At 54.4% G+C, this 70000-nt stretch overlaps 3 protein-coding genes and 1 pseudogene across 3 annotated transcripts; 2 read left to right on the top strand and 2 right to left on the bottom strand.

Annotated features, from left to right (window-relative positions):
* Positions 1-8946: 8946 nt before the first annotated feature.
* Positions 8947-13110, top strand: LOC119107053 (cytochrome c1). The gene is made up of 4 exons (XM_037230406.1): positions 8947-9012; positions 10295-10369; positions 10605-10670; positions 12821-13110. Exons 1-4 carry the CDS (start codon positions 8995-8997, stop codon positions 13073-13075), a joined length of 414 nt encoding a protein of 137 aa, XP_037086301.1. The 5' UTR covers positions 8947-8994; the 3' UTR covers positions 13076-13110.
* Positions 13111-23670: 10560 nt separating this feature from the next.
* LOC119108608 (palmitoyltransferase ZDHHC20-B) lies at positions 23671-31461 on the bottom strand. Its single transcript, XM_037232206.1, has 10 exons — positions 31435-31461; positions 30795-30951; positions 30434-30555; positions 29117-29243; positions 28019-28122; positions 27262-27381; positions 26581-26710; positions 25233-25359; positions 24337-24485; positions 23671-23859 (listed from the first exon to the last, which is right to left on the bottom strand). The coding sequence occupies exons 2-10, from the start codon at positions 30943-30945 to the stop codon at positions 23813-23815; spliced, it is 1077 nt and encodes a 358-aa protein (XP_037088101.1). The 5' UTR covers positions 30946-30951; positions 31435-31461; the 3' UTR covers positions 23671-23812.
* Positions 31462-32676: 1215 nt separating this feature from the next.
* Positions 32677-50109, top strand: LOC119107874 (putative serine--tRNA ligase, cytoplasmic; annotated as a pseudogene).
* Positions 50110-67700: 17591 nt separating this feature from the next.
* On the bottom strand, positions 67701-69076 carry LOC119107891 (uncharacterized). Its single transcript, XM_037231465.1, has 2 exons — positions 68994-69076; positions 67701-68620 (listed from the first exon to the last, which is right to left on the bottom strand). Exons 1-2 carry the CDS (start codon positions 69006-69008, stop codon positions 68201-68203), a joined length of 435 nt encoding a protein of 144 aa, XP_037087360.1. The 5' UTR covers positions 69009-69076; the 3' UTR covers positions 67701-68200.
* Positions 69077-70000: the final 924 nt, after the last annotated feature.

Raw genomic sequence — 70000 nt, forward strand, 5'->3', positions numbered from 1 at the left:
GGGGCGCACCGCGCTGGGTCAAGCCGGCTCTGGCTGACAGTCGATGCCGCTACGAACGATTTCGTGCCGAATCGCAACAGTCCGGACTGCCACACCTGAGCAGCGCCGTCTACCCGACCAGAAAATCTACCAAAACCAAAGAACAAAAACAAGACAAACACACAGTACAACTTTGGTTTCGGTAGAGAATTTGCAGGATTTACTTTTGGAGTAAAGTTAACAGTTGAAGGGCTCAAGCTTGTTCCACACTTCACGGCCAGATACACGCCGTTGGCGTCAACCAGCGTTAGGCAGTATATTGTGAGTACGTTAAGTATCCGATGGCATACCAACAACTGCACATTGCGATGAAATCGCACCTTCTCAGTACGGCACCTGCGCGATACGCGATCCCTCTAGAGGGGGAACGTAGTATGGCGGTGTTGGACGGTCGCTAGGAACAGATGCGGCTGCCTCATTCCCCGTGAGATTGGTGCAGTCCCGGATCAGTTCGATCGAGTCCTCTGCCAGGTATCAGCCCCGTTCACGTGGCCAAGAGGTGCTGGCAGGCGGCGTGGCCTCTGGCTGGCAGGCCGTCGTGCCAAGAACTCGGGGAAACTGATTTGCTATAGAAGTGCTCGTGAAGCTGAGATGCGCTACAGGGCGGTCTCGATCAGTCACTGCGTTTCAACAGTGCGGCTTAAAGCATGAAGTCGCGATAGAAGAAAGTGGAAATGAATGCGTCCTGGTGCGCTACATTTGTTCGTCGTGTAGCCGTGGTCGCAACTGCTCCGCACCGGCTGTCCTGCGGCCCGTCCCGGTCCGGCCCGAGCTGATGCCAGACCCTCGTATACCGGTGCCGTCAGCTGTCCTGCGGCCCAGCCTGAGCTGCTGCCCGATCCTCGGTACACCGGCGCCGCATGACGCCGGCCCGCACAGCGCGGCGAGGCTGGGTGGCACCCGGTATAAGTCTTGCAGAACAGAGAGCTACTCACAGAATCCTCCGGAAGGGACGTTGCATCCTCGACTGTTGGTAAACACCACGCTGCCAGACGTCGTCAAGCATGGCTGCTATTTGTAAGAGATCGCGATTTTTCGACATGGCTCCAAAGCTCTAGCACGGGACCGTGCAAGCCCATGTGGCCCAGCAACAGGCGGCGGACTGGCCGCGCCAGCATCGGAACGCTGCGCTGCAAACGGCGCTGGTGACACATTCCATATCGATTTTGAGGGCCGCTGACTTCCGATAGCCAGCATGTGAGGGTCAAAGGCTCAGATTCAGCTGTAGCTCAGCTGAGCGATTCCCAGAACGTGCAGCGTTGTCCGTGCTAACGTACCGGTGAAGTCCAGGAGTGTCTGGATACATTTGGAGAAATTTGGTGGTGCAGTGCGGTATGCACTTGGAACGATGGACGAGGTCGTCCGCCGCGCCACCCGGCAGCCACCCGGCTCAACTGGCAGCGGGTGGGGAGGTGGTGGGAGCCAGGCCATGGACAGGAGCGTTCGTCGCACCGGCCATCTGACTTAAGCAAGGCTCAGAGCAGCGCAGCAAAGACGCAGGGTGGGTCCAGCTGACCTGTAGTGTCCTGGTTATATGCACACTCGTCAGCCCGTTGACAATGCGCGGGGCTGGAGCCATCTACCTGGCGAGGGGACCGCGCGGGGCGAGTTCGTCCGGGGCCTGTCATCAGCAGAGTTGATGGCTGTGCAGCACTGCTGATCCGACGCCTGCCATCGAGTCTGTTGGTGACACTTGATGACACGCTCGCCCGTGGGCCCTGGTCATCACGTGCTGACTGTCGGCAGCTGGCCGCCGGGGTTAGAGGCGCCGACGGGCCAGCCGCCGGCGAGCTTGACCGAAGTGACCCGGGACTGCACCAGTCGTCACGGATGACAAGCAGCTGCAGGATGTTCTGCACACCGTGCAGCATCGCTGCATCATGTACCCGCCCCTCCAGAAGGCTACCATGACGACATTTATAGGCACGATGTTGGGGTGGTCATGTAATTTGATCGTGATATGCATGGAGTTGTCGGCATTTGTGTACGGTGTGCACTCATGTGATGACAATGCTATTGCTCGAGTTAGGGGCACATGCGGCACCCTGCGCAAGGGTGGAATAAGGGCATGATAGTTTCCAACTTGTCCGTAGTACTACAGAAGCCGTGGACGCCGCAAATATTGCACTCGTGGTGGTGTTTCTGCATATATCACCTATTGTTTCAACCGAGCCTTGATCGCCAGGGCTCGGTCAGCGTTACTCCCGTTGTTTTGCCACTCACCATTTTTATTTCCATTGCAGTCAGTATCGTATATCGTTAACAAATGGAAAACCACCGTTTCGCATATAAAAAGAAAACTGCGTCGATTAATCGGGGGGGGGGGGGGGGGGGGGGGTGGGGGGTGGAGTGAGGGCCGGCGAGGAACTCTGCCGCCATTTCGGCAATTCAAGGGCAAGCTCGAAATTATGGAGCACATGGTTCTGTTGTTCCTTTATGTTTGCGGCGTGCAAAGACTTTTGGATGTTGTCAATGGGAGACCACCTAAACCTGGCGTCTTATCACGGAAGTGTCAAACACATCATCAATGGTGCCTGTGCTTGCACGGCAGTGTCCCTTCTAAATTGAGGTCCCCGGTGGGCACCTCAATTTAAAAGGCACGGAGGGGAGGGGGTGGTGCCCCGGCGTCTGCGACGGGACGGCTGTGAGCCGGGCAGGCCGGGTGACCGGCCGGGCGTCACGCTGCGCTGTCCTTGGCTGGCGCTCCCTGATGCAAGGGCCGCCAGACAGATGCAGCCACTCTCAGAACTATCGGCATCCCCGGCTGGTGCTTATCAACTGATGTAACCCGCGATGCCTGCCGCTCTGTGCAGCCGACGCCGCCGGGCGCCATCCGTGCCGCCGCCGAGCAGCTCAGGCCCGTTTGCGTACATAGTGCATGTTCCGGCACCGGTCTTCACGGGTGGCGCAGTCAGCTGCACGTACAAACGCTCTAGCGCGCTGGTTCGGCGTGGCGCCGGGGTAAATTTAGCGGCATGACGCAATGTCAGCAGATGCCATTCCGCTCCATGCAGCTTCACTAGAAGGCCCGTATTAGGTGGCACTCTACTCCGAAATCGACGGCCCGTCGCGTATGCAGGAATGTGGTCTGGGTGGTGAGGAACGCGACACACGCGCCGGGCGGCGCCGCGGCCTTGCGTTGTTCTGGTCAGGATCGACCGTGCGGAGGCGTCCGCTCGCGGCCGCCGTAGTGTTCCGGTGCACGGGGAACAGCTGGACCTCGATGCTCCACTTTTTGATTAAGCGCCTCGCGACCAGCTGAACGGAGACCGGAAATGGGGCATGTTGGTCATGCCCCGGAAGTGGGGAATGGGTCTCTGGGCCTCTGCCTGGCCTGGAGCGCTGGAGCAGCCGGTGCGCTCGCCACTCGGGAGGGCGTAGACGTCCGATGAGGAGCGGCCTTGAACGCGCTGCTGCAGAACTTGCCGTGTAACCACTGTCGAAGTCCATATGGCCCGGGGACGGCATAGATAGATGTCATCTTGGTGCTAATATTATTTGCCTTTTTTATTTTACTTGCTGGACGTGTCATTCACCTGTTATCGGTGTTCACATGTGTTCAACTGACAATATCAGTCCATCGTAATGTAGTCGGTCGGTACGATCCGAACTGGAGGCGCAACTTTTCCCGCAAAAGCCCGCTGTGCCACAAAGCTTGCCCGGCATTAACCCGCAAGTACTAAGACAGTCGCAATACATGTTTTGTCACTTGTCCTTAATTTTACAGAAATATCAAATGCGCCTCAAATTCCATGTCAGTGTCATCTAACGTGCAAGATGTTTGACTAATACTAGTGACGTTGCTTAGACAGCAGCGATCCAAAATACCTTGACTATGGTACTTCGGTTTTAACAAAGTACATCTTAAACAATGCGATATCAGTTTTTGGCCTTGGGTGAGTGAATAGGATAGTATGTAAAATGACCGATCACCGAAATATACTTAAGATTTCACGCTTGCACCTCATTCAGTAAATCACAGGTTAGGTCCTCCAAAATTGCTTGCGTCAACTGATGGGTTCTCGAGAAGTTAAAAAAAAATCCTCGATACTTCAGCGATGGGCAGCCTCTTCAGCTTAATCCATTGCACACGGGCACAAGCGCCGTTTGTGTGCGTCACATTGCAGCAAGGTCATAACCTGTATGCAACAACTAACTGCAAGCTCTCATTCTGCCCTTAAAATGATGCGTCATGCACCAGCACGTAATAAATGCCACGTAAGAGCTTTGAAATGATTCACATTTCCATCATACCACACTACCCATGTTTCATCGCACGACGGTCGTCGTACGGACGTCTGGGATCTGCGCACAAGCGGTGATGCAATGCCGTTTTCCCCAAAAATGTTTTCCATTCAAGAAACATGGTCCACATTTGGTGCTGTCACCCAAAACCGTGAGATGTTGCTAAATGTGGAAACAAGGTTTGTTAACAAGAACATAAAAAAAGTCATGTCTAGAAACTCTGTCCACGTTTCACGTAGCCTACTAACTGCAACTTTCAGATCTATATCGAATATTTGATTGGCGTCGTATGTTCAATTGGAATATTTGACACAGACATGCAATACGTAATGCAATCCAGTTTCCCGTTGGTATTAATGACCATTAATATTCATGATGAGGTGCGGTTTTTTACGAAACGTTTGTGTTTGTATTTTGTCTTGGCCTTGTTCGCGTTCTGTTCGTGCCTGCGCTCGTTCTCTGTCAGTGTCGGTATTGGCCGTCTGTCGGCGCCGGGATGCGTTCCCCGTGGGCGCCGGTGTTGGTCTCCTGCCAGCGCGGCCGGCGTCGCAGTTCCGCGGCCACGCCCCTCCCCACTCGCCGGCCCCAAGCACCAGACGTGGCGTGGGAGCGACGCTCCCCCCCCCCCCCCCGCTCCCGCCGCGCCCGTCGGCTGGCGCGTCGCACCAGACATGAGGGGCGCACGCGCGCTGATGCATCACCGCCGGTTACCCCTTACCGGAGCGCGTTTCCGCCTCAGCCGAGGCCGACGGTGTCGAGGGCCGGTCGGGGCGGTGCGGCCCGCATAGCCGCTCTGCTCCGCGGCTGCCCCTCCCCTCCCCCCCCCCGCCGCCGGGAGGTCGTCGGCCGGCGGGAGCGTGACGGCGCGGCGAGTCGGGACTGGTGCTGATCTGGCAAGGTCCGCTCTTGTAGTCAGTAGCCCGCTTTCATCACGAACTGCCAGGAAGTGCTGCAGCCTGACTCACATCGTGAACAGTCGTTAGGTGCTCTAGCCCCGTTTACATCGCAAACAACCCGCGAGTGCTGTAGCCCGGGTTACATGCCAACAGCCAACTGCTGCCAGGCGGCGCGGTCTGTGGCGTGGAGTCGCATTGCCACGAGCTTGTCGAGGACGAGTTTTACAAGTTGGTGTTCGTGACGTTGAAATATGCTGCATGTGGTTTTCGATTCCTTATTTACTGTGTTTTACCAGCGCTTTCTACAGCACCGAGTCGCGATAAAGGAGGCAAAAATGAAGCTCGCGTGTTCCATATTCGTCTGTCATGAATACTGGCCGCGCCTGCTCTGGATCAGTGGGCATGCGTCTTCGCGGTCCACGCCTCCCACCCGGCCAGCCGCCTGCTTGTCGTGCGCCTCTGCTGAGAATGCAGCCGCTAGTCTGGGAGTGGTCAGGACCGTATCCGACATGGCGCCTGCAGAATAGGCAGACTGCCTTGGTGAACTTTTAGGAGGAAAAAATGTGCATTCGTGAATGCTGGTAATGCATCACACCCTCAAGTATTTGTTCAGACGTGGTTGTGATTACGAAAGGCGGTAATTCTTGGACGCGAATCTGAAGTAATGCCAAAGACCTCGCCGGCTCACCATGCCAGCAGCGGACGTCAGGCCCTGAACCCCAAGCCAAGGCTGCAGCCTCCGTGCCTCGTAGGCAGGTCTTGTCCGACGGGTGGCGTCCCGTTCAGGCCGACATCCGGATCGGACGCGCCGCCGTGCCTCCTGGTCTGGCCGTGGGCAGGGGCGCCGCACGGGCTCAGTATGCGGGCTCGGCGTCTCTCGTGAAGGATCACCTCCGTCCCATGGTGTCGGAGTCATTTGCATGCCGCTTATAAACTAGCTGCATGAATTATGAGCTTTGGTCGAGTCGTGCGCCTTGTGGCGACCCTGAAAATACGCGTCCTCTGTCGCCGCGAAGGCTCTCCTCACTGAACGGGGTGCGACGTAGCGGTTGCGATGAAGGTCTGCATGGTCTGCATCTGCGTCTGCACCTGAAGGCACCAGGTAGCCCACTTTTCCGAACCATCTTATCCATCTGAAAACGACGACAGGAGGCCATTGTCCTGGCGAGATATTATATGTCGTGGTCGTTTTAACGTTATCACTGCGCACCGACAATCCTGAGGGGTGTGCGTGCACGCTCTAAGCCCATCACTTTACGCTGTTGTTCGCCTGCCTTGCACCTCCGGGTTCTGGTCGCCCAGGTCAGAGCCTTGTTGGCACCCCACGGGCGCTTGGCATGGCCGCAGTAGGCTGTATTGGGAGCCTCCCTGTCTGTATGCGCTTTGCCCGCGGCGCGGGATGGGTCTTTTGGCGTAGGCACTAGCTGCCGAGGTGTTCGGTTTTTAGCACGACCATTTCCGGACAGGATGAGAGGGATAAATCTCGTCGGTTATGCCGAACGATAATTTTTAGTTCACCCAGCGTCACCCGAATATCGTGAGGCGGCAAATAATCGGCAAATAATCGGCAAATAATCGTGCCAAGACGTAGTACGGTCCAACAGACGGAGGATGCTGCGAGCGCTTGGGAGTGTTCACATTGGTATGGCTTTTGAGCGGAAATGGGCATCTTGAAAATGGTTCGCTTCATTTTACATCCCCTTTCTTAGAACCTAACCCCGTCCAGTTTCTGAGCTACACGTTCGTGAAGGTGTGCAGACTTTTTCGGGAGACTATTTCAAGGTCACCCAGGGAGCCATGACGCCATAACGCCATTCAAATCCTGCAGTTTCCTTAAGCCATGCGGCGACCAGGCCGAGCAAAACATAATTGTTGAGTTGTTCTTATGTGGCATTCGTAAGCACGATTTCCAGCTATGGCGGCCGTCAATCGGCTCTGAATCAAAGTTGCGCAAGGTGTGATGGCGTAATCAAACAATAACGATGAGCATATTTACTAAACGGATTAATTGTGTTGACTGGAGCGGCCTTTTCAGCTTAAAAGTATATCAGTAGTTATAAGTGAGCTAATTTCATCTTGCCTGTTGCTGACTTCAGTGCCTTCAAATGCGGAACATTTCCTTTAAGCAATTTTATGGTTTTTTTTTAAGGGATCTCGTACTTCACGCCAGCAACATTTGTCTCCTACCACCTGCCGAGGCATGCATAAATCCCCCTTCTTCACATCTGCTATAGCACCAGGATAATCCCATGACACGGGAAAGCGGACAAATCGTATTACACTGGCAGCTCCATTTGGTCCAGCGCCCAGATACCATACGTCAAAGTGGCTGTATTGGTATCTCCATTCTTTCATTTAATTCCTGGCAGCCACAAGCCGAAAACGAATTAAACAGAAACTCCAATGTGCGTATGGATCACATGATCGGGTATTCATCACGTGCAGTCCTTAATGACTCGTTAGCGCATCCGCACGTGGCAGATGCAGGTATGGGGCTCCGACCAGTGCTGGGCTGAACAGGCGAGTGATGACGTCACGGCATGCCACACACCTGCGCCCAGACACCAGTGACGTCACGGCAGCCATACACCTGCGCCCAGACACCAGTGACGTCACGGCATGCCATACACCTGCGCGCAGACACCAGTGACGTCACGGCACGCCATACACCTGCGCCCAGACACCAGTGACGTCACGGCATGCCATACACCTGCGCGCAGACACCAGTGACGTCACGGCATGCCATACATCTGCGCCCAGACACCAGTGACTGAAAAACCCCTGGACAGCGGACCGCTTCAGTCAACAGACGCCGATGTTTGGTTGTCGGCTCACTAGTTTTGAGCTGAATGTGACGAGACGTAGCTAAAATTATGTCTTTCTTGCGAGGTGCCGAATGCCTGAAGCTGTGGGCTACCGACTCCGGCCTGCTCGCGGTTCCGCGGCATTAGTACTACAACAAAAACCGAACAAAGTGTTACGCGACAAAACTTGTATTGCAAAAACCTATACTGGTCATTACTTTTACTGCAAATACTTACACAGCCACTACTTACACACGACGTTACTTCTACTCTGCAAAAACTTATGCGCGACATTGGTGCTTCATGATAAAATTTATGCTTCAAAAAATTAAACTCGTCATTACTTCTACTGCAAAAAAATAATCATTGCTTGTGCACGATTTTACTCCTACGGCAAGTACTTAAACGCGACATTAGTGCTACTCGACAAAACTAAGTGTTTGCGGTAGAAGTGTTTGCTATAGAAGTGTTTGTAGAAGTGTAAGTGTTTGCTGTGGTAATGACTATTTTGTAGCGTAAGTTTTATCGTGTTGCTCGCACATTTTGTATTAATTTTTTGCAGTAGAAATAATGTCGCATATAAGCGAACACTACTTATTACGTAAAGATTTGTGATGATGAATATAAACTTAAGTTTTGTCGTGTATCACTCCTGTCGTGTATAAGCCTTTGAGGTAGAGGTAATGTCGCGTATAAGCTCAGTCTGTATAAGCTTTTGCAGTATGAGTGATGCCGCGTATGACTGATGTCTTAGTACTCCTGTGGGCAGGAGCTTTTGCTACCGACACCGTAGCATCGGTGTCGTGACAGCCTCGCGGGGCGTCCGTCGGTGTTGCCCGTCTTTCCTGGTGGCCGGCCGGCCGGAGGTTCGGCCGGCGCGGGCTGCAGGGGCCGCCGGGGGCCGCGGCCGCCGGCGGCCTTATAAGGGAGGCCGGGGCCGAGCTGGGCCTCAGTCGCGTCGCAGTCGACCCACTGCCTCCCCGCCGTCCGCACCTCACTCCCCGCCAGCCATGTCGGACCCGGCTGAGGTGAGCCCGCGCCCGGAGCGTGGCGGCGTCCGGCACCGGTCGCCGGTCGCCGGTCGCCGGTCGCCAGTCGCCAGTCGCCAGTCGCCGGTCGCCTCGCCGGTCGCCGGTTACGAGGCATCGGTCACGGCACCGGGCGGCTATCCAACCCACCGAGCTATGTCCGACTTGCTGTCAGTTCCTACACCAGAAAACTTGCTTTATCTCACTGACTTGTTCTTTATTTTATCCGCTGTCTGAAATTTAAAGTGATTTTTACATTTACCTCAACGGTCCCTTTCTTTCCGAAAGGACGGGTGGTCTCTCACGGCATGTTTGTCCATCGTCTGACCTTCTTACGCTTGTGTCACATTCTCTTCTGAAGTCATGAGCGCATGCGTGTTTGGCACGTTTGTCCATCATATTTGGCTTCTTACGGCGTGTTTGTCCATCTTCTGAGCCTCTTACATGTGTATGACATTCTCATCTGAAGTGATGACTGCTATCATGTCATTTTCGATCTCACATACGACTTGCGTGCCGTGTGCGTGTTATTGCTTTTGGACCGCACTCTTTGGACCGCACTTTGGACGGCACTCGATATTTCGATGGCCGGTCTGTTGCTTCGCACTGCTGTCATCTGCATGATTTCGAGATTGCTCACGCAGACTGTGCGGCATAAGCGTGGTGTCTCTTCCGCACACACTTCATGAGACCAGCCGGAGGTGTCATCCGTGCGGGCGTGCGAAGCGCTCTCACCACCTTCGGTTCACCAGCGCGGTCCGTGCTGGTCCCGGGTTTTGTCGGGGCTGCTTCACAGCCGCTCTGCCTCATCTGGCCGGACTCGACCCGTGATGAACCCTCGAAGGGGTGTGGCCAGCCGGCCGACCTCCTATTTCCGGTCTCCGGTCGACCACGTGACGTGACTCAGCTGTGACGTACCGGTTCCCGTCGATCGGCGTCTAATTCTGGCTCTGGCGGCTGGCGTCGGGCGTCGGCCGTCTTCGCGCCGCCGCCGCCGCCCGAGCCGGCCATGGACTGCTGGCGCTGGTTGCTGGCGCGCCTGGGCCGCCGCGCCCCGGTGGGTCTCGCCAGCGCCCTGGGGGCTGTGCTGTGCTGTGGTGGTGACGGCCGTTCTGGGACACTCGGCGGTCCCGGCTCCCGGGCGGCGCGTCCGTGCGTGCCGGCAGACCGCGTCGGGGCCGGCCTGTCCTCGGCCCCTGGCAGACGTGTGTGTGTGGGCGTGAGGCCGGACCGGCCAGAGGTGAGGCCGGCCGACAGCTGACAGGCGCCGTCTGTCCGGCAGGCCAAGGTGGAGACGGAAGCCGCCACGGAGGAGAAGCCAGCCGAGGAGGCGCCCGCCGCCCCCCAGGAGGCCAAGGTGCGTGCCCCGCCCGCTCCCCCCTCCCCCCAACCCCGCCCGCTGAATCTGCGGGCCGTGCATGCGCGCCTGGTGACCCATGCGATCATGATTATCTCGTTAACGATTCGGATTGCGTCGTTGTGCCGCGTGTGGCGCTGATGACCGGCTGGTGCGGCGGGCGCGGGTGTCGTCACGTGCTGCGCAGCAGGTGGGGGAGTTTCCGTCGCCTGACGCGCCACTTGCTTTGTGGCAGGCTGAGGAGCCGGCGGCGCCAGCGGAGGCGCCGAAGGAGGGAGGCGATGCCGCCCCGGCGGCCGAGGTAAACTAGCACCCTGCACGGCAGTCTGATTGTCTTTCATGGCGCCGGAGCGGCGGCCAGCCCTCTTCTCTCGCCCCTCAACGCCATGCCTCGGGCCTCCCACGCCCCTGGTGCAGCGCCAGTCAGCTTGAGGTTCGCGCGACTGCGGTTAGATGGCAGGGCCGAGGCGGATGAACGACGCCAGCGCGCAGGGGGCGCGCCGCCGGAAGCGACTCGCCACCGGCTGGGATATGACCTAGTGTGCACAGTCAGCATATGACCTAGCGTGCACGGCCAGCATGCCGTTTCGTCCTGTAGTTCACGCGGCAAATACGGCCGTGCATTTGTTATTTTGTTCGAGCCAGTGTGCATATTCTTGTTGTAGACTTGCCGATTTTTATGCAGGGTACGCTTCTCCTTACACTTACCATAAATAAATGGTGCATAACAGTTCGTCTTTGATGGTGTGAAAAGCAGAAGCGGAAACACTTCCATTAGCTCGAGTGTTTACTTCACTAGTTCACACATCCACACTCTTTTCACACTCTTCACACACTCTCTTTTCTTTCTATGAAGCCCTTTAAGCCTTAACAGAGAATTGTCCGTTCGTTTTCGTTTGTCCAATCAGTTGGTCTATTTGACCAGTTTTGCGGTGGTGTCGAGCTAACCACCGCCAACTCTCTGTTCCAATTGCTTTGGCTGCCTGCCGACCGATCTGGCGCGCCCGTGCCGCTGGTGACGCTTTTTTGTCGCCGACGCTGGGCCAAAACAGCGGGCGGAGGAATTCGGGCTGGGTCCCAGCTGCGCTCCACTGGGCGGCCGCGCTTAATGGGGCCGCTCCCTGTCGTCATCGTCTGCATTCGGCCCGTCTGTGGACTATTGCGGTGAACGAGCGGGACGGACGCTTGCTGGCTGCGTCCCAGAGGTCCGGCGGGCACCCCGGCCACAGAGCGGCGTCCTCGACCCACGTGGTGTCTGGACGCCGTATGTGCGGGGAACCGCCGCACAGGCAGGGAACGGCCGTGGCGCCGCACACAGACACGTCCGGCATGCTGACGGGCACAATGCCACGTTGTGGCAGCACGAAATCTCACGCAGTTTGAGGATCTGGTCGACCACCGGTCGGGCCGCGTCCGCTGGACGGTCCGTCTGTCAGGGCCGCCTGTCAGGGCCATCTGTCACGGCCGTCTGTCAGGATCATCTGTCAGGGCCGTTTGTCAGGATCATTTGTCAGGACCGTCTGTCAGGATCAACTTCAGGGTCATCTGCTAGGGCGGTTCGTCAAATCACCTGTCAGGGCCGCCTGTCAGGACCATTTGTCAGGATCATCTGTCAGGCCTGTCTGTCAGGTCCGTCTGTCAGGACCTCTGTCGACCGCTGCCGGTGCGCCCGGCCGTCGGGGCAGCTGTTGACGGGCGTGGCGCGGTCCCAGACAGCCCGCCGCTGACGCGAGAGCGACGGCCGCGGAGGGCGGAGGGCGGGCCCAGCCGCGGGCTGCGCGCGGCCTCGGTATGGTCGTACTCCGCGAGCAGATAGCTTCGTTCCGTGCTGCACGATTGTCCGGTACCCTCGGACCGGATCAGGGTCAGGAGGGCTGACGAGGATCCAGGACTCCAACACTCGCAGGAGCTGCGTGAGCAAAAATATCCAAAATGGCCGCGTCGTTGATGCGTCCCTAAGCAACGAACACATGCAGAGGCAGATCCAACACGTCGCACACCGCTCTTCCGCACGAGGCAGTGACGCTTGCCCAGCCGCTCAGCTGGGGCACGGGCGTGCGCGACGCCTTCGTGGCGCGAGTGGCTAGCGCACCCCTGGGTTGATCCTCGCTCAGCCCGCGACCGGCCAGCGGGGGTCGAGGAGCGATGGGATCGGACCCGGCTCTGATCTGGACCCGGACCCGGCGTTGGTCCCACCATTCTCCTGTCTTTGCTATCAGCCGAAGGGCAAGCGCGCCTGTGTTCCTGGCCTCGTGCGGCGACTTTTATGCTCTGGGGCGGGGGGGGGGGGGTCATATTTTGTCGGCATCACATTGCTCTTGGCATTTGATATCGCTGGCCTTTATTGATGCGTGTGTCTCGTTTTGTATTGTCGACGAATGTGGATTGATTCGGTTGTGCCGCAAGTGATGATGTTTGAGCGATGCTGAAACATGGTATTGTGTCTGGCAGGATGCTTCTGCCGAGGTGAAGGCGGAAGAGCCGAAGGTCGAGAAGAAGGAGGAGGAGACGGCGCCGGCGGCGGAGAAGAAGGAGGAGACGCCGGCCGAGGAGAAAAGGAGGAGGTGGAAGGAGAAGAAGGAGCCGGCGACGGAGAAGGAGGCGCCTGCTGCCGAGGAGGAGAAGGCACCTGCCGTGGAGGAGAAGAAAGAGGAGGCGGCTCCCGTGACAGACGAGAAAGAGGCGGAAGCCCCCCGCGACAGATGAGAAGAAGGAGGAAGTCTCGACCGAAGAGAAGGCTCCAGAGGTGAGTGCCAAGTCCCACAGAAGGTGACCGTTCACGACATCAGCTGGACGCGAGAATCATATCGATACATGGCTCGGGTCGAACGGTCGCCGATTGCGGTACTGAGTTTATTCTTTTTAGAGGGAGGGGTAGGCACCGTCCAAACGGAGGCTTGTACCACCTTCGGCCCGCAAACGAAGTCTGATCTTGCGACTGCTTCAGCTAAAAATATGTTTGTCATATTCCAGCAACCAAAAAACGTGTTTTTTATTGACTTGCTGAATTCAGTCGTCTTTTCGGAAACACTCCACTGTGGCGCTAAACCGATGTCCACCAATACTTCAGTGCTTCGGCCTTGCTGGCTTCTACCCTCGGATCTGTTGTTGACGATGTGGGCGTGCGCGCCAGTGGTGCCCGTGATCAAGACGTCGCTCTGCTCCGCGCGCAGGCGCCGGCCTGACGCCGAGAAGCCGGCCGAGAAGCCGGCCGAGTCGGAGCCGGAGCCGTGAAGCCGGCCGAGAAGCCGGTCGAGGAGCCGCCCAGCACGGAGGAATAGTCGGCGTGCGCGCAGCCTAGCTCCTGTTTCACCGGACCAGCCGACGCGTCGCTGGCGTCGCCCCACACACCGGCCGACGGCCCGGCCGACGGGCGAGTTTTATGAATTTCACAAGTGGGCAAGCTCGCGCCGGGACGTGCGCGCGACAGTGCTGCGTGAGCGCCGGGTTGGAGCGCGCCCGAACGAGGCGCGCGCCGACGCCGTGCGGCGCTCCGACGCCGGTCCGGCCGCGGCTGCTGATTGTGACGCCTGGCCTGGGCCGTCCGGCCGTGCGGGCCGCTCCGTGGGTGGCCGACGGCAGCGGTGCCGCCCGCGGCTGCTGATGTGGCCCCGTGTGTGGGGGCCGCCCGGCCGCGCCGCCGCCCGACGCGGCCGCCGCGCCGGCGCGGGCGGCAGCGCCAGGTCAGCCGCTTGAGCGCGGCGGCGGCGGCGCGGCCGCCGCCCCGACCGACGCGGCCCGGCGCCGGCGCGGGGCATCGCTCGCTCCGCCGACAGGGCGCCGACCAAATTCGAATTGCACCCCGGCAGGGCGACAGTGGAAGCCAAGGCGTGCTGGACGCGCGCCGAGTCTCTGCTCGCGCGGGACTGGTGTCTGTGACCCGATCGTTCTGCGCGGCCGTGGTAGGCTTTCACCGATGCATTAAGGATTCTAGTGTTACGTTTGTGCGCTCGTGTTTAGTTTCAAACTTCCAGTGATGAGCAGGCGAAGAGCCAAGAATATCTCCCGGTTGTGTGTATTCGTACTATTGATAATAAAATTGATCTGATTTCTAGATTAGCAGCCTTAGTCAGAGTTGGACATGAATATCAGATGCACATCGTGCGAAAGCACCTTTTTTGTCTACGGAGCAGGTATGCTTGCAGGCTCGACAAGACATCAGTGCCTGCGGGTCCTGGCTCAGACCAATGATTCCATTTCCGGTTGTGAGTATAGTTCGGTCACTTGCCAACGGACGGGCCTGCTGCATTCGGTATATAACGGTCTCAATTCAAAACAAACCGGCTAGGACCCAAAAACGCGACAAGTTATTAGCCGTCTTCGCTGGCAAGAAGCATCGAAACTTGCCGGCATTCATCAGTGTGGTTTTGATAGTGCCCTGTGAACAGATAAACAGCGACAGAAAAACGAAAATAGAGACAACTTTTACTTGTCTGGTTCCACCACCAAATACCAGGCCGGTTCGCGGTGCCGTGAATGCTTCTCTGCTCCTCGGGCGTATACAGCTGCTTCTCTCAGAAGCGTTATCTTGTTTGCCCGCCCGCTGGCCACCGTCTAGTGTTACCCGCGGGCCAACGCCGCGCGGCTTACGGAGACTGCAACGCCGGACGTCGGGTTTTTTGTTGGAAGACTGACGAATGGGCATGGTCAAAACAAAAATGTAATTTTTTACTACTCAATTCTGAACCAAGGTTGAACATGCCTGGGCGACCATGGGCTGACCATTTCAATGCAACGTTTGACACCACTTCCATTTACAATCTACGTCCACTATCATCTGCGCTGAAAACTGTTCTACAATTTTTCCACTGCTCAGTTTTGAGCAAAGGTTGAACATTCCCAGACGAACCATTCCCATTTTGCCCATTTTATTGCAACGTTTCCATTTCAATGAGTGCCATCGGCTGAGGAAAAGTTGACGGAACTATTGCAAAATGAAAAGCTGCGGCGTTTTTTCCAAGTAATCAATTAGCACCAGGTTCCTGCAGTTAATTGTCTTCAAAATACGAACAGAATTGTATCTTTCGGTGCCTTCTGGTTTCTGTTTCAGTAAAAGAAGGTACATGGTAACCAAAAAAAAAGAAGAAAACCGTACTCCCTAAAACAAGGTGGGCGATATCTGGGGATTTTTTTGGGGGGGGACCTTTCATTAGGAGATGCCCTTTGCGAATCCTTCGTCCCACGCCCACCTTACCAATATTCTGGCCGCGCTGCCCCCCCCCCCCTCCCCCTCCACAGCTAACAATCTATCGGGGCCTCGAGTAAGCAGATCTGGCAGCAGCGCAGCCCGGCCTGTGCCCTGCCAGGATCCAGTCTCTTGTATAAAATGGATTCAGCTGCTGTACTGTCCAAGCAGAACAAAGCTTGTGCCCAACGGGGAATGTAGTGTGTTTTTCGTGAATGCCGTCGCAAAATGTGAGTGGGATTTTTATTGGATCGGGCCGGTTTCCCAGCAGGATTCCAATTCTCGCGCAGCATTCGCCAGCGGCTGCGCCACGCTTGCATTCGTGCGGGCAGTGGTGTGAATATTGTAGGTGTTGTCGTGGGCCGCTTATCTTTTTTGCGTCGTGCGCGGCTTTCCTGGTTTGTGTCGTGCTCAGCTGGGAAACGAAATAAAATGTGTTGGGCCGTACAAACATCCAAGTCGGCCGACTGCATGCTTGTTAAAACACCCGTTGACAACATGCGGCAAAACCAGCTGGGTTCCGAAACCGTATTTGGATCGTTAATGCAAAAACATTGGGTTTATGTCATCAGTTCCCCCAACAAGCTGTTGACTCAACTTTCAAATTACCTACATTACCCAATGGTGACGGAATTGAATTAAATTAAAATGCCACTTGCCTGCGGATCCCGGTCTTTGCGTGGTGGAGTGTAGTTAACCGAACTACCTCATTTTAACGATGTGGTCAGTGTGGGGTGTCGTATGTGATGCCAGCCCAGTGATCGAGCCCAGTTTTAAACTATTCAGCTGCGGATGGCGACAGTATTGCCAGTGCAAGAGCGTTCCAGTCATTTACGACGTAGGATCTGAATGTGCTCCGACGGACGAAGGTCCTGACTTAAGGGCTTACATTGTCATTTAAATCATCATTACATCATGCCATTTTCGTGTCGTATCTTGCAAGAACTCGCCCACCGGCAAAGACATGCCTCCGTGACACATCTGGAACATTGCAACAGGCAGCTTTATTGGCGTGGCCGCCCGATGCGTCTACTCCGCATGTCTTTGTTGAGTTCTTTGGGACAACTGCTATGGAATGGCACCACTCTGTGGTGCTATGTGCGGGGACGATGATAACCCTCGCCTCAAGATCGCCCCGCTGCCGGTTTACCTCGGCTCGTCATCCGAACGGGATCTTGCGAACAGCGCTCAGGTTCAATGATTTCGCATCTTCCCGCGATGTATTTTCGTTGACCCGCCTGCCATCTCGCGGACTGTGGATGCGTCAAACGCACGCGGGAACGCTGCCTTCATCTGCGCCAGATGATCTGCCCGCTGCTGTGGCGACGGGTCGCCCATGTCAGAGGACCATATCGGTTTACACGGTCTGTCACAATGACTGGTCATGGATGCCCCTGGTCGGTCGCATGGGCTGACGTGCGGGTTCTCCAGCGCAGCCCGCTGCGCGCTGATAACGTTAGACAGCGCCACCTACGAGTCCTGGAGCATAGGCGGCGTCACTTGCTCCCCAGTTTTAGCCGCGGGCAGCGCCACCTGCGGTCCGCTGCTGGTCGGATGGTGGCTGTGGCTGTGTCGGATGCGGCTGCCGTTTCGAGGATGGAGATGATCGTTGTTGTGCTGAGAGCAGGGTAGGCAGGGACATAGCCAGAACGTTCTCTGCCGGCTAGTGACCTGGGCTGACATTGAAGTCGGCGTCCGTTCCAACAACTTACACGTATGCAATCTGTTTTGGGAAGCACGCCAGAAGGATACGCAGTTCCATGGAGTGAAACCACGACGGGAGAGCCGCGCGTACACCTCCAATGACATAAATGTCAGTTGCAACTGCGTGCTGACCAATGCGAAGGACGGCACTGAACATTCAAGGACAGCGAAGTCGCTTGCCGTCTGCAGAAAATAGCCTTTCCTCTGCTGGAACCAGATTGCATAGGTCAATACCAATCGCACTTGTCTATTCAGAACCGATGGCTGTGGACTCAGCTCCGGTATCAGGGGACCATGACAGACGGGCACTGCCGTTGAGATGCTCGACGATGGCACGAATCTACGGCGTCTTACGGAACGTGGGGCTGATGCTGATACGTCAGACACCATGATACGGTACTGCACATGGTCACTCCGATAGCGTCTCACCGCTCCGCCGTACCGGCGCTCCGAGACGCCCCACTCTCACTCCTCCCGTCGGCTGCTGTAGAACTATTGTGGCCCGGTGACCGCTGACCTTTGACCTGATGGCCTCGCCACAGAAACTACACTTTCTCGTTGGCGGATTCCTAATCTTGTGGGCTGTAGAGACACGAGTGACTGACATGGCTCAGCCTTCCTGTTCGTCACGTCCACACTGAGCATTTTCACTGGTGCGGCAGGTGTTAACAGCCTTCTGTAACGTGGGTGATTCATCTGCCAAAAGTTCCTCCAGTACGCCTGCGTCTCGTACTCCGGTGACTATTTTATCGCGGATCTGGTTGTCTTGGAAATGGGCACGGAAATAACAAAATTCGTAAATCTCTTTGCCTGCGGTCAGAGAAAATCATTAAGCGATTCCCCTGACTCTTGCGGCCGCAAAAAGAATTCGCGGCGATCCAGGATCCCGTTCTCTGTTTACGTAAATGCTCGCCGATCTTGTCCAGAATGACATCAGCGGTGATGGTTGCATCGGTCACATCAGCATCCAGTGACCATTTCACCAGCCCTACCAAACGTCATCGAGAAGTGCGGTCAGTGCCGCCTTTTGTTTCTCCAGAGGTAGACTGGCCATTCGCGTCAGCTTAGAGTAACCATTGAATTTCCTTTCCACACAGATAATGCTCACAGAGATGCGTCCGATAAAAGGTGTCGAGGGAGGTAGTAGAACCGCCGATGGCGAGCAGCCCCCGGTGCGTGCTGGTGGCTCTCCCTCACCTTGTGCAGCGGCGCGTTCTTGGTAATCTTGTGAAACACGCGTGGACAGCGTTAAGAGGTGTTCCGTCAATCGCCCTTCTCTTTCCCGGGCTTCCTGCTGGTGCCCGGCCGCCACCTCCGTTTGCGTTCTCAGCAGGACAGTCAGCTGCCCCACAGCCGCCTCCGCTGAACTGACCGACATGATGATGCCTTGTGCAATTTCACAGCAATCACGGGTGGCCCGGCGTAGGCTCAGGCCTAGTACTACCGACGGCGCCATGGTAGTTTTATTGGCGTGGCCGTCCGATGCGTCCACTCCGCATGTCTTCCTCACCACATCTCCCGTGCCGCCGGTGGGCCAGGACGGCCCAGCCGGCTGCCGCGGGCGGTTCTCGGGTCACAGAGGCGGACTCAGGTTCCAGGTTATCTCACAACCAAACTGGTCCCAGCACAAATATTTGAGGGGTACCGCCGACGAGGTCAGTTCAGTCAGATTTAAAGTCATAGACCTGTTCTCTCTGCTGCTGGATGGAAGCAGGCTTGAACATAACAACTTTGTCTATAACTTTAAATAACCGCGGGATGTCGCGAGCAATTATTGTCCAGATTCAATTGTTATGCTTGGAAGATCTCCTGGCACTTACAAAACTGGCATAGCACATGACCGAGTCGACGTAGCAAACAAAAGATAAGCTCTTTTCGCACTGACATCTTTAGACAGGGGTATAATTTGGTACCAAAGCTGGAATGCACAAAAAACCGGGATGAGCAGGAGCGAAATCCATCGTTTGCCTTCCAAGTTTGTGAATATGGACCGAATATGGACCGCAAATGTTAGTTTGATAGCGATGCAAAAGTAAAACTCCATGGTACTAAACAGAAAGCACCCCTGAAGGAACACTACGTTATTGTATGATATATATATATATATATATATATATATATATATATATATATATATATATATATATATATATATATACCTCCCTCCCTCTCTCTCTCTCTCTCTCTCTCTCTCTCCCTCTCTCCCTCTCTCTCTCTCTCTCTCTCTCTCTCTCTCTCTCTCTATATATATATATATATATATATATATATATATATATATATATATATATATCGACAGATTATGTCGTCATTAGAAAGACTCAACAGCAACGGCAACTGTCAAAGAGATCGACGCCGCCGTCTCCAAATGGCTCCAAGAGTCGCGGGACCGGGCAGGGTGGTGCCTCGCCCGTGTAACTGCACCGCAGGGCACCTCTCCGTTAATACCAGATCGTGCTGCAAGCCGTTTGGCGAGTGGGGTCTCTCTGCGTCAGGGAAGAGTTTGCCTTCACGGGTCTGTGGCCTCCGATACTCTGCGTAGCTGCGGATAAAGTTGGATCCTGTAATGCAACGTTCATTGGGAATATAAATGTCATTTTATAGCGTGACGTTTGCTTACGGAGCCGGCTTATATTGAGCATCACCGTGCGCACACTTCTCGTCCACCATACTGTCGACTTATCCTCAATCCCATATCTCGGCCGGCATTAAACTTATGTAGGGGTAAGCCTTTGACCTTGAGACCCTGAAACCATTTAAGACACTCAGCGGCCAGTGGCGGGCCGTGGGCGATGACCTTGTTCATAACGTTATATCATCTACTTTCAAAGCGCTAGTGTGCTTGAAAATTGTCTAAGCCTGACTAGTAGCGTTTGTATTAATTAATACAAACTCTTACCTTATTGTTAAGTGTTTATATCATATATATATATATATATATATATATATATATATATATATAATTGCAAAACGTTTAATGGGAGAAGTTGATGAAATATTTGAAAAAATGTGCTTCGCGACCTCTGAAAGGAAATGATACATTAGCTTAGATAAGATGCCACGAAGCCCTAACCGCAGTCTGGTACGACTTCTGAGCGTGGAGTGGGATGAGGGTGAGATGAAGAGTAATACAGACAGCTAAGGCATTTCCCGAATGGCCAAAATCATCCAGCTGTGGATTCCTGCGCCTTTGAAGGTTCTGCGTATTAGGAAATGATGTTGAAAAACAGGCTGAAAGACCAGCCGGGTCCATATAGACCCCATCAAGCAATGACATTGCTAACGAATGCAACCCAAACGTCATAACCGTTGCTCGGAAACGGGTACCATCAGATTCTATTTTTGGAATAGGAAAGAAGCATGTCAGGTTTGCTCTCTAAAACGCAGTGGAAATTACTAGTCATAGAATACAACTTGGCGAAGTGCTTTCCAAAGTCGACAAACGTTGGGTACCTTTTCCCCTATTGTATGGCTTTTCAGATAAAAACAGGCTATTACAGCTCAGACCGTTTAATAATAAGCATGTTCGTAGTAGGAAGTGTATCCAAACTGAAGCAGCACAGTGCCAGACAATAACTTCTCACTTTGAACGACCTGTACTGCGGCAGGTGGTGTTAGGGTCCGAATTTTGACTTTTAAATCAATGGTTTTAAATTCTGGCCTTACCGAATACCAAATATATTTTCAAACGTTCCACTGTTTGACAGGTATGGCCTGCGGCCGGTGGCAGTGGTCGCGCTAAAGGTCAGTTGACGTCAGAGGGCAGGGCGAACCGTGCCGAGCATTGCGGCACGTTAAACGCTCGCTGCTATACTCTGCCGCTGCCTGGAATTGCGCTAACGGATGGCAGGGGTCAGGGCTCGCACAAGAAGCACTGCTTAGCGTGAGCTCTGATCCCATAAATACGTCCATTGGAGCCCGGCAACTGTCCAGGCCACGCCAACATCCCGGGCAGGACAACTGGTGCCCAGCGCCTTTCTAGCCCACACCGATATCCTGATGTTTTGCCAACATGCGCCCAGCTGGTGCCCAGATGGACCGCGGGCAGACGTCTCGGCTGCGACCAGGCCGCGGCTCATCAAACAAGTGTTGCAAGGCCCATCTGGGGCCGTGCTGGGCATTGTTACTGCCCACCCGTCTGCCCGACTGGGGCCTGGCCGAGGGCACTACAAAATACTGACCAGGCCTACGCGGGTGAGCTCAATGAGTGTCGAGCACGTCCACACATGTATAATGGTGCGCTTAATGACGAGCCAACTCAACTACCAACGCTGTTACCAACGGGAGTTTCATTTGTTGCATATTCGACCTGAGGCGCGCAAGAGTCGCTCTCCCTCCAAAGGCACAACAGCTTGGAAGTGTTCTAAAATACATTTGGCCCGCATTGCATGTGTTTTGAAACGAGCGGGTGAAAGGACATTTTCAGTGGACGAAAGCCGAGAAAATTCTGTACCAGTTCCATTATGGCAACTTCCAAGACCCTCTCCCCCCCATTCAACTTAAAAAAAAAAACTGATGGGCACGGAAGCGGTCTGGTTGCCTTTGTTCAGAAAGACAAGGGTTAGGTGAAATATGTTCCATTTATTGATAAAATATCCCCAAAGCGAGACACACGCATGACTAGATCAAATCGCGATCAAGTGAGGCTTGGGGCAAATAAAGTCAATCAAGACGCCACTGACCGGCAAGCCGAGCACGAACAAAAACGGCCCTAGGCTGGGCGCCACCAACGACGCCCCGACCCACACCACGGGACGGCCCTAGGCGGGGCGTCACCAGCGACGCCCCGACCCACACTGTAGGACGGCCCCAGGCTGGGCGTCACCAGCGACGCCCCGACCCACGCCACGGGGCGGCCCTAGGCTGGGCGTCACCAGCGACGCCCCATCCCACACCACGGGCTCACCGGTCGATGGTCGAGATCGGAACGCGCGGAGCAGCCCTGCTGACGCGCGACGCCGACACAAGCACATCACGGAGCAAGATGCTGGCCGACCCAGTTCAGCTGATTGTGCTTAGCATTCACCTGTGCTGATCTGCACGGGGTACATGTGACCTTACGACCGGAACTGGGGCCGGCTGGGAACTGACCGATAAACGAGATCCTGCACGCGCGCGGCTGCGCTACGGCCGCCTCCCCGAGTTTGTGGAATGAAGGTGAATTACCACATCAATGTGCGAAGGGGTGTACTGCACGCCCCGACGACTCCCCGAGTTGGTAGTACTGCGTGAATTATGCTGCCAAGACGGACACTGATCGCGCCTGGTGCGGACGTGGTCCGCGTCACGGCCGGTGGCTGACTGCTAGCCGCCGGTTCGGTCAGCCCCTTCTTCGGTCAGCTAGCACCCTGTCTGGTCGGAGTGGCCCGAGACCGCTCAGGCCCACGGGGCCGGCGGCCGACGCCAGCTGAGCGGGCGCTCACCGCGGCCGACGGCGCTGGCCCGCCCCCGGTTGGCTGGGGCGCCAGTCGGCTCCGCGACCGGACGGGGCGAGCAAGCAGCCGGGCTGGCAGAGCAGCAGCGGCCATAAGGGGCGCAGCAGCGGTCATGCACGGCACAGCAGCGGTCACGCGGGCGCAGCGGCGGTCACGCGAGGCGCAGCAACGGTCACGCGGGGCACAGCAGCCGGCACGCGAGGCGCAGCGGCGGTCACGCAGGGCGCAGCGGCGGTTACGCGAGGTGCCCCGCACACCGCGCTGTCGACGCCAAACAAAACGGATCCAAATACTGAACATCAATGTGAAACAAGACACCGCCACGTCGCGCGCGGCGGGGGTGACGTCACGGATGACGTCACTGGTGGCGACTAATGCCCGGCAGTACGTCGCCGTTTTCCTCCATGTCGCGGGAAAACATGGATGAAGGGGTACCAGTTCGTCAAGCGCTTGTTGGGGCTGCGCAGTGCACAACATGAAACAGTAAAATTACTGAAAAAGGAACACACACACACATACACACACACATACATACACACACAAACGCACCGGAGGGGTGCTATTACACTTCACTCTGGCATCGTTGTTAACGATACTGCAAGAAGCCGATTCAGTGGCATGATTTGTGACCTAAGTTGTCTGTGACTGTCACCCGTCCTAATCCTACATAAATGCCTTGATTCCTGCCGCGGCCACCCATGATGCCCATATCACCTCCACTGACGTGCCTGCTCAGCGCGCGTGGCCACAAAATCACGCCCCCCACCCTCGCTCAGCTGATTGTCAGCAGCACACGCACGCAGCCCGCCACGGTCCGCTACCACAGACAAGCGGGGTCGGCTCGGGCCGCCCGCAGTAGCCACCAACGGTCGACACACGGCCGGCCTGGCGCCGACACCGGCGGCGGAGCGCCACGGAGAGGGCTCCGTGAGCCAGCCACTCGGCGCCCGGCCGGCCCCGCACCACCTGTCGCCTTCCCGGTAGGAGAACGCCGAGCCACGCGCGCGGCCAGAGGCGACGCCGGCGACGGAGCGCTGCTCGGCGTTGGTGCGGAGACGGCGCGCCGTGCAGTGTTGCCGCCTACTGCCGGCCACCGAGCGCCGCCGAGCGCCGCCCTGCTCAGCCCACCATCAGCCGTACATCCGGCCGAGGCTCCGGCACTGCGGCTGTAACACCGGCCAACGGTCAGTACGGGCTACTGCGGCCGAGGCTCCCGCACTGCAGCTGTAACACGGGACAACGGTCAGCACGGGCTACTGCGGCCGAGGCTCCGGCACTGCGGCTGTAACACTGGTCACCTGTCAGTACAGGCTACTACGACCCCGGACACGGATCAGTGGCCCCGAACACCGGGAAGTACGGACCACCGCGACACTAGCCACGGATCAGCGAAGGAGAGACGGGCACAGGTCTGAGGAGCAGAGCTCCGACACAGGTCCATCGCCCCAGCCGCGCATCCTGACGGGGCGACGACCCTCACGCCCGTCACGGGGTGGCGGTCCTAGCAGTCGTCGACAGGACACCGTCACTGACGACGACCTCGCCAGCAGCCCTAGCTCTCGGCGCTGGCACACGACATTCCACCCAGCGAGCACCAGCCGCGGGTCGCCATCAGCCCAGCAGCGTGGCGCCGGCAGCCGTACCAGCGCCGCTGTTTGTGAAGACCAGCCCCATCCTGGAGTCGTGGTCATCGTCCTCCTCCAGCAGGTGCTCCTCCCAGCGCTGGCGGCCCAGCAGGCCGTCCGAGTCCAGGTCCACGTGCCGCTGCGGGAAGCTCACGCCATCGCCCAGGCTGTCGGCCATGGTCACAGGGCGTGAGGCGCGAGTCCTGGGGTACAGTCGTCAAGGGCGCAGGGTCTGGGGTACAGCCGTCGGGGGCGCAGGGTCTGGGGTACAGTCGTCAGGGGCGCAGGGTCTGGGGTACAGCCGTCGGGGGCGCAGGGTCTGGGGTACAGTCGTCAGCGGCGCAGGGTCCGGGATACAGTCGTCAGGGGCGCAGGGTCTAGGGTACAGTCGTCAAGGGCCGTGGTCTGGGGTACAGTCGTCAAGGGCCGGGGTCGGGGGTACATGCGTCAAGGGCTGGGGTCCAGGGTACAGTCGTCAAGGGCCGGGGTCTGGGGTACATGCGTCAAGGGCCGAGGTCGGGGGTACAGCCGCCAGGGGCCGGGGACCAGGATACAGTCGTCAGGGGCCAGGGTATGGGGTACAGCCGTCAGGGGCCGGAATCTGGGGCACAACCGTCAGGGGCGCGGGGGACGATGGTCCAGTGGAATGGCATATTATGGCGGAACAGCATATTATGGCGGAACAGCATAACAAGCAGAGCTTCCAACGGGCACCATCTTCACAGCTAGAATAATTCCAGCTTCCGCCAAAGCTCTAAGGCGGAGGCGGTTTCTACGCGTATGTATATATATATATATATATATATATATATATATATATATATATATATATATATATATACATAGCAAGAAGATAAGGCGGCGGTATAGGTGGAAAGGTGGCAGGCACAACGCACTTATGTCTGGTACCGCACCTGGAGAACACAGGCAGGAACCACCTGGCCTTGGAGTCGCCAAACACCTCGCAGAAGTTGTTGAACTTGCCCATATGAAAGCCGCGCTTATCCGGACCCGACTGGAATATCGGCGGCCGGAACGTCTCTGCCGGGGGGCGGCAGCCATGGGATCCCACGTGGCAAGAGCGGCAGCCATGGGATCCCACGTGGCAACAGCGGCAGCCATGGGATCCCACGTGGCAACAGCGGCAGCCATGGGATCCCACGTGGCAAGAGCGATACAGGCGTCAGGCCTGGGCGTCCGTGGCTCGCTCTACAGGCCGATCGGAATATAAAGCTGAAGCGCGGTCAGACAGCATATAGGAAAACACCTGCTGGTTCCCGTGACCGAGGGTCCAAACATCCGGGGACACCATCTGGTGAGTATCGTAATTGGAAATGCATAACAAGACATCAGACATCGATCTGAAAGGAAATTTTGGAGCATATGTTTTCGCACTGCAGTCCCACAATGGACAGTTACGGACTTCAAATAGCCTAACACCTATCGAGATACTGTTTTGTGATCTGCTGTCATTATTTTGTGACTTGCTCTCATTATTTTGTGATTTGCTCTCATTATTTTGTGATCTGCTGTCATTATTAAGAATGGATGTTGCCACTAACAGTGTTTTTCCATTGATAAAGTGTTATTATCTAAGGCCCCTAGCCAAATCAATCTCCGAGAGGAAATTTTCGGCCAATAACACCATCTGCTGCGCGTTCAGTCTCCTAGTGTGGTGTGTGTCGTTGGGGCTTTACGACGCACTCAGCTGCTGAGGCTATATGGCGTCGCCTGCCTCTCACTCTGGCAGGAAGGGCGGGCACCACGGGAAGTCGAACCCAGTACCCCTAGTTTCCCAGACGAGCAGTGGTTAACGCAGACGCGTTAACTACTACACTACCGGCACCCCTCCTGGTGTTGTATGATGGCGCGCGGCAGTGATGAAATCGGTAACCAGCAAACCATCCATCAACACAGCTCAAGCTACCAATGCCGACCGTACAGGACAGCGAGTTATCTCAGGGTTACCTACCTACCCAGCGGCAGCACGTCTTCCTTGCAGTATTTCTGCCAGTCACATTACCATAACAATACACACAAGCTCCCTGACCTGACCTGACCTGACACTGCTCCCTGACCTGACCTAACCTGACCTGACACTGCTCCCTGACCTAACTTTGCAGGCTTACACATGACGTCACGCTTAGCCCCACACAGCACACCGTGCCCCAAGCCGGCGCCCTCCGGCCGGCGCCTCAGGCCGCGGGCCCGGCGCGCCTGCGGCGTCGGGCCGGCAGCGGCCGGCCGCGCCCCTCCGCCTACCGAGTGTCGACTGGTTCCGCAGCACCAGGTAGCAGTGGTAGCCGAGCAGCGAGATCAGGCTGACGCCGAACATGGCTGCCACGAAGAAGAGGAAGAGGATGTGGAACCGCGCCATGCCCTGCAGCCCGTCCTGCGGCGACACCGTCAGCTAGTACCGGGTCGATGGGGCATCAGACACGTGATTGGGGGCACAAGCGGTCAGACTCGGGCGCAGCTGGCTGGCTTCCAGACGGTCTGGCAGTGCGACACTCGACCGGCGGCCAGACTCGGGGCACGGTTGGCTGGCCACCAGACGGTCTGGCAGCGCGACACTCGACCGACAGCCAGACACGGGCTTAGTTGGCTGGCCACCAGACGGTCCGGCAGCGCGACACTCGACCGGCGGCCAGACTCGGGGCACAGTTGGCTGGCCACCAGACGGTCCGGCAGCGCGACACTCGACCGGCGGCCAGACTCGGGCGCAGCTGGCTGACTACCAGACGTCTGGCAGCGCGACACAAGACGCGCTTACACGTCTTCCGCACACAGCGAGCGTTCACTGATTGGAGTCGCCGTGAAGTGACGATCAGAGGCCCAAAGCACATGGCGTCACTGCACATGAGTCATACGTCAGTACCCGGACGTGCTCAGACTCTTGACTACACAACCACGAGGGACGCGACCTGAAGTTAACACACTCACCTTCCAGAATACAATGAAGTACTTCAAGGTGCTAAGCGTTATGTAAACGCAATACGTGAAGGCGTACCCCAGGAAGAGCACGAAGAACTTGTAGTTGGCGAAGCCAATACAGTTATTGACCTGAAAAAAATGACTGCATGTTCGAAATACGCAAATGGAAAATTCTCCGGATATCTTAACAATCCACGTGCCAAGCTTTTCAATTCACTAGCTCACATCCCACGTTGAGTATCAGCATACACATGCTGGTATGCAGTACTGCTAGATAAAATGAGACATATTCCATTGACAAAACCCCTGTGTTTCTAGGACTGGTTTGACAAACCTCTACCTATGGAAGTCGTAAGATTGACTTTATAGGGCAATAAAGCGCACAAAGTCCATCCGTCGGGCATTGATAATCACACACCCGCCCGCCTGCCACCAGCACTGGCGGGACGTTCGCCTACCGCCAGCACCAGCGGGACGTCCGCCTGCCGCCAGCACTGGCGGCGCGTCGGCCTACCGCCAGCACCAGCGGGACGTCCGCCTGCCGCCAGCACTGGCGGGGCGTCCGCCTGCCGCCAGTACTGGCGGGACGTCCGCCTGCCGCCAGCACTGGCGGGACGTTCGCCTGCCGCCAGCACTGGCGGCGCGTCCGCCTGCCGCCAGGACTGGCGGGACGTTCGCCTGCCGCCAGCACTGGCGGCGCGTCCGCCTGGCAGCGCGGCCGTGGCGCGCGGGCCGAGGCAGTCGGCCGGCGCGGCGCCCCGCTCACCCAGGGACAGTGATGGTCCATCTTGAGCACGCACTCGCCGCACACCGAGCAGTGGTGGCACCGGTCCGGTTTGATCAGGCGGCACCGCTCGCAGTAGCGCAGCGCTGCCGGCATCATGGGCCGACGGTCACCTCTGGCTCAGAGAACACGGTCACATCCCGCTCAGAGAACACCGGCACCCGGAGAGGACGGTCACCTCTGGCTCAGAGAACACGGTCACATCCCGCTCAGAGAACACCGGCACCCGGAAAGAACGGTCACATCAAGGTCAGAGAACACTGCCACCCGGAGGGGACGGTCACATCTGATCCAGAGAACACCGGCACCCGGAGAGGACGGTCACATCTGGCTCCGAGAACACCGGCACCCGGAGAGGACGGTCACATCTGGCTCCGAGAACACCGGCACCCGGAAAGGACGGTCACATCTGGCTCCGAGAACACCGGCACCCGGAGAGGACGGTCACATCCCGGTCAGAGGACACTGCCACCCGGAAAGGACGGTCACATCTGGCTCCGAGAACACCGGCACCCGGAGAGGACGGTCACATCTGGCTCCGAGAACACCGGCACCCGGAGAGGACGGTCACATCTGGCTCCGAGAACACCGGCACCCGGAAAGGACGGTCACATCTGGCTCCGAGAACACCGGCCCCTCCAGCCGACGTGTGACACGCTCCGCTCCTCTTGATACAATTAGCAGTCAACGACGAGCGAACGCCGGTTCGACGGTGGGCAGTTTGGGCCGGGAGGGCCGGCCAGTTACAAAGGCGAGTGCGGCAAGCTCGGCACAGCTAGCGACAAGGCCAACACAGCGATTGGCGACTTCTAGTTACCTCCAAGTGAGGGGTACCAGCTGTGATGTCACGCCGCACGGTCTCCGGTTATTTCTCCCTCGGGCGTCCGACAATCACGTTCTCCCCAGTGACACAAAATGGGCAGCCTACCGTTCCCGCAACAGAAGGGACTCAAGCATGCACTCAGCGCGCCCACTTTCTAGTCACTACGGTGCGGTTGCTCCGGGACGGACAGCACGTGACAGCCCGCGCCGCCCGGGCCCCGTTCGGCCGGGTGACATCACACGGATAACACCACTCACTGCCGGACATGGTGCGGTTGTAGGTGGGCAGGCAGCCGTCGGCGGCGTGCTTGTCCAGGATCTGGATCTGCAGGCTGCTATCCTCGGTCGCCTCGAACCGCTCCAGGTCGGCCGGGCTCAGGCGGAACTGTCGGACAACGTCACCGGCCCCGGTCAGACTGCGCAGCTGACAGCAGCGCTGGACCGGCCACCCGGCCTCCCCGGCCTCACAGCCGCGCCCAGCGCGGCCACACCGCCACACGCGCGCGCACGCATGCAAGTACGTATGCACTCACGCACGCACGCACGCACGCACGCACGCAAACACACACGCATGGCTAGGCTGTTGGGGAAATTCTGGGCTGGACACGGCATGAACCGATAAGAATCAGTAATGAAAAAAACCGTCCCATTTACAGTTTGTTAATTGATTGAGGGTCGAACAAGATATTCACTGTGTGAGTCCCGGTGGGCGCCATGGTGCGTCCAAAATAGAGATGCAAGGAGCTCTACAGCGATATGTCCGGTTAAGTCCATACGTCACTGGTAAGACACCACCTGGGGGTCGACATTGTGGTACGCAGACCGGCGCCGGCCCGCAGCGGGTGAAGGGACGCTGCATGCCATCCGTACCGCGGTAGAGCCCTCCCGCGAAGAACAGGCCCCCGCTCGGTTTGACCCAGCCGGTCACGGTCTGGTCGGCACGTCACACAACGGATCGTTCGTGCCCCTCCAGGAGCCGAATCGAGCCGGCGCCGCCACACGCTCGAGCCCGCCCAGAGAGCAGTGCGCGAGTCGCCGTCCGGCGCCCGGCGGGGCGCATCCATCATACCCGAGCGTCGCCGATGGCGGTGCCGACGCGGGGCGTCCCACCTCGGGCACTGGCCACTAGTGTGAGGGCTTAACCAGCCCAAGCCTGCTGCTGTCGCTGTCAGACAGGCTGCCAGCCACCAATGACTGCAGCGTGCTGTATGCTCGTTGGAGGAGGTGGTACCAAACAAATGGATGTGTCACAGCCCACCACCAATTGATATCAGCCCTATTGTCAGCTTTGGAGGGCACCAGGAAAATAGGATGTGGGGTGGTCACTATTCAGCTAATTGCCTGTGATGCAGCCTTCATATATGCATGCATTGCATGTACTAATCATGTTAACCAAACACTGCTTTTCATATCATTTTATGCCAAACCATGTACACAAGTCATAAAATCAGTAAGACCTGTGTAAGATGAAACCCTTTTATGGCATAGTGCCTACAACACAATCTATCTAAACACAATGGACCATCCCTTGCTTAAAACTAAAAGCATTCACCAGAATGCATGATCAGTAATTACCTGTTTAGGTACTCTTCCTATTGGTGTCATCACAGTCTGGTAGTAAGCCCAGAGAAATAGCAGCAACAAGATGTGGTAGAGCATCAGATACACCACCTTTTCTGCATAGCTCTCCACAGTTACTGGAAAATGAAGTGGAGATATCAATGCTTTATCAGGACAGGCATGTTGTATTCAATACAGCATAATACCAATATTTGGCATCATGTCAATGTAAAGGGAACAACACATGCTACACCATACCAGTTGGGCATAGGTCATCAAATGTAATGTGCACATAAATACAAGTACACTGATTTTCACACAAGTATCAGCACTGATAAAAACTACAAGAACACTTAAAATGTGATGGTTGTCTTACCTAGGCAAAGTTCAACCACATATGCATAATAAGACCAGCACACTACTGCCAGGATAAAGATCACTGGAATCCACTTGGTGATGGCGATGCACACACCGCATGGCTTCCTTGCAATGGTCACAATGTTACTCATGAGGGGGCTTGCTGCCATGTCATCCTGCAGTGCAATGCACAATGTCAGATTCGTTTTCCATGGAGTCAGCTGATAAAAATCACAAAACTGAGCTCTAAATGCAGGCAAACATGGTCACTTTTCTACATTTCATGTTCGTTATCCAAACACTGAAGGAAATAGCCGTAACAGAACATTTTTCAAATCCACTTTTCACTGACAGTTAAGAATTCCATATTTTTCTTCACATCATTATCATTGTGACACAGTGGATCTATTGAAATTCAGACGTGAGTCAGACTCTCTGTTAGCGTGATCCCGCCAGCATGCTAGCTAGCAAAAGATGAATAAAAAGCGAATACGATAACTCCACATATCTTCGATCACTCTGAGTGGTATGCAGGTATCAGTTATTAGTATCAGCATATAAGTGATTCTTTTCAGTCGCATGAACAAACATTCCATGTTACCAGACAAACATAACCCGCCGCCCCCTATCGTGCACCTCAGCATCCCCCTCCCACACACCTTTGCCGACAATTTGCCTCCCTGTTCGTGGTTTGGGCAGCTTGGAGCAAGACGGTGTACATTGGGTGGAATCATCCACACAACGCGCTTCTCAGCAGGATCCCCATGTGACGTCACTGAGGGTACACCTTTACGCCAGAGAGCGGCCGCACGTGTGGTAACGAACATCAGAGATTGCATGTATTACAGCATGTTTGGTCGGTGGAATGATCTATAAGATCAAAGTGAACATGAATGCAAGAGAAACTTCACACCTTGCACAATTTTGGATGTAGTTCAAGGACCGAAGGGGTAATATAGGACCCACGAAACAACCTGTTCGAGGACGATCCGTCGCGTCTAATGCCAAGATAAGCGCTTGGCGTAAGACTTGAATCATGAATTCGGTAGCACCAGATGAACCCAAAACTGCACTCCGGGGTTACCACTTTAGTTTGAGCACCAGAATGCCGCTCTCCGGGGCAACGCGTCCTCAAAAGTGTTAAGTACGTATCCTTGCTGAAAGGGGATGGTGTTCAGTACCGATTCGCACTAAAATCCGTGGAGTGTAGTATGCACTGATATTAGGCAGCGCAGTCCGGCAACCCAAGGCCAACAGCTGCATAATGTCGAATGGGCTATGTGATAAGAGTAAGCAAGAAATGATACCCCGATTGCCCTAATATACCCCTAGACCATTTCCGAGCTGAGTCATTGGCCTCGACTATTTAACCGTCAGAAATTGCAAAACTTGCCAAAATCGTCCTATGTCACGAGAAAATCTACTATCTTGAACTGAAATGGCACGCTGCATTTACGTCTCCCGGGGCTCATGACTTAACAACCCCATTAGGGCAGGCCAACCCTGCACTCACCCGGACAACGCCCCTCCTAACGCTAGAGGATGTGCAGTCTAACTTTTCAATGCACGTCGTAGGAAGCTGCGACCCTATCTCTCTGTCGGGGACAGGCTGGAAGCGCATCTCAACAACAATTTTGTGGCTCTGGTGCAAACCACCGCCATGTGCCGACTGAAAATGCTTTGTTGAATGTGCTTGGTCGAAAAAGTTCAGCTTATGGATACGTTTATGTTAAAACCAACTCACAAAGAACAGCGTTTTCACGCCGCCGCAGCGTTGGTGCCGCGGCATATGATTTATTCCCATGAGGACGTCACAGTGCGGCCTACCCAGAGTGCAGTAGCGCGGGTGCTGACCGCATTGAGGAACGTCATCCTGGGACGTCACCGCATGTGCAGTCTGGGCGGCGAGGTGGGGATTACTGGGGGCCTGCCGTCTGCGAAGCACGCTGACAGGGACATTGACGGTGAGAATAACCTATGACCATCTTAGCCTATTTAGGACCTTTTGTGTTACTATAGGGAAGGTATTTGTATGGTTTAATGTTGATATTTCAAGCCTTGTTCAATTCAGTTTCAGATGAAGCATGGTGACTGCATATTACCACGGTTCGGTACAATGTAGCTCATAAAATACCACCTATGTTAATGCTTTTTCTTATAGGCTTAGCCTCCCCATGGTCTCATGTTATCTAGCTTCATCATACCTGTTGGTTAGTTTGCTGTGCATTTGATTTTGCATGAGTTCATGTTTGCCAACTACCATATGGTATTTATGAGCTCCCCATTGGTCATTTGTTGCCAGTTTTGTATGGTTTTAGGGTGCAGCAGATCATTGTCGGACATGAAGAGCAGGTTTGGGAAATTTTGGACAGAAGTTGCCTAATGGGGTAGGCTGTGTTGGTACTCTCCAAGGGTACTATTTGGTATGTAAGCCTGCTGGTCATCAGATTATCGGCTCCTGCCCCAAGAACCAAGCAGAGAAGTTGGCTGCCCCATTTGGGGCAGGAGCAGACCTGCCCCAAATGCCTTAAGGGGCCAGGATTTGGTGGTCTGCCACCTTTTGCAGACTAGCATCATTGCATGCAATTCTGTACCCTGTATGAAGATGCAGCCCATGCATGCATTATGCAGTGGAATATGCATGCTCACTAATACAGGAAAGCTCAGTAATGTGTTGGGTTCTCCCTGCTAACCACATTGCCAGAATTTGATTTTTTATGACTGTGTTCAACTCCAGTACAGCATTTGTTGTTTAGCTTACCCCCCACCCTTTCACCAGACAGCAATGTGGATGATTTCACATGCTCCACAATGCTGGGGCACAACTGTTGGAGGGGATGGGTTGATCCCAGTTGACCAGTTGCCAGCTGGCATTTCCACTTCAGTTGGGCCAGACAATGCACTGGCTCATTCAAAAGGAAACAAAATTTGTGTAGAGCTGACTGGTATATAATGCAGTCATGTAGTATTTCAATATTCAGTCACGTGGGAAGGGGGGAGGGGGGCAGGGATGCCGATATATTTTCATGCTTTAACACCCTCAGCCTCAAATTTATTATCTATTCCCCCCTTCCTCAAAATTGGCCAATTTGTACAGAGCTGGGTTGTGGTCAACCAAGCATGTAATTGCCTCAAACTGTTAATAGGGCTGGGTGGGTCAGAAGTCTGGATCTTGAGTCAAGAGTGATCAATGGCACCAGCAGACTGCTACAGAGATTGCTGGAGAACCAGGATTTTAGTACCATCCATTCATGTTGACATTCTTGACACCTTTCTGGATGCATTGGAGAATGCTGCAGTTTTATGCTCCTGCTGTCTTCCCAGCTGTGAATATGCTGCATGTCACAAATGGTGGCATTGTCATAGGAGGATATCAAAGAGAGCAAGATCACAGCTGTAGACTCAGACATTGCACAAATGTTATGGGTCCTGTGGTGTCATGAAGTCCCCATCAGGCATTGGCCTGCAGCGCAGACAACAATGGACGAAGGGCATTGTGGACTGCATCAGCTTTATGGCATGTTAGATTGTCAGTGCCAGGCTCTGCTGTTGTCTTGGAATTGCACTGTCAGATGGTAGGGATCAGAGCTGACAGAAAAAGCCATTAGCTCTTGAGATTCTCAACACGTCACTTTTAAAAGGGACCCTTTTTATAACAAAACTTTTTAAGAAAGATATGGGGCAGCCCTAGAAAATTAGGCATGCTACTCATGCACATGGAGTTTATTCATTTTCTCCAGAGCTTAGAGAGTTTTGTCATTTTGAAGTCAAATATTTTGGAAAAAAACATGACAACTAACTAAAGTCAGCTAATAAATGCCATCAAAGTCAAGCACAAACTTGATTCCTAGCCTATTTATGGCTAGCTGGCTGGCTGATATGATCAGCTGATAGCTGATGACCAATGCAGAGTTTTTGCTTTGCCTATTATGAAGGAGTTCAAAATATCCTGGCATTTAAAATGCATTAAGAACATGATGCACAAGTATTGTAGGTGTCACAAATTTAATAACAGCTGGAAATGACGTAATGCAGTGTCAGTAGAGCATAAAATTATGGTCAAGATTTGTGCATAAAACTTCATTGGTGCACATCCTGCTGCTCTAAGGTTAGGACACCAAGGCCAACGTGGTGGCCCCTTAATGATCGGGGTGCCGGACAAGCTAACATATAGGAGCTCGGTCGGGACATGGGGTCCTCCAAGCAAAGGGGAATTACTGAAGACCAATTTACATGAATTAATGCCACTGCGATTAAGAGTGCAGGTTAAGAGAAAGAGCCCCGACTTGTGTAGTGGACAACAAGTTGTGATTGGTGACAAATCCTGACAAATCTTGCCAGGAATCGTGGCCTTCTTGGCAACATCAAATCCTATGTGGATGGGACTAGGGTGCCTTTGGGTCTGACTGCCACAAAGGCTGTACAAAAGAGAAGTGATGTGAACAGGCATATGGTGGAAATCCAGTGACATGTTATACCCCACTAGAATATTGACATGAGCCAAGCACAGACCCTTGATGCACATCACTACACATGCAGATAAGATCAGTGGGGTAGTACTAACACCATAACAGGCTGCATCACAGCTGAGGGTTGTGGATTTGTATCTTTGGTACCATGTAACCGTTTCAACACGTTTTAATCATAAATCCCCAATGACACAAAATCGAAATCCCTGAAGGGCAATAGGATGGTCTGTGTCACAGTGTAGTGGTGGAGAATGTCCTGCACCAGGTGTTTCTGGATTTTTCATTGTGATAGTTTGTTGGTAGGAAGCATCACAGCCACAAAACTGGACATTTTTCATTTTTCTGTGCTTGGTTTGATGGAATATCTCCTTTGAGATTATCATTTTTCCTAATTATAGGAAACATTCAATTTTATTTTTGTGTAATACCTTTTATTTTATACAGCGTCTTTAATGGATTGTCTTGCCATTATATGTGTTTGGTGCATTAGTGGTTTCACAAACCATTCAGTAATGATGGCACATGAAGAGTTACATGAAACCACTAAAACATTAATGGTTGAATGCGTTGATTGTCACTTGAACTGTAGCATGTGTTACCTCAAGCATGTGCTGTGTTGTTGCCTGCTCTTGTGTGGACAGTGATTTTACTGTATTTCAGTTCAAGATGGTGCTGGACATCGACCTGTTTCGGGCGGAAAAGGGTGGCGACCCAGATCTGATCAGAAAATCGCAAAAGAATCGTTACAAAGATGTTACGCTGGTGGACAAGGTGGTGGATCACGACAACGCCTGGAGGAAACGTATGTGGGATGCACCAAGCTGCCCAATCTGATGGCCTCAAGTGAAATGCCATGGTATCAGACAAATAGTAAATGGTTGAGCCCATCGTTTCAATGCTTGGTCACTTGCGTGGCAGGGGTGTCAATATTTTTCGTACTTCAACCTCCCCGGCTCGGGGATCACTGCCTGCTGCCCATCCGCTTGCTCGAAATCAGCCAATCAGCGCAGAGCCGGGCCGCGGTCAGCCGAGCATCTCAGTGCCTCAGCCGTGACATGTGGGCCGGGCAGGTCATGTCTGGGTTCAGGGTCAAAGGTCAGCGGATTAGCGCCAACGGGTCGCGGGCCCATGCCGCCGGAGAGTCAGGGTTTGGGTGGCACGGATGTATATTTAGGTCCGGAACACGCCACCGGTTGAATTCTGGAGTGCTGGTACGGTCAAAGGGGCCGTATGCACTCCCCCCCCCCCCTTAGGGGCTTACGCGTGATACTGGGCGATGTTGCACCACCTTGGTCAAAATTCGGAGGGTTTCTAAAAAATATTCGATATTTGTCCCCTCCCCGACGAAAACGTCGGCTAATTTCCTGCATGAAATCCTGTCGTCCTTACTCAAACAGCTCATCAAAGTCCAAGCCATGTTTATTTATCAGTTGACAAATCTGCCATATATCATGTGCGGTGTCCGTAAGGTGTGAATGGAAGTCCATTTGGCACTGATTCGAACTTGCCAGACGATTGTCACTGTGTGTGTGCGTGTGCGTGTGCGTGTGCGTGTGCGTGTGCGTGTGCGTGTGCGTGCGTGTGCGTGTGCGTGTGCGTGCGTGTGCGTGTGTGTGCGTGTGCGTGTGCGTGTGCGTGTGCGTGTGCGTGTGCGTGTGTATTCAGGACCAATAAGTGAGGAAAAGGCTGCTGCTGGAATGCTTTTACCATGGCCATGCACTTCCTTGCTTGTGTGTGCTTGCTATATACTTGCTGTGTACCTCCACCCTGGGTGTTAATCATGAATGTCGTTTTTTCAAGATCGCTTCGACGCTGACAACTGGAACAAGCTGAAAAATGCGTGTTCCAAAGTCATCGGAGAGAAAATGAAGGTTTGTTATTAAAGAATATTTATCTCTCTGGTTTCTTATTTGCGTCATCATACGACAGTCATTTTCTTATTTCCCAAGGGCTTGGTTTAGTGCTGTGGGGCCACATCACTCTTGAAGATTGGAATGGGCATTTTGCTGTACTCAGTCAAGCATTGGTGCATTTCGTTGCATGTGGTTATCACCATTTTCTCAAGATCTCCCCCCCCCCCCCCCCCATTTAGTGTTTGCCTTGCTCAGGTAATGTCTATGCGATGTCTACGTCATGTGATAGGTTTCAGGCAATCAGCTGCTTGTATCAGTTTGCTTGGGTATAAGGGGGGGGGGGGGGGAGTTTGACACCAGCATACTGGGCTATGTGCAACGTATATTATCGATGAAGGACGTTTCGTGATTTGCCATGCAGTGAGCTTTGCGCGCTGCAAATGCTGTCGTTCGCAAGCTACGTGACCCTTACCGATGCCTACGTCTCACACTAATCTGCTCTTGTCACTTGGCAAACCGTAGCCACTGCTGAGGCTGCTCTGGCTGATGAGCCATTGGTTGGTTGGTTGGTTGGTTGGTTGGTTGGTTGGTTGGTTGGTTGGTTGGTTGGTTGGTTGGTTGGTTGGTTGGTTGGTTGGTTGGTTGGTTGGTTGGTTGGTTGGTTGGTTGGTTGGCTGGCTGGCTGGCTGGCTGGTTGGTTGGTTGGTTGGCTGGTTGGTTGGTTGGTTGGTTGGTTGGTTGGCTGGCTGGTTGGTTGGTTGATTGATTGATTGGTTGCTTTTTAGTGAGTCGGCTGATTGGGGGCGGGAGTCGGTGTACTCTCCGTGTGGGCCTACCCCGCATCCGTGCTAGCCTTCCCTACCCTTCCGCCGTCGCTGCCTGACTCGCCCTGGCCGTGCCCGCAGGCGGCCAAGACGGCAGGGCGCGGTCAGCCGCCGCCCCCGCCCACCGAGCCGGTGCAGGTACGCCCGGCGATCACCGGGCCACTGAGCCGTCGCTCTCGGCTCTGGGTCACGTGTTGTCCCATGGGGCTGTTCGGGGCGCTGGTTCTCAGGCCCGACATTCCCTAACACGCTTGTCTCGATTAAAGGAAGTGTCCCACCGTTGGGGCATGCTTTTTTATTATAAAAAAAACATACTCTAGTGAAACCGCATGACTATTTTGCCCAATTATAGCAATGGGAAGTGCCACTGTAGCAGCGTGAAAACAGCAAGGATTTCCATTTTAATTATTTTCGGGTCCGAATTACGCTTTCAACGCTTTGTAACAGCACTACGCTCACTCGCTGCCGCTGCGACCATCGTCGTCATGACAACAACTGTGGACAGTCCCACTGGTGCGAATGAAAGAGCGCCTGCGAATGGTCTAGCGGAAAGGGCCTGTTACCAAGTAGCTCGGTGGTGGAAAATTGAACCAGTACTTCACATGGATCAAGTGATGCTCCCATTTCCAAAGCCAAAGTGCGCCTCGAAAAGAGCTACGGTGACAAACGCCATAGGGGATATGTCCAAGGCATAATGTAACGTTTCGTTGAATTGCGAGCCAATAGCTTTACGTTCGCACATCTTTTTGCCTTGGCAGTGTTTTAATCTTTTGCAACATTTATTTGACAAACATTTTGACACATTAGTGCGTTGTAAGCACTGCAGACCACACACGGTGAAATATGTCATAGTGATGAGCAGGAGGTCAAATTATATTTCTCTCGCACGGTCGACTACTTCAAATGGAAACTTTGAGCGGTTCAGAAGGGTTTCGAGGAAATTGTTTTTTCTGATTAATCTGCTCGCGTCTGATGCTACAATAAGTGAAATGTGCAAAAAAAAGGTGCAATGCCGCTTTTAACTAGATTACGTATTGTCTGGTATTTTGTCAGCTCTCGTTGAGCTTAAATCTCATGAATGGCTCGACTGGAAGGTGGTGTGTGATTGACTAGGGGCGGTTGTGCTGCTGATTTTCACATGTTTTTGGAATAGTCGTGTTGAATATCGCGCAGCCGTCTTCAGCCGTCGGCCAGAGTCTGTGCGAGCGCCCTCGGCGTCGTGCGCCGGCCGCTGACAGTGCCGTCTGGTGGCAGCGGCCGGAGGCGGCGCCGCGGCTGCCCGACTTGGAGCGCCACCTCGCCGAGTTCTCGTACGTGGGCGGGCACGTGGCGTCGGCGGCCGACCGGCGCCTGCGCGCGCAGCTGGCGGCGCCGCCGGCTCAGTTTCCGGCCGTACGGCGCTGGTGGCGCCACCTGGCCGCGCTGGAGGCCGAGGGCGCGCCGGCCGCCGACGGCCGCGCCGACCCGGCGCTGCTCGACAGGCTGGGACTGGCTGATCTGCAGGTGTGGCCGGCCGCGCCCTGCGCACCCCCCTCCCTTCTTCTCCGCCTCCCACGTGTCCGCAGTGGTGCACCCTCGGCGGGGAACCGCCGGTCGGTCGGCCGCACCCGGACCCGGCCATGCCACCCAGTGTTATCTGGACCGGCGCGAGCGCGGGGCCGCCGCACCTCCGAAGGTGGATCGGTCTCCCCCCCCCCCGCCCCGCACGCTTCTGCCCTGGCGACCCTGGCCCTGCATGGCAGCTGTTTGAATGGCTAGCAAGGTGACGCCCAACGGCTGGCAATGCACTTCAAATCACCCAGCACCACTACACCTCTGAAACGGAGGCGTTGAGCGTTGAGAGGAAGTACTGAATCCGCCGTACTTCGGGTCAGGTGACCACTGCCCAGTACTGGGTGAATGTGTCGATGAGCCAGCAGACAGCCTGGGCTCTGCAGTTCGTCACTAGAACGGTGCATGATCCAACTAACGTTGCGTTCCGCCGGTTTTCGAAATGGTAGCTGCCATGGTTTTGCGTTAGCGTATGACGCCGAGTGCGATGCTGATGTACTTTTTTACCGCTGTTGATACCCTTTTTGGCGACGTTGATGCATTTTTTAGCGATGCCATTGCACTTATTTAGCGATGTGTAGTACCTCTTTACCCATGTTCGGCACTTTTTAGTGATTTTGAAGCACTTTGTTTCCTACGAGATAAACGTTTAAATAACACATTTACGTGGCACAATGTTCCTTTGCTTTTTATTTACGTCGACGTGCTTGATTTCTGTGAAAATTATAATGTTCACCATTTGACTTTGTGATTTCCTTGCTACTCCGATGTGCCACGTATCGTGTTACGCATCTGCCGCAATAGCTTGAGTTCATTTGCAGCGAAAATTCGAGACAAGTCGCCTAGCAGAGTAAAACATGTGCCTTTTTCGTGGATCACTATGCCTGCGATTGGACGCTAGTTGTGGTGTTCGGAGTCGAGTCCTGATTGGCTTTCAGTCTCGCTCAACTGACGGCTGTGTTGCAGCCGGGAGGTGAAGTTCTGCATACTCGAACCAACCACGCTAGCCGTCTGAGTCATCACAAATTCACATAGCCATTCGCAACCGAGACTGATGGGGGCAGGTCTCGAAACACGACCCACGGCTAGACCTTTGAGAATCTGTCGATGGGATACGGGACGTTGGATCGAAATGGGATAATGACATGTGTGTTTCTGCCCTTTTTCTTTTTGCAATTTGCCCTAAGCAGCCGTGCTGACCAGCGTGATGCCTCAGTCGGGTGCCCGGTCCCGGATGTTGGGCACCGCCTCGCAGCCAACCGTGCTGACCAGCGTGATGTCTCAGTCGGGTGCCCGGCCCCGGATGTTCAGCGGCGCCCCGCAGTCAGCCGTGCTGACCAGCGTGATGCCTCAGTCGGGTGCCCGGCCCCGGATGTTCAGCGGCGTCCCGCAGCCCTCACCGCTTGTGGGCTCGGCTGGGTCGCACTGTGGTCTGGTTCAGTTGGGAGGCGGCTGCTGCAGTTTTAGCCGGCGCCGGCTTGTAGTTGACGTGGTGCTCACTGCCCAAAGCGCCCGCTGAGCACGGCCGGGCCTCGCCGCTGGTGTGCTGGCTGGCTGGCGTGGAGTCCCCTGTCAGGCTTGTCCAGGCCCCGAACTGCTGCCACGTTTTATTGTCCCATCGGCCTCGGTGACCCTGACAGTTGTTCCACCACCGTGAGCGGTGTTCCGGGAAATGAGCGGGCTGCTCTTATCTGCCGGATGTCCGCACGTTTGGCGTCCGGCCGCGCGCGCTGCCGGTGATGACCTGGCTTCTGAGAGCGGACGTAGGTCGGCCCGGCGGCCCGGCGGCGGTGCCGCGCGCCCGCCGGACACGGCACTCGCTGTGCGGCCCTCGCCCCTGGACTGCGGTCGCCGTCCCCGTGCTGCGGTGGCGTCCGGTCGGCCCCCTTCCGGGAAGGCCTGTGTTTTGCCGAGTCATCGGCCGAGTCATCGGACGCCCGTGAAGTCATCTCAGAGCGTGTCCTGGCCGTAGGCGGGGGGAGGGGGCAGGTAGGGCAGGGGGCGATGGAAGGTTCATACCGCCTTTCTCCTCTTATTTCTGAACAGGGAGACCCTTCACATAAGCCTCTGGCGTTATCTGGTAAGAAACTGCGCGGAGTCCGACTCCTGACTCACCCGGCTCACCAAACCGTCGCAGTCTAAGGTGGTGATGCAGGTGGCGGTGGTGATGCAGCTCGGGCCCAAGCATGCCGTGTTCGATCGTTCCTACCAAGAATGGTCAGCAAGGTCGTGGCATGGTGTGCGTGCATGTATGCACATCATGTGATCTTATTTGCTGACAATTTGCGACTTACGGGGTTTGGTTGTGGGACTCTCTCAACGGTCGCTGCTCGCGCCGCGGGCCGGCCCACCCATCTCCACATTTGGAGCATGCGCTGCGCCCGAATTCTACTGACGCCCTGCCCCTCACCGCAGAAAAAGGAGCCGGCCGGCGACGACGAGACGCTGCCGGACGCTGTGACGTCACAGCTGGCTCAGCTGACTGCCGACCAGCTGCGGCCGTTGAGCGTCACCCAGCTGAAGGTACGACGGTGGGCCGACCGGCCGATCAGCTGACCGGCAGGCCGGCTGCAGACTGACGACGGACGGAATGTGGGCTAGGATCGCCTCCAGAATCGTGGGGCACGCACAGGCACGGTCCTACCGTGCGGTGCCATGCTGGTCTCCATTTTCAGCTGGTTTTAGCGTTGATGACTCAGCACCATCATCGGTGTGCGGTGTTGCTCAGCCGGTGGGGCACCAACGGTATGTCCGCCGCCGCGCCGTTAGTCTCGGTGGTCGGCGAATGCGTTGCGTCGCTCACCTGTCGCCCCAGTCTGGCGTCTGGCCGCCCGCGTCACCAGAGCCGTCCGCTGGCACCTAACCTGACCTGACCTGACCTGACCTGGCCTGGTCTGGCCTGGCCTGACCTGGTCTGGCCTGGCCTGGCCTGACCTGACCTGACCTGGCCCGGCCTGGCTTGTCTTGACCTGTCGCCTCCATCAGAGGGTGCGCCAACTGCTGGATGACGAGATGGCGAAGACGAACGCCGGCCGTGGAGCAGAGCGTGCTGCAGCGCGACGGCCGCGCTCTCCAACATCGGCCAACATCCTGCACGACTCCCTGCATCATCAGCAACGACGAGGTCAGAAGCCAGCTGGCGTCACGTCCTGAGAGCAACGGCACGGGCTCCCGTAATGGGACCCCGGTTTCGTTTCCCGTCTGGCGGCGTGGCCTCCCAAGCTGGTAGCGCTGATGGCAGGGTGCACGATAAGCCGTGTTCCCCGCCCTCCCCGAAAGAGAGAGAGAGCGAGAGAGAGAGAGGGGAGAGAGAGCGAGAGAGAGAGGGGAGAGAGCGAGAGAGAGAGGGGAGAGAGAGCGAGAGAGAGAGAGGGAGAGAGAGCGAAGAGAGAGAGGGAGAGAGAGCGAGAGAGAGAGGGGGAGAGAGGCGGGAGAGATGGAGAGAGAGCGAGAGAGAGAGGGAGGGAGAGCGATAGAAGGAGAGAGGGAGGAAGAGGAGAGAGTGGAGAGGGAGAGAGCGAGAGAGAGAGCGCGAAGAAAGAGAGTGAGCGAGGAGAGAAGCGAGAGAGCGAGAGAGATAGCGAGAGAGAGAGAGCGAAGAAGAGAGGGAGAGAGAGAGAGAGGAGAGCGAGAGAGAGAGCGAGAGAGAGAGAGAGAGCAGAGAGAGAGCGAGAGAGAGAGAGAGCGAGAGAGAGAGAGCGAGAGAGAGAGCGAGGAGAGAGAGCGAGAGAGAGAGAGCGAGAGGGAGAGAGCAGGAGAGAGAGAGCAGGAGAGAGAGAGAGCGGAGAGAGAGAGAGAAGCGAGAGAGAGAGAGCGAGAGAGAGAGAGCGAGAGAGAGAGCGAGAGAGAGAGCGAGAGAGAGAGAGAGAGAGAGAGAGCGAGAGAGAGAAGAGCGAGAGAGAGAGAGCGAGAGAGACAGAGCGAGAGAGACAAGCGAGAGAGACAGACGAGAGAAGAGCGAGAAGACAGAAGAGCGCAGAGAGAGAGAGCGAGGATGAGGAGAGAGAGAGTCGAAGAGAGCGAGAGCGAGACAGAGAGAGAGCGGACAGAGAGAGAGAGCGTGAGAGAGAGCGAGACAGAGAGAGAGAGCGAGAGAGAGAGCGAGAGAGAGAGCGAGACAGAGAGAGAGAGCGAGAGAGAAGAGCGAGAGAGCGAGAAGAGAGCAGAGAGAGTCAGAGATCGAGAGAGAGCGATAGAGAGAGCGAGAGAGAGAGCGAAGAGAGAGCGAGAAGAGAGCGAGAGAGAGAGCTAGAGAGAGAGCGAGAGAGAGAGCGATAGAGAGCGAGAGAGCGCAGAGAGAGAGCGGAAAAAAAGAAGAGAAGCGAGAGAGAGAGCGAAGAGAGAGCGAGAGAGAGAGCGAGAGAGAGAGCGAGAGAGAGAGCGAGAGAGAGAGCGAGAGAGAGAGCGAGAAGAGAGAGCGAGAGAGAGCGAGAGAGAGCGAGAGAGAAGAGGAGAGAGAGAGCGAAGAGAGAGGAGCGAGAGAGAGAGCGAGAGAGAGAGAGCGAGAGAGAGAGCGAGAGAGAGAGCGAGAGAGAGCGAGAGAGAGAGAGGAGAGAGAGAGAGAGAGAGAGAGAGAGGAGAGAGAGAGAGAGAGAGAGAGAAGAGAGAGAGAGAGAGATAGAGAGAGAGAGAGAGAGAGAGAGAGATAGAATAAGGAGAGAGAGAGAGAGAAGAGATCAGTAGGGAGATAGAGGAGAGATAGAGATAGAGAGGAGAGAGTGGAGGATAGAGAAGAGAGAGAGAGAGAGAGAGAGATGATAGATAGAGAGAGAGAAGAGAGGAGAGAAGAAGAGAGAGAGAGAGAGAGAGAGGAAGCGAGGAGAAGAGAGAGAGAGAGAAGAGAGGAGAGAGAGAGAGAGAGAGAGAGAGAGAGAGAGAGAGAGAGAGAGAGCGAGAGAGAAGAGAGAGGAGAGAGGAGAGAGAGAGAGAGGGAGAGAGAGAGAGAGAGAGAGAGAGAGAGAGAGAGAGAGAGAGAGAGAGAGAGGAGAGAGAGCAGTCGCCTCGCGACGGGACGGTGTCGGTCGCACTATCGGAGGAGGCTGGTTGCGCCTTTACTGTTTTCCTGCGCGGATCCAGGACGTGCATTCCTGCATTCCAGCGACTTTGTAGACGTCGCTGGTACCTCAGCATATCATTCGTGGATTATCTCGAAAGTGTTCGGAAAGGTATGCTCGCAAAGGTACTTCTCGCTCTGCTTGTTTTGGTCCGGAATTAATGATTTTCCCCGCAAAACAAACTTTTCATGGGATGGATAGTAAAAGGAAAATTTCACATTTCTAAATTGTACACAATAGTCCGAAAAATTCCGTTCGGGAGGCAACACGCTTTTTTGTTATAAAATAGCCGTTTACGAGGCCAGTAGTCGTTTAAGGAGGACACGCGACCGGTGCCTGTGATTTTACCCATGTCGTGCGACAGACACACGGCCCAGTCACTACCTGTCCCCTGGAGCGACCGATCATTCTGAAATTCCCATGTGTCATCATGCATAGCCGGAATGCATCGTTTCAAAGAAAACAGGTGTTCCTACCTTGAAGTGTGCCATTTCTTATGTTGACTTCGGGCTTGTGGAAACGGCTACATTTCCTCGAACATCGTTCTCGTGTGCTTTCCTTAAATGCCCCATCAGCAACATTAGGCTCTTGAAATTTGTAGCACTACGTAAAGCAGGTGTTAACTTTTAGTGCTCGGAATGGCCTGGACACCTATAAATTGTGCTCAGTGCTCTTACGAGAGAGGAGGATGGAAGTGGGGTCGGGAGAGGCCTCAATGTAGTCTCCAGGCTGCAGGAGTTTTAAACTACCCCACTCCCTCTCTCTAGGCCATTCGAGTCTTGCTCCCCATTCCCCGGGCGGAGAGATATAGGGTTGTCGGATGGACCAACGTAAGTTATTTCCATCGTTAAGCATGAAGGACCACGAAAAAGTAATGCAAATCATAGTGTCCAGATCATTTCTTTGACAACTACTGCTGAGCAACGGTAGAATCGTTATGTGCCGACGGCTTTCAGACCAGTTCCGTTGTCTGGGTTTGAAGGGTGCGTCAGCTGCAGTGGTGGTTTGCCACTGTCGCAAGGTCGTGCTTGGAGCGCCTCAACGCTATAGGAGACGTAAGCGGACAAAAGTACGTCATGCGTGTTGCGGACGCTCCGTCGCAGGTCGGGAAAGTGTGCTGGCCGCCAAATGCATTTTATGCTCTTATAAGGTCTGAAGACACGAAGGAGGGCGTCGATAATGTCTTTATGACGCCCGACGCGAGGAGTTACCACAGGCGGGATGACCATGCTGGCCGTGTTGATGGCACCTTTGAAGCCTGCTAAGGTGTCTATGAAATACAAAGTCACGGCAAGATGAAGCGTCAAGGATAGAGAGAACGTGAGGTATTTTGGTGATCTGCACGTCCGACACAAGCACTGAAAATGAAACTAGATGAAATGATCTCTGTGTTACATAAATCAAGTAATATATAGGTACGAATTTTTAGGTACCTGCAAAATATAAGATTAATTTAGCTTGGCCTTAAAATGGAACGCATCTTTATTTGCCTGATGTCACCGACGGAAACCTCCGGAGTTGGTCATGTGGCAAGTTAGACTGACAGGCCAGAGGAAACACCGAAAAACCTGTGCACGTTAGTGGAATATCTTTATGCGCTGCTAGCGCCTAAATAACCTAATTGTATGAACTTAATTAAATTACAAACCTAAACTAAACGTAATAATCTAGCGCCAAATCAAGCCATTGTTGTTGGGGAGAATATGAAAACACATATGCAAGCGGGGGTTGGTAAAGCGTAGCGTCGGATAATCTCTGGTGGTGAGGAAACAGCAGCATCTAGCTGAAATGGACTTGGTGTGGTTCCAACGCGATGGTGCCACACCGCTGACGATGGTGCCAAACCGCTGACGATGGTGCCACCCGCCAAGGGATATTTGTAATTTTTAAGCAAAATTTCGCTGACTTGACCATGGAGAAGATGCCGCATAGTCAACGTCACCTGACGTGTCGCTGACTGCTCGTCACCCCGTCACCTGACGTGTCGCCGACTGCTCGTCACCCCGTCACCTGACGTGTCGCCGACTGCTCGTCACCCCGTCACCTGACGTGTCGCCGACTGCTCGTCACCCCGTCACCTGACGTGTCGCCGACTGCTCGTCACCCCGTCACCTGACGTGTCGCCGACTGCTCGTCACCCCGTCACCTGACTTGGACCAGAGGCCGCAGTATCGACCTTTCCGAGAGTCGACTCGCCCCGAGGGATGAGCGTTTCCTCTGACCGGCCGCCCTCCCCCCGGCAGGAGAACAACGGCGTGGAGCGCACGTCGGGCGACTGCGCCGTCCGGCGGCGCTACTCGCACGTCGACCTGATCCACATGATCGACGGCATGGACGGCGAGCGGGGCGCGGCCGTGTCTGGCGCGCGCGGCTACTACCTGACCGGGCCGGCCGTCTTCCTGGAGCAGGCCATCGTCCAGCTGGCGCTGCGCATGCTGCTGGAGAAGGGCTTCAAGCCGCTTTACACGCCCTTCTTCATGCGCAAGGAGATCATGCAGGAGGTGGCCCAGCTCAGCCAGTTTGACGACGAGCTGTACAAGGTGAGCGGGTCGGGGACCGACTCCGGGCAGGTGGTCTCTGACGACCAGTTCGACGACGGGCTGTACAAGGCGAGCGGGTCGGAGACCGACCTCGGGTAAGTGGTCTCTGACGGCCAGTTTGACGACGAGCTGTATAGAATGAGAGCGAGAGCAGTGGCCGGTTCGGCTGGTGGCCTCTGACCAGGTGGCATTGGTGGGCGCTGTAGCTACTGAAGTAGCTACAGGTGAGGGAGGGAGGGGGGGGGGGGTTCCTTAGGAATTCTATGGACAGAGTGTGCAATATTAAAATGCATGCAACACACCCCTTACAGCCGAGTGGCCAATGAACCTTGAAGTCCCTGCAATACCCCGCAATCATCACCGTGCGTCTCAGCAGTGGGTGGTCGTGTGAGTAGGCCCGGGTGAGAGGGGCCTCCAGAGACGGTGCGCCCCCGCAGCCAGCGGAGCGGGGCCTCACGCCCTACCGGCGCCCTCAGGTGGTGGGCAAGGGCAGCGAGCGGGGCGACGACGCCTCGGTGGACGAGAAGTACCTGATCGCCACGTCGGAGCAGCCGATCGCCGCTTTCCACCGGGACGAGTGGATCCCGGAGGCGACGCTGCCCATCCGCTACGCCGGCCTCAGCACCTGCTTCCGCCAGGAGGTCGGCTCGCACGGCCGCGACACGCGCGGCATCTTCCGCGTGCACCAGTTCGAAAAGGTCAGCGGGGTCGGCTGGAGGCAGCCGGTGGCGCAGGTGGGCGTGGGGTGCCGCGGAGGTCGTGCGCCGCTCCAGGGCGCGCCGCTGACTGACGCGACTAGTCTCGGGTGCGGTCGGTACGTGAGGAGTGCGAATGGATGGCCCGCAACGGGCGCTGTCTCTGAGCGAGGTGTCGTTACAGATTAAGACTGTTCGCGGCACGGGCCGCGCATCGTTAGCGTTAAGCCACTGCGGGCACAAGACGTGGTCATGAGGATCAACACATTCTCATTTTCGTTCCCTGGCTACGAGCAGTGCTAACCTCATCTGGTGGTTTTGTCCTCTGTGCAGGTGGAGCAGTTTGTGCTGACCTCCCCGCACGACAACGCCAGCTGGCTGATGATGGACGACATGATCAGCAACGCCGAAAGGTTCTGCCAGGCGCTCAACATCCCCTACCGCGTGGTCAACATTGTCAGCGGCGAGCTCAACAACGCCGCCAGCAAGAAGCTGGACCTGGAGGCGTGGTTCCCGGGCAGCGGCGCCTTCCGCGAGCTCGTCTCCTGCAGCAACTGCACCGACTACCAGTCCCGCCGGCTGCGGGTCCGCTACGGACAGACCAAGAAGATGGGCGACAAGGTGAGTCGTCCGGGACTGGAGGCGCCCCCCCCCCCCCCCGGGTGGCTTCCCGACCGCGCTCGATGCCCGGGGCGGCTGACCAACAGCGGGTCGTTGGCGGCGTTGGGAGTAGTTGGGCGGACGACGGGGACTGGGGGCGCCCGCCCGGCTGGCTCGGAGACTGCACTCGGTGCGTGGGTGGCGTGCAACTGACCAGCAGCGGATCGTCCGTGGCGTTGGGAGCGGTAGGGGAGCGGGTGATGCTGGGCGTAACGCACGAGAGCTGGTCGGGTTTCTTTGTCGTGAATGCCGGTGAACTGTCCCCGATGGTTGCTGCTCGGCCCTGAGCATTGTGCCGTCCGTTGGGGGGGGGGGGGGGGGGGGGGGGGGGGCGCGGGCCGAGCCCGTCTTAACCTCCTAACTGACCATAAATGTAGTAGTTTCAGCGGTACGATCCGACCAGTCACGCCGGTGATGAGCCTCCCGTGAAGTTTGTGCTGTAATATTCCCTCGGCCTTTACTGGCAGGATGTTTGAAGCATGCTGGGATTGCCTGCAAATGTTACCAGGCTACCAGCGAAAATGACTTTGCAAGGTCACCGCACTTTCGTCTCCTCCACGCGTTTAACATGGAAGGCTTAGAATTTGCCAATTGGAAAAAGCCGAAGAAGGCGACCTGAAGCCTGGCCTAGGTATTCGCGGACCGAGGTCCCAACGCCCCCCTCAACAACGTTAATCAGTGTGGCCCTGTGGCCCTGACCTCGTCTGGTTCAGGCGGTCCGCTGGCGTCTGATGGCTGACCGCTGCCTCGCCCGCAGGTGGACTACGTGCACATGCTGAACGCCACCATGTGCGCCACGACGCGGGTCATCTGTGCCTTGCTGGAGCTCGGACAGACCGAGACTGGCGTCACCGTGCCCGAGGCGCTGCGGCCCTTCATGCCCGAGAGTGAGTACGGGTGCGGGGGTGGAGACAGCTGGCGGGGATAGAGACTGCCCGAGGGTGAGTAGCTGGGGCTGACGAGCGATAGAGATTGCCCGAGGGTGAGTATCTGGGGTTGACGAACGATAGAGACTGCTCGAGGCTGAGAACCCGACGCAGGGCATGCTCGCGGATCGTAATGGCCGAGTGGTTAGCGCGTCGGAATCCCACATGGGGACCCGTGCTCGGATACCGATTGCGCCATGGCCCCTGAGCGCTGCTTTGTTAAAACTTAAAACAAGAGACGGACGCATGCCGGGCAGTGAGGTGTTCTTACCGAGGAACTGGAGAGAACGGTGTAATTTGACGTTGGGGAAATGACGCGTATGTCGCTGCCCATGTCACATCGTCTGGAGTAGCTGCTGACACATCCTGGGCGTGTGGCGACAGTGTACCAGGAGGAGATACCGTTCGTGAAGCCGGCCCCCATCGACCAGGAGGAGTCGAAGAAGTCGAAAAAGCAGAAGGACGGCATGAAAAAGGGGAAGGTGGAACAATGACCGCAACCCAACACCACCTAGGAACGATGTGTCCCTTCAGGTGTCCGGTGCATCATGGGCCAGAGTTTTGCTACGCGCTATTGCGGTTCTCCGGGGCTGTTCTGTTATTTATTCAGTATTTTAAAACGGTTTAGTCTACCGCCTCTCACGTGACTTGCCGCGGGTGTTATCCAATGTCGGGACGTTGTTGTCACTGGTTTTCTATGGGGTGCGCGCGTCCATTGTGGAAGGAAATCTCGAGCCCATCAATACACTGGACCAGCCTGCTGATTGTCTTGATCTGCTGTGCGCCGACGAAGATGACCGCAGAGCAAAAACAGTCTGAGCGCGGGGATGATCGCCGTGAGTTTCTGTAGAAGGATATCGTGCGCTAGCAATGCGGTGTCGTCCGCGCTTCGAACTCCGCGCGACACTCGGCTCGGGTGGCTGCAGCGCTCTTGGCTGCGGGAGTGCGGTCAGTGTCGGAACCTATTCGAAGGCGGGTCCCCGGTCGCCGGCTTACGACGGCCGGCTCTGCTGCTTCACTCCCTGTCGTCCAACTGCGACGCCAGGTGACCGGTCTGTCCGACTCGTCGTCATCGTGCCATTTCCGAGTCCCAAATAGTCCCGAAAATGACAAATCTCATAGAGGGAGTGTTCTACTGTTGTGAGTCTCTCAGAGTGTTCAGAGTGTTCTCTGCCGTGAGTCTCTTAGAGGGAGTGTTCGACATTTATGTGGGGTTTTGAGCTGAAGTAACCATCTTAAAGCCCTTCGGTGCTGTTCACAATCCTGCCGTTCTTAAGATCTAATCTCTTGCTAGTTTCTGAGCTACACGCCCGCGAAAATGGGAAAAGGTATATCTGGGAGAATATTTTAAAGTCACCTTGGCATTCATGACGTTATAGCAGCAGATTACGTCATTTAAATCCTGCCGTCCCATAAGCCATGCGGCGATCGACGCTCACACAAACATAAAATATAGCTGTCGAGGCGTTCATGTCCGGTGTTCGTGAGCGCGATTTCCAGATATAACGGCCGTCAATTGGCTCTCAATGAATGTTGTGGAAGGCACGATGGCGTAATCAAACCACAGCACGTTGAGCGTATTTACTGACCAGAGAATTGTGCTGTCTAGACCAGTTTTCCACCTAAAGTATGCCAATCGTTAAAGTGAGCTTGTTTCATCCTATCTGGTGCTTGATTCAATGTCTTCAAACGTAAAGCATTCCCTGTAATTCGTCTTGCTAGAGCCAATGGTCGCGACCGAGCGCTGTCAGAGATGACTAGTGATGTCAATACCTCTGATCTGCCAAATCACATTGCTACAATTGGCGTACCGTGGGCTCGTGTTCTGCGTTACTAGCCGGACCGATTATCCCCGCACTTGTATTGCTTGATGGGGCCTGTGCTGTTGGGATGCCGAGGTCAATCCTTGCGCGACCGCCTGCGTCATCATACGTCGGTCCTTGCGCGCCCGCCCGCATCGCCATACGGCCGACAGCCGCAGCGTGTTCCGCGACCGCGCTGGTGGTCATTACGTCAGAGGTTACTCGTCACGCTACATTGGCCGCCGGCGGCCGTCTGATAGTGCGGCAAACGTTCGCGTGGGTAAACCCAACCGCTCACGGAAGCCGGATGCCAGGTTTGAACACGCGAGCGCCGCTTTCAAAAGGGTGGGCGTCATCACGGGGTGAAAATGTACGTGCCCCGTAACTGCTGAAAGTGCCTCTGTGCCCCTGAGAGTTGTCGGTTTTCCATCTGGGAGCTGTGCCACTGGGAGTTGTCGGTTTTCCATCTGAGAGCTGTGCCTCTGAGAGTTGTCGGTTTCCCATCTGGGAGCTGCACCACCGAGAGTTGCCGGTTTTCCATCTGGGAGCTGTGCCACTGAGAGTTGCCGGTTTTCCAACTGAGAGCTGTGCCACTGAGAGTTGTCGGTTTTCCATCTGAGAGCTGTGCCACTGAGAGTTGTCGGTTTTCCATCTGAGAGCTGTGCCACTGAGAGTTGGTTTTCCATCTGGGAGCTGCGGCACTGAGAGTTGCCGGTTTTCCATCTCGGAGCTGCGCCACTGGGAGTTGCCGGTTTTCCATCTGGGAGCTGCGCCACTGAGAGTTGCCGGTTTTCCATCTCGGAGCTGCGGCACTGAGAGTTGCCGGTTTTCCATCTCGGAGCTGCGCCACTGGGAGTTGCCGGTTTTCCATCTGGGAGCTGCGCCACTGAGAGTTGCCGGTTTTCCATCTGGGAGCTGTGCCACTGAGAGTTGCCGGTTTTCCATCTGGGATCTGTGCCACTGAGAGTTGCCGGTTTTCCATCTCGGAGCTGCGCCACTGGGAGTTGCCGGTTTTCCATCTGGGAGCTGCGCCACTGAGAGTTGCCGGTTTTCCATCTGGGAGCTGTGCCACTGAGAGTTGCCGGTTTTCCATCTGGGATCTGTGCCACTGAGAGTTGCCGTTTCTCCATCTGGGAGCTGCGCCACTGAGAGTTACCGGTTTTCCATCTGAGAACTGCGCCACTGAGAGTTGCCGGTTTTCCATCTGAGAACTGCGCCACTTAGAGTTGGTTTTGCATCTGTGAGTTGTCAGCTGGAAACACCGCCAACCAGGTGACGCTAGCAAGTCGTGCCCACATTGATGTCATATCGATGCATGTCCATCTGAGGGCATGCATCTTGGGAGTAGTGGGCCGACACTGGCTGACGTGAGGCAGTTCGCAAGTTAAATTACCAGTTACAAAAAATACAAAATTGCTTTGGTTAAAATTACACTGTCGCACGTCGGTCGCCACAACTTTCGCCACGGAGTGGTGACAACGACTCCAGGACAAATCGGGATTCAGGGCTGGTTGCAGGCTTCATGAACTTGCTTGGTCTCTGGAAGACGTGTCATCCTCACTTCGCGTGTCACCTGTCGCGCTCCGACGGCATTCCCCACCCTGGTAAGACCATGAGCTCAGACGATCCCTGAGCAAGTAGGGACGACTTAATCGCACGGGGCGAAACGAAAATTCAGGTAACGTTCCTAAATTCTAGCAAGACGACCTTAAAAATCCTCTTGTTCCAAGCATGGTGAAATACCAGGGCCATCATAGGGAATTTTAATCACAGCCCAAAGCTTTTCTGGTCCTTTTTAAAACACATCGTAGGTTCTAAATACCGGTCTCGGTCCTATCAGGCGGCGATAGGGAGCTGCCGGGTGGCCTAAAGCGAGCCAACCTGTTGAAGCGAGGATCTGCCGCCAAGTACATGTGTCCAGATACCTCACACTTTCCCAAGGCTTCCACCCACAGCTTCCACACGTCAGACCATTTCCGCATCTCAGAGGTGACCGCTAGGTCGGATCTGCATGACTTGCACGTTTATTAGCCTGGCGATCCGGATGCCACGAGCGGCGCAGCACCGAGAAGTGCACCAGACGACTGGAAAGCCCGCTCTGTCGATCTGGCACGGATATTGTGCTTGCATCTACGCCAGGACATCTTCTCAACAGGGTGGGCAACGTCGTACCCATTTCAAAAGGAATCGATTAAATTCCCGTTGATTACTTTACAATTTTGCTCCTTTTCTTGCTGAGCACGACTATAACCTAAGCACAGTAAAACCTAAGTACACTATCGGGCCGTCTTCTGAGATACGTTTATTCCACTTTGACTCGCAGACAACATGGATTCTTACGTCATTGCTCGTGTAAAGCAAACCTAACCAGCTTCTTAAAAACGGTGGAAATCCACATCGAAAGGCAAGGCAGTTGACGTAACGTATACTGACTTTTCTGTGCACTTCCAGAGTGGCAATCACAACGTCGTGATCTTTAAACTTTTGTGATGCTGATGCAATATCTAAGACAACGTGAAGTAATAACTGAAGTGGATTTTGTCATGCCCCTAACCATTGCCCTGATAAGGCATTTTGTGACGCGAACTGATAGGGGTGTGGAGTTGATGCGATCCACCCTGGGTTTCAAGCTAATAAAGATAGAGCTTGGCGGAAAAGACCAGTAGCTTGGTCTCGCCGAGATCTCGCGACTGGTTCTAGCCTTCATGTGTGGTCAATAATTGGCCCCATTATAGTATGTCAAAGGTAGAATGCTCTAGAAAATTGCCATTTTTCAGCTTTACAATATCATACCCACGAGGCCATGGCTTGTGGCGCCACAAAACCTAAACAATCGTGTTTTCTAGTTCAATTTTGATTACAATGGTGTATATCTTATGTGCTTTGAGGTCACCTGTATGATATATGGCTCTGTTAAAGGGAATGCTTCACATTTGAAGATAATGAAGGAGGCAACAGATATGATTAAACAATTTCACTTTTAACCATTGGTATACGTTTAAGTAGAAAAACTGCTCTAAACAGCACAATTTCTCTGTTTGGCAAATATGGTCCTCGGTACGTCATCGTTTGATTACGTTATCGTACCTTGCACAACATTGATTGAGAGCCAATTGACGGCCGTTGTATCGGGAAGCCGTGCTCACGAACGCCAGCTATGAACGACTCGACCATTATATTTTTACTGGCTGTGATCACCGCGTGGCTTATGGAATGGCACTCCCTGAATGCCGTTATTATGACGTCACGGATGGTAAAATGACATAAAAGCACGTAATAGTTTTCCCATCTTCACGTGCGTGTAGCCCAGAAACTGGAGGGACTTGGGCGTTAAGAATAGCAGGGCTGTGAACTGCACCGAATAGTCTTTAAAATGCCTATTTCTGTTCAAAGCCCCACAGAAATGGGCGAACCTGTCAATGTAACTTCGTCGACTCGCCGCATGCGCTCCGAGGCATAATCGGCTACTGCCCGTCCGCTCAGGCCGTAGATCGCCGTGCAGTGTTCTTCAAAAACCGCCGCTGCTCAGAAACCAGAAAAGCTAGACACGCGTTTTTGGTGTCAAGACACTCGCAACAGCTGCCCTACAGCTACTGAAAATTTGGGTGCAACTGCATGGCATGCCGGAGAGGTATCATCAAAAAACCGCATGGTGTAGGGCTGTATCAGCCCCCTTCTATCAGGGCTAAAGTTAAACCGTAAGCAAAGCGAGGTAAGTAAAGTGAAGCGAACGGCAGGTGCCCTCATTGGACGCTGGTTTTCTGGGACGCCGGCAAAGAAGTTTGTTGTCTCCTTTGCTCGTTGTTCGTTAACAACATCATGGACGTCCCTGGAAGACACGTGGGCCAGTTCTGACCGTCTATTGCAGAATTGAACGTTGTCTTGAAACGTGGTTACATGTATGGAGAACAGCTGATCTCCGCTACTGAGCTTGGTAACCTGGAATTCAGCACAAATGCCTCGCCAGGCCGAACCGGTGCATCCGTAACTTTCTTCCATCACATTCTGTGGCATTCAAAGACCTGCTGGCGTATCCAGGTCTTTTCTTATTTGCACGCAGACCCCCAAGTAAAAAGGCTCTGGGGAGGCACGCTCATGAAATTTGCTACTGAGCACGAAATGGCCACGGCGGCCAAAGCGCTGTTAAAAATCTGAGTGATCGTCCAAGTTTACCAATCAGCATACCTGTCATACTGCATCCCGGTGTACCTGGGCGGCGCCAAATACACTAGCCTAACCCGGGTTTACCGCTGAGCATGCCTGTCATACTGCAACCCGGTGCACCTGAGCGGCGCCAAATACACTAGCCTAACCCGGGTTTACCGCGGAGCATGCCTGTCATGCTGCAACCCGGCTTGCCTGAGCGAGGGTAAATACACTAGCCTAACCCAGGTTTACCGCGGAGCATGCCTGTCATACTGCAACCCGGCTTGCCTGAGCGAGGGTAAATACACTAGCCTTACCCGGGTTTACCGCTGAGCATGCCTGCCATACTGCAACCCGGTGTACCTGATCGACGGTAAATACACTAGCCTAACCCGGGTTTAACGCTGAGCATACCTGACATACTGCATCCCGGTCTACCTGAGTGGCGTCAAATACACTGTCCTTACCCGGGTTTACCGCGGAGCATGCCTGGCATACCTCAATCCGGTGCACCTGAACGGCGCCAAGTACACTAGCCTAGCCCGGGTTTACCGCTGAGCTTGCCTGCCATACTGCAACCCGGTGTACCTGAGCGACGGCAAATACACTAGCCCAACCCGTCGTTCGCCTGACTTGTTCCACGGCACAGGCTTGTGCCCCGTTGGCCCTATCAGCTAAAGGGGGAGGGGAAGGCAATGTCACACTCAGCCACGGTCGCCTTCAGGCAGATCTGGGAAGGTATCAGGACGTCTGATCCAAGATTAGAAATCGTTTGCATCATCGTCCCTACACTTTATGAAGCGTGGCAGCTGCGATGACGTCGGGCTGGGAGCACACTTGAGCAAATATGCAAAAACAATGCCTTCAAAGCTGCAAAAGGCAGTTCTTGTATTTCATTTGGTGATGTTGAAAATGCTTCTTTTCTACTTTGATACATGGTTTTAGACTGCTTGTTCTGCCTCGAGAGGGCTAAATTATTATTTTTTTTGACTACCACTATTAATTGCTCAATGAAGTGGAACACATTTTTGGAAGAAAAACATGTGGTATGAATTCGGATGCCTCGCCAAAACTCTATGAGAAGATCCATGGATTTTGTGGCATATTTTGCTCATGAACGAAATGCATTTTTATTGATTTCATGATGGAGATTGAAGTAGAAATTTTAAGTGATTAAACTGAGGATTAGAGCGGCATATTGCAGAACGATTCTGAACAAGGCAGGTATGGTCAGCTGGTCAAGTTTCCCTTTCCGACAAGTATCACGCAAATATCACAATACAAGTATCCCTTTCTCACTTGGGTAGACATACCATTTTTATTATAGTAAATATACAATAGGAAATGCAACTAAGTAGATTATTCAATAAGGCCCATTGGGTAGGTTGTAAATGTGGAATATTTTGGATTTTGGCAAAACGACGTAATAAGTTAGACTAGAATATTGCAACATTTCGCCGTGGCTTCGGCCGAATTTGGACCGCAGGGACTAAACGACCGACAAAACCTGCTGATAGCCCCATGTTCCGAACCTATGGAACCGATCGCCATAAATCTTTGCCATTCCATGCCGCTTGGTCGATGACATATCCTTTCCAGAAGGAACAACTTTGGTTCCGGTCAAAGATCACCACACTGCATTTGATATAACATAAGAGATGCGTTTTCACAGCACGCAAATCTTATTTGGTTATGAATGCGCCCTGTGAACATACCAGATCAACTCCTTGGTTTCCGACAAACAGTCGGTCGCATTCATTTATGCGCCTCACCGGTGCCAGAAACAGAGACCTCAGGCGTCACCATTCATCTCATACATTCCCACCTTTCAAGCATAATTCATCGCGCGGCTGCTCATGCCCACACGGGTCCATAAAAAAAAACATGAGCAGAAGGGCAGCCAACATCGCGTGCAGGGCTGGCGCCTCTGGTGTGCATGGATGCGTACACTACGGTGCTGCTTGGACATAGCGGACCCAAGATACCCACGTCCCACTCGCAGCCCAGCCACCAGCCGACGGCGACGCCTACACAGCCATCAGCTGGCGGCGACGCCTTCCCTACATCAGCCGACGGCGACGCCTACCCAACATCAGCCGGCGGCGACGCCTACCCTACATCAGCCGGCGGCGACGCCTACACAACATCAGCCGGCGGTGACGCCTACCTAACATCAGCCGGCGGTGACGCCTACCCAACATCAGCCGACGGCGACGCCTACCCAACATTAGCAGGCGGAGACGCCTACCCAACATCAGCCGGCGGCGACGCCTACCCAACATTAGCCGGCGGCGCCGCCTTCTCAACCAGCAGCCGACGATGACGACTTCCGAACCACTTTCTTCCATGAGGTAAATCATGCAGACAGGGCGGTTTGCTGCATCCACTGACACCAATTCATCGGCTGTCTGGCGTGAAATGACACCACCTCCCTGTGCTGAACACTGCTCTGCTAAACTATCCACGAAAAATGATAATAGAGGCAGCCCAGCGGCGTGCCAATACCAGTTAGAGAATTATTTCCTATGATAAACGTGCCAATCGGGTTTGTCGCTGAAAAGCAACGCAACAAGATACCTTGTCAGCATTCTTCGGAGCCTGACTTACTAATCACGCTGGGCTTGGCTAGCAGCGGTGCTCATGCTGCTGCCGCGTAATTTCCGGTAACCGCACTCGTGCACATTCTAAACCACGTGTTTCAATGGTCGCATCGGTTATGCTTTTGCCGGAAGGATTTTTTTTTCGTTCTGTCGTGGCGTGGGTGGCACAAAACTGGCAGATTCATCAGCGTTCTGTCCGTACTGTAGGAAAACATGAGAATTGCAACGTGCAGTAAATGATCAGAACAGCTAGTGGGAACACAGAGCGTCACGTCGCGCCTTGCTTGATACTATTCCGCCTTTATTCAGACCTGCCGTCAGAAGAAATGTCACGTTGGCGTGTTCACGATGGAGCAGCGATACACCATTAGAGGAAGCTGTCATAATGAAATTCCATGACTGGACGGAGTTTTAATCGCGGCTGCTATAAAAAATTGTCAGCGCCAATGCCGTCGTCACTGCCGGACGCCGCGCCTGCGTCCACCGTCGATACCAGAACCGAGCTGAGTGCGAGAACCTTGGCCTGGGGTGGCAGGGGTGCAACCATGCACGCATCTGTGACTGGGGGTCGGGGATTTGATACTCCGTAGTTCAATCGGGATGAGCACCTGATGCCAACCTGCCTTGGTGGTCTTCAGTCGTGCGCAGCAAGCACCCAACTCACATGGACCTGATGTCAGCTGCGTCCGCACTCGACGACCTGCTCCAGTTTATCATACCTATAGGATCCCACTGTCGGGCAGGCCGGCGGGCCCACAGGCCCGGTGAGCCGCCCGCAAGCACGGGTGACGCTGGGAGGCCGGATGTGCTCCCGCTGCCGGCCGGCCGCCGCCCACGCCGTACGGGACGGGCCGTCAGGCTGACGCGCCGGTTCGTGGCGCGGTGCTTCAGGAGATCCCATGCGGTCACAGGTTCGGAAAAGGTGGGCGCCCAGCCCCCGTCTCCTATATAAAGGCGTCGCTGGCCACCAGAGATCAGTACCAGCTCTGCAACTGCAGGCAGTTCGCTCAGGCACCAGGCTTAACAACTTTGAAACGTTCAAGATGAAGATGGTCCAGGTAGGCTTATGGTTGATGGTCTCATTCGCAGTTTTTATGTTCTTGTGATTTCCTTTTTATTGTCGCTCTTGTCATGCTCCTTTTCGGATGGCAACGTCTTGAAGCGACGGCCGAGCGCCCTGCCGTGAATGTGTGAGCCGCTGGCCGTGTCTGACGGCCGCTGGCCGTGCGCCGCAGGTGCTGCTGCTGCTGGCGCTGAGCGCGGCTGCCGTCGCCGCCAACCCCTGCGGCTGTCAGCCGACGTCCGACTGCGGCCGTCCGTTCCTGCGCCAGTCGGGCCGCGTCGTCAGGTGCCGCCTGAGCAGCGGCCAGCTTGGCGTCTGCTGCAGGGACCGGGCCGCGCCGCCCTCCACCACGTCCAGCCCCGGCTTCCGCAACCCAGCTGCCGCCGCGCCGGCGCCGGCGCCGTCCCAGACGCCCAACGACCTGCTGGCCCTGCAGGGTCGCCCTAACCTGGGCCCTCGCATCGGCGGCCGTGACGTGCAGGCGGAGGGCCGGCAGACGCTGCTCAGCCTGCAGGCGTTCGCCGCTCGGCGGGCGCCAGCCGCCTAGCAGACACAAACAAGTAGCAATGACACTATCTGTTTGCTGAGCATGACGTCAGTGATTGTGATGTGTTATGATGTAATCGTGCACGATCTCATCGCAAAATACCATTTGCGTACCACGGAGGTAACAGGAAGCGCGAATAAATCTGTTGCTTTGCGTCATACGTTTATTCTGCCGGCATTCAGAAGCCGGCAAGCCTACCGGATGTCGCGATGTTTAACTGCTGTAAAACAAGGCAATATGTTAAAGTTGCTCTATAATCCTCTCAAGACTGAAAGGTATGAGCAACGCATTAATGCCAATGATGTTTGCCCCACTGGGGTGCCCCCTAAAAATAGAGAAAGGTAATAAAGCAAGCTAAAGTCATGTCAAAAACGGCATTGGAAAGTTCTCGTCAAACTGTATCAAATAGATGCGACCAAACAATGGTGGGTGTGACCTTTAACGAGTCAAATCAAGTCATAGAGGCTGAACCGGCATGTCATGCACCTCTCATGTTTGCTCGAGAGTTAAGAAGCAAACGGTTGTAACAGTGCCATAAAATGGTGTTGAATTAGCCCTTGAATAAGGTTATCAGATGGTCATTCGCAGACACAAGCGGGCGTGACTTGTGGTGCCACTTTGGATCTGGGAAGCAAAGGTTGCTGTTACATGTTCCCCTTCAGCTAAGTCGAGAACTAAACAATCCACGCTGGTGGAGACAAAAGCGGTGGAAAGGTCCTCAAGGCCCTCCAAAACTGTGAAGATATGTGTCATGAGGGCTTAAACCGCATAGCTCTCAACAAGCAAAAAATGGCCAGTAAGTTTAAAGCTTGACTTTGCCTCTCCTGAGATAGCCTGTCCTTGTAGAACGAACCAGAACGATAGGAATGCACTTCAAAGCGACAAAATTGTAAAGGTACGCTGGGTTGCCAGGTTTGAAAATTGGCCCTGCAAAAAACAACTTCCTTTTGACAGCACTATCCCAGAACTAAAGCTACGCCGTTGATAATAATGTGAAATTAATCACATTCGCTGAGTAAGTGGAACGGGCTGAGGACACACACTGAGCGGGTGAGCAGAAAAACGGCAGAACATCTGACGCAGTCAGCGGACGCCAGACGCGTCCCCGAGCAACAGGCTGCAGTGAAGATCACTCATGACGAGCACAGAAACCGTAGTGTGCAGAGAGTGAATCTGCTCGGTCCGTCTCCTATGGGGTCGAAATCCATGGAAACCGCGGCGCCCCAGGGGGCCCAAAAGCTACCGGCGATCTCCTCGTGGTCTCAAGCCGCCTGCAGCTTGATCAGGGCGCTTTCCACTTAAGAGAGTTCCTAAGTGCTCTAAGTAGAGTATTGCTTGCATCACTTGCTGACTGGAGATTAGAATGTGGAAGCAATTTTTGTGTGAACAATTCTCTTTTTAAACGCATGTGTCTCATGAATTGGACACTGGCACGGATGGAACTTTGTATTTTTCTGGGGGGGGGGGGGGGCCATACCCCCCGCCGAGAGTTGAGCTGGCCCCTCTCAATGTTGGGCTGGCCCCCCGACGGTGAACCAGTCCCCTCCCAATATCTATTTCATTCTGGTTGAGAGATGTGACACGAGCAATGCAAAACAATTTGTGTTCAACAATTCAGCAAAACAATTTGGCACTAAAAACAAGGATATTAGGCATATTGTGTCCCCTGCGGCACATAAAGTCGTCACGTATTCGAACTATGAGATAATCACAGCATAACATGGTAGGAGCTTGCAAAAAAGAACATCTTGCATCACGTATCATACTCAATATGCAATACGTAAGACGTAAGTATTTCATACAAAATTGCTTATATATTTTAATACTGTTTTAGCATGTTTTACGTTTTAGCATGTTTTAGCCCCACGGGCTCGTGACGCAATGGCCTAATCTCGGTTGCTCGTGATGCTGTAACTGCTAATTCCGTTCTGAAGATCTACCTCGAAATCTCATAGATGTATTGCCCTGGTCAGGAGATGAATGGGCCTCTCGTCCCAGTCAGGGGTAACTAGCAGCTGCTATTCTGGCGCTACGGGGACCGGGTGCCCTGGTCGATCCGGAGACCGTCAGAGCAGTACATCATGCACCAGTTTCATCCCTGATGCGGCAGGACCCTGAAATGAGCATCTGACACAGGATCGACACAGGGCCACTTCACTAACGCAAAAGGATCCCTTACCGGCACAGAAAGTCCAATGCGTAATTGGTGCCGAGAAACCAGTTCAGCTTAGTGACCCCTGACTCCTGGTTGAAACGGTGCGGAGGGCCCTCTTTTGGTTCCGCAACCTCTAGCTGGCACAGGTAACTGTCTCATTTGAGTGCAAATCGTTGCATCGTCATTTCTCATGTCTCCTGGCATTGGCAAGAGAGTCTTGACCAACACAAGAGGCCTTTTGGCATTCGAGGTCCTCTGTTCAGCAAATATCTCTGTGACCGACTTTGGGCTCACCGCTGTTACGGGGCCCCTTGTTGGGCACTGTGAGCCCGTGATTAGCTCAGGGGCCAGACCAATGCACGATCTTTCGGATTAACATTTGCGGGCCCAGACCTATCCCGGCTTGGGAAAGAGGCCCCAGGGGCAAGACCGGCACGCGACAGAGTGTTAGATATTGCCTACTGGCTGAAGTCACTCCATCCCCCCGGTCTGCCCTTCGGACCCTTCAATCGGACCTTTGTTCGTCGTGCCCTCGGGGCCCGAAGGGCTCCTCGGGACCTAAAGTCCTAAGGTAAGTCGCGTGTCTCTGTCCCACCCATAGTGGTGTCCTTGGTTCCTCGTAAACATACAAAGAACATCTTTTGTGCCTTCTGCAGTTTGACACCACTTCAAATCAAGGAGCTTCGAGGCTTTCGTGGTGCCTCCTTAGAAATGGCCTTCTCTTCAAAATGCAGGTCGTGATGCGTGAAATCTGTATGTATCTTTCCGGCTAGAGGTCCGACTTAGGATTTCGTCAGGGTGAAAGGCACGGAAGCTGTGCAGCCCCTTTGAAAATGAAGATTTGAGAGGTGCTTGAAATGACCCGTTTGACTCTGGTGCTCGTTGAAAATAAAGATTCTTGTGCCCCTTAATAAAAGTTTTGGTGACCCATCACCGAATGAGCCAATCCCAGATCCCCCGCGGAAGGTACGAACATTATAGTGTTCCTAGACTATACTACCTTTTGAAAATAGATGCTTTTGGGCCCATTGTGGCGTCCCCTGTATTTGGTTGCCCGCCTAAATAATGTGCATGATGTTCCACAATAAAGCTTCTGTGGTGTATTTTTGCAGAAGGGTTCGATCCCAAATTTGGTCAGGTGGGAAAACAAAGAAATCGTGACATCCTTTAAATTAAGATTTTGGTACCCTTACAATGGCTCGCTTCGACTTGCTGTCTGTAGGAAATAAATGTTTTGATGCTGCGAAATGAGCGTTTTGGTGTACTTCCGCCCACCAGGCCCTCTGGAATTGGGTGTCCTTGAAAATGAAGGTTATGGTGTCGGAAATAGCAGTTTTAGTGTTTCTTGGCCGATTGGGGTGATTCAGGATTTTGTCCAAAGGACAAGGCACGTATATAGCAGTGCCCCTAGAATTTGTTGTCCCGCAAAAATGAACCTTTTGGGACCTTTTGCAATGTCCTGGATGCCCTCTCCTACCCCACCCTCACGATACATCCTATCTGCATTGTTCGATTACAAACCGAATGGGACCATCCAATTTAGACGGTTCTGGCGCATTGCCATCACTCCACTCAATGATGTACCTTCTTTGGCCTCCCGTAACTGGTGTTTCCAGGAGGAGCCCAACAGCCACTTAAAATCGCCGCCTTCCCGCGGCCTCCTGGGGCGGCCTCAAAGCAGTACCATCCGTGGGCACGTGCGGTGTCCACCATAACGGGCAAGTGCTATGGCCAAATAGTGGCTGGCTTTTCCCCAGCAAATGATCCGCCTTTAAACCCAAACGGGATGCAACGTCAGTACCTTACATTTTCAAAAGCTTTGAGACATATACGAAGAAACATTACTAAAATACAAACGTTCACTTGCTGTTCCTTGCCATGCTCAAGAGCTCATCTCTTGCTATCTCAATCTGCTCATCTTCAAGAGACGAGCTCGTGGGGATGAACGCAGCTCATGATATTGAATACCGTCAATGAACTCGTTGTTAAGCCCCTCAATGCCGTTTAACCAGTTTCTCCTGAAAATATCTAATGTCGCTAACTCAACGTAAGACTTGAGCTCATAATACCGAAAAACCAGGAGCTGTAGGACTTCCTTTCTTATTCTATGCACAAATTATTACCGCAGATATGAGTAGACAAAATTAGTAAGGAAATGCGTCTCGGAAACAGGATTGGCAAGGCTCGTTGGATTACCCTTCCTCCCCAATCAAACAGCGCAAGTTATGCACATGAAATCGTAAATAGTTTCTTTAAAGGGATTGTCCCACATTTATATGGGGGTTTGAACCGAGATAACCATCCTGAACACTTTTTGCTACTGTTTACGATCGTGCCATTCTTAAGATCTAGGCCCCTATCGTTTCTGAGCTATACGCCCGCGAAAATGGGAAAGCTATATTGGGGAGAGCATGTCAGTCACATTGGCGTGCATGACGTCATAATGACGTCATTCAAATCCTGCTATTCCATGAGCCATGAGGCGATCAGGGCCAAGTCAAATGAAGCTATCGAGGCGTTCATATCTGGCGTTTGTAATCACGATTCCCAGATATCCCAGCCTCAATCGTTGTTGGCATGATGCCGTAATCAAAACATGACGCATTGAGGAGCATTTTTACTCAACAGAGAATTATGCTGCCTAGAGCAGTCGTTTCCATTAAAAGGTGTACCAATACTTATAAGTGAGCTTGTTTTATCGCATATGCTGCTTGCTTCAATATCTACAAATATAAAACATACCCTTTAAGCTGAGTCTGCAAATGAACTGATGCGTGACCAGGGAATCCAGATACAGTTTAACGCACAGTGAGAGCACACATTTTCGGGGCCCGTTTAAATCAGTTCGTAGAAGGCTTCAAAGGCGCGACGTCTGTACTTTCCGGCGGAAACTCTATGGGTAATGCAACAGTTCGCGTGAACTAATATGGCCTGCCGGTTGAACTTCATGGACCATTTGAATTCAGTCAGCAATCCAGATTTATCAAACAACTCCGTGCATCCCGTGACTCAACGGCAAGACGCCGTCTCAAGCCGCCGTCCTGCCTCCAAACCTCGCTATTCATGGTCTTTTAGCCCCACCACAACAGGCTTGCATTACTTGCTTGTACTTATCTAAGCTGTACCTTTGCTAGTGGTAACCATGCTGTCCTGACAAAGCTGCAGTGGCATGGCGTTGATCCGAAGTGGTTTGAGAGCTACCTTGCTGGCCGGCGGCAGAAGGTGAGAGACGGTCGTCTTTCTCTTCCGCTGAACCACAGCGTCCTCCAGGGATCCTTGGTCGGGTCTATCCTCTTCAGCATCTTCACGAACTACCTTCCATCTTACCTCCCTCACAGACGTCTAGTGTGCCCGCCCATGCAGGCAAACAATGCGTTTTGAAATGCTTGCAGGAGGGAGCCATCCGAGTAATTCAATCCTGCTTCACATCAAACTCCCTTAAAATGACTTCCGCCAAAACAACCCTTCTCTTCCTTAGTACTCCACAAGCCCTAAAAAATCGTCATCGTTAATCCTTGACATTGCGGGACACAAATTAAGCCCTTCGTAGTCCGTGAAGATGCTGGGGGACACTGTGGAGAGCAGCCTTTCCTGAGCGATGCACATATCCCACGTCGTCAAAAAGGACAACTCCATCCTTTTTTTGCTTGCATAGAACTTGTCATCATCTCACACCCGAGGTTAATTAACTTCTCATCCATTCCCATATTTTCCCCATCCTCCATACTGCCTCTCAGTCTAGGGTGAGGCTGCAGCGTGCCACCTAAGCAAAGTGCAAGGGGTGCTGAACTTTTTGGCCAGAATCGTCACCGATTCTCGTCGGCGGAATCCAATGGCGACGACTATTCAGGCGCTGGGGTGGCGCGGTGTTATTGACTTTGTCACCCACCATGACGGCCTCGCTGTATTCAAAGCCCTTAATGACTCACGGGCTTCGGTGTCAGTCCGGCCCCCATTCACCCCACGTACCGCTACATGTCAACGTGTCAGGGCGGCAGCGGCGGGCGCCCTTGATCTGCCCGCTCTTCGCCTGTCGGTGGCACGCACGGCTTTTTCGCGTCGCGCGGCCTCATCCTGGAGCTGCCTGCCGCTGACCATCAACGCCTCCAGCACCCGCAATGAGTTGCACATCAGGCCAGAGGATTAAGACGGCCCGTCGTGTAATCATTGCTTGTTTGCCGTCGTGTAATATGTGTTGAAGATTTAGATTTAGATCAATGATTCTGTTTCGGCGAAGTTACGTGAACGACTGGGTGTTTGATAGCGCGCGAAGGTGGCCGCGTCGTTGTCATGCTTTGATGTTGTATTCATAATTATATGGCTACTGTGCCGAATCAAACAAGAAGCCTTTTGTTGGAATGAGTCTTGAATACAATGAACTGAACTGAACTAAACTGAACAACCAAGCATGGACACATGCAACAGGCCATACAACTCACAGCTGTATGCGTGTTCCGTTGTATGACGCAGTATTTATACAGCCAATGCGATGGCCTTGGCTCGAACAGACCCCCTATGATCTTTTAACAAGTCCGTAAAACCCCAGCAGCCTGAAGTCACATACAAGGAAGACGCACGAGCCGAAATACGTAACGAAAAAATTACGCGTTTTTAAGCCAATTAACTGAAGGCGCAGGCTTAATTACCATCGGTTTCGAAACTGAAATGAACCAGCCCCGCTGGTTTAGTCATGTCAGCAACGTCCAGAATGCACCGACCCGTAAACTATTTACAATGTCGGGCATTTAGATCGCTGTTTGATCCCATCTTTGACATCAATATCTTGCTCAAAGCTCTTAGCTTTGCGGGTATGATTACAGAACAACGGAACAAGAATAATTGGACTGCTAGGATGGCCACTTCCACCACCAAAATGCACACCCTGGTCACCAACTGAATCAGCCAGCCGAAATATTCATTTGTGGTCACCAGCAAGCTGGTTCATCACCAACGGTGCCAGCTGAAATTTGGTATGGTAAGCCAACCGGGCATCAGGGCTAAACCCTCCGATTACAGGTGGAGGGGCATGAGCAATCACCAAAAGAAATCAGATCGCTGCCTAAAGCACAGCTTGTCACCCTCCGTAGCTTAATTGGCATCAGCTCCTGGCGATACCAATGTACCCGTGGCGGTATGGGAGTTCGAGCCTCTATGCACGCACCCACAGAGGATGATCAAACACCCAGGCTGATCAAACACGGGAGGGAGAGGAGCATCCCGCGATAGCCCATCACGTAGAGGCGGTGGTGGGATGGTCCCCTGCAGTCTTGATCTTGGCTGCGCGTATGAGCGCTTGCCATTTGACTTCCGACTTGGATTGCCTGCGGCCGGCGGCCAGTGGCAGAAGCTGTTCAATGTCAGGAAGGTCAAAGGGCAGGGGAGACCGTGCCGGCTGCTCAGCGTTGGTGGTGGTGGTCTCGGACCTGCATGGACGCCTTTGTCGTCCCAGGGACCCCCGGCAGGCAGCGACGAGTCGCTTCGGCTGACCTTTGGAGGCCACAGCCTTCGCCCCGGGGTCGTCTCCCGGCCAGCCCTCGGATCCTCTAATCGGGCCCTTGATAGTCTGCGCCGAGGGTCCCGAAAGTCACTCAGGGCCTAGCGGGAGGATATGTCCCCTGTGGCGCCCTTCCTCCCGGTTGGCTGCGCCCCTGGGTGTGTAGGTATGTACGAAACTCAATGCCAGTCAGCGACTCGCTCTCAGAACGCAACTCCTATGTGAGTGATGGTGTCTGCGCCCCAAAACATTCGCAAATGGAAGCCAGAATGGCTTCAAAATAATGTTTTTTTTTGCTTGCGCGCTAAACATCATAGATTTGGGCACGAATTCTTGATTTCCTACTATATCTTGGTAAGTTGCTTCACCTATTTGGTAGACCCTCAGCCAGTCTGGTGAATATTATTCTCACTGGATATTTCCTTCGTGTATTTGGTGACTTGAGTAGGCATTACGGTTAACAATTTCGTTAACCGGTGGTGAAAACGTGCATATTGGTGGCAATAATCTAACTGGTAGTGGAATGCCAATTTTGGTTGTGATTGGTTTAATCTGGTAGAAATATTCATTTTGGCTCACTAATTCATCTTTGGCGACTGGTTAATAGAGAGCTCAGAACAACTGAGGAATATCGACCCGTGTTGTTAGGATTTGAATCCTATGGCATCCGAAGATTTGGTGGTTCTGAAACCTCTGTTGTTTTCCGTTTTCTGGTGTAATAAACGTATGACGCGAATCAACAAGTATATTGTTCCCCTCGTTCGGGAGGTAGATGTGGTGCATCGATGACATCGAGTACGGCCATAGCATAACATGCTACAAGTAACAACACGCTCAGGAAAGCATATACATACATCATGCTGCGATGGTTTAGTTCTTTGGTATCAGTTACCATGCACCACTGCCTAGCGACAACATAAGTTGTTCGCCACGGCGACGGCGACTTCTTCGTTGTTCCTTCCCCCATCACCGGATGACAGCCGCATTAATCAGTCGTGACCCAGCTCCTGTCACCCGGAGACGTCACCAGACGCCTGTGCATCGGCTCAGCTGAACAAGAAGCCTCCGCGGCGGCCTGCCAGCGACGGGACGGGGGCGGCTGGCGCCCGGCGAGCGGCCAGCGCCTGCAGACCGAGCAGCGTCTGCCGGCCCTCCGCCTGCACGTCACGGCCGCCGATGCGAGGGCCCAGGTTGGCGCGACCCTGCAGGGCCAGCAGGTCGTTGGGCGTCTGGAACAGCGCCGGCGCCGGCGCGGCGGCAGCTTGGTTGCGGAAGCCGGGGCTGGACGTGGTGGAGGGCGGCGCGGCCCGGTCCCTGCAGCAGACGCCAAGCCGGCCGCTACTCAGGCGGCACCTGACGACGCGGCCCGACTGGCGCAGGAACGGACGGCCGCAGTCGGACGTCGGCTGACAGCCGCAGGGGTTGGCGGCGACGGCAGCCGCGCTCAGCGCCAGCAGCAGCAGCACCTGCGGCGCACGGCCAGCGGCCGTCAGACACGGCCAGCGGCTCACACATTCACGGCAGGGCGCTCGGCCGTTGCTTTAAGACGTTATCATCCGAAAGGGGACGTGACAAGACTGGCACCAAATAGAATGATCACAGAGGCTGGGATGGCTGGGGTGTTGCGATGCATTCATTATGTAAAATCAGGTTATTTAGCGTCAAATGTTCTCACATCGCATGCGCAGGAGGTAGAGAAACTCTTAGCTGAGAGCCAGACACAAGTCCGTGCCTCCTTCGCCGCTATGAGCTGAACCCTCTCATAAAGAAGCTTCACCGTCCCCATCAAAACCACAGGAACATAAGAAACAACAACGGGGACATAGACCATGAGCCCACCTGAGTTAGCTTCATCTCGAGCGGTTGGTATCGCCGCTTCTCTTGGAGGTTGAGCGGGCTGACGTATCTCTGCAGTTGCAGAGCGTGCACTGATCTCTGGTGGCGGGTGGAACCTGTTTATATCAGCCGGGGACCGGCGCCCACGGTTTCCTGTTGCGTGACAGCACGGAAATTCCTAGGAAACGCTTTACAAACAGCGCGTCAGCCGGGCGGCCCGTCGAGTAACGCGTAGGCGCGGGCTCCCCGTCAGCCGGCCTCCTGGCCGTAAGGGGCGGCGTAGCAGGGGGCCAGAGAGGGCAGTTGCCCCCCTGCTTGCCAGCAGGAGGGGAAACGTATGTTTTTCTCTTAATTGTTGGGGGAATCCCTTTTCCCAAACCAATGGATTGTAGCTATCGTAAATTACCAAAAAACGCAGATCAGAGAGGCCTTCAAAATTGAGCTAGAGGGAAAAAATTGGGCTCCGGAGACTTTTCTACATTGAGAGGCACATATTCTGACATATTCTGACGCAGTCTTTATGAATCAGGTAGCCCATGCTCTAGATCAGTTGGCCCAATGCCGCGTCAAAGAGGCCCCTTTACTACAATTCTGTCAAGAGGGGATTTTGTTAGCAATTTAATAAGGGGGCACGTGTCCCTGAGGGCCCCTTCCTCCTTAGACATGACAATTTCCAGGAGGCCTACTGTAAAGTGACCCTACTTTAGCAAATCCTACCCCCCCTAACTCAAAAACTGTGTGGCCACCCCTGCTGGCCATACCAGTGCCTCCGGGGAGTTACCGCGTGTGTGGGCTAAAAGTGGCAGGGTGGCCAATTCTAGCACAGCTGCTGCCGCCATCGACAGTGATATGTTCCCGCACGATTGAGCAGGAGGAACACATCAGGCCTCTATGTAGATTCTCCTACGCACGATCCACTGGTGCCTTGTTAATGTTCATATTCACCGCGGCCGACTCGCGACTCTCCAAATTTTCCGAATTCATATTGATTTAAATGATCTTTTTCAGGT

This window comes from Pollicipes pollicipes, unplaced genomic scaffold (genome assembly GCF_011947565.3).
Source record: "Pollicipes pollicipes isolate AB1234 unplaced genomic scaffold, Ppol_2.1 Scaffold_6686;HRSCAF=7923_pilon_pilon_pilon, whole genome shotgun sequence".
Classification (NCBI taxonomy): domain Eukaryota; kingdom Metazoa; phylum Arthropoda; class Thecostraca; order Pollicipedomorpha; family Pollicipedidae; genus Pollicipes; species Pollicipes pollicipes.

Coding starts and splice junctions, on each gene's coding strand:
- LOC119108608 (XM_037232206.1), bottom strand. CDS start 30,945: ATGGCAGCAAGCCCCCTCATGAGTAACATTGTGACCATTGCAAGGAAG. Junction 29,244..30,433: donor TAGGAAGAGTACCTAAACAG/GTAATTACTGAT, acceptor GTTGTCCGACAG/TTCCGCCTGAGCCCGGCCGA. Junction 27,382..28,018: donor TGGACCATCACTGTCCCTGG/GTGAGCGGGGCG, acceptor CATTTTTTTCAG/GTCAATAACTGTATTGGCTT.
- LOC119107053 (XM_037230406.1), top strand. Junction 10,370..10,604: donor CCGCCCCCCAGGAGGCCAAG/GTGCGTGCCCCG, acceptor GCTTTGTGGCAG/GCTGAGGAGCCGGCGGCGCC. Junction 10,671..12,820: donor ATGCCGCCCCGGCGGCCGAG/GTAAACTAGCAC, acceptor TGTGTCTGGCAG/GATGCTTCTGCCGAGGTGAA.